The sequence below is a fragment of the Rhinoraja longicauda genome, chromosome 34, assembly GCF_053455715.1.
Source record: "Rhinoraja longicauda isolate Sanriku21f chromosome 34, sRhiLon1.1, whole genome shotgun sequence".
NCBI classification, from domain to species: domain Eukaryota; kingdom Metazoa; phylum Chordata; class Chondrichthyes; order Rajiformes; family Arhynchobatidae; genus Rhinoraja; species Rhinoraja longicauda.
Genome location: NC_135986.1, coordinates 2,290,220 through 2,362,308, shown reverse-complemented (window position 1 = coordinate 2,362,308; position 72,089 = coordinate 2,290,220).

Below are 72,089 nucleotides of genomic sequence, written 5' to 3'. Positions count from 1 at the left end.
CTGGGCTGGAATTCCAGAGCCCCGGCCGCAGGTTGCAAATTCAACCCACCGATCGTGGAAGTTCCGATGAGGTTGAGATTGGCTGCGTTGCCCAGCCTAGGTGCCACATTTTCGGGGAGACCTCCAGGGCAGGGGAAATTTCAAGTGGGCTCTCGTAATTTTGTCCGGATTTCAACGATTAGCGGCTATTTTTCGCAGAACCCCTGGCGACCTCTAGCGGAACCCTAGTGTTCCGGGGAACCCTGGTTGAGAAACGCTGCTATAATCCTTGATTTGATTTTTTTTTCTTTCTTTTCTTCGATCCGATTTCTCCGTTGGTAAGCGCGATTTTGGCAAAGTGAAAAAATGCGGAAATCATGCAAAATGCACGGAAAATGGATTTTAAAAACGCGGAAAATCCGCGTAAACACGGAAAATTCACATGCCTGATTTTGCTGGCAGAGACTTTTAACTTTAAAACAGCAGGAATAATTTATAACATAAATACAACGCACCATTGGGGGCACTTTATATCACTACTGTCAGTATGATGTCTTTCTTACTTGTGTCAGTAAGTGACTAATATGGGCCATGTATGTTGACGATATCATGTGAGGGAAAAACTATGAAAGCAATTATTAGCGTGAAAACAACCTCATGTGTCTAGTCCAATTTCTTGATGGGTTGCATTTCAACAGGGATTGGATATCACATCTCCAAACAAACCCAAGATGTTGGTTTTGTGCAAGAAAAACAAATGCAAACTGATTCAATAGCGAGGCAATTGTGAGAACATGGGATGGATCTCCTGTGTTTAGAACCCAAAAATATCGTAAACAAAGGCAAGAAAGTAGTTGAGTAACTTTCAATTTTTCTCTTCACGTTCTTCTAGCTGTGATGTATCTCAAGACTACTGGCAATTTGGGGATTTCTGTGAGCATCAGATTCACAAAAATGGATTAATTGCTGGTTTTTCAGTGGTACTAATTCTGCTTGTTCTTGGACTTCTGACTCTTGCGATCTACCTGGTGACATTTCGTAAGACAGCAAAGAAAATTCTACACGAAAGATTTGGTGAAATATATGGTTATTTATTTATATATAAATAATACATATATATATTATGCATTGATCGTGGGGATTGCAAACTCAATTGGAAGAGTGTAGGAGATAGAAATGTTCAACACATTTAAAAGCTTATTCAATGAGCCCATTACCTCATTTTGGCTTCCGTCTTTCGTTTAAGTTTAAGTTTCTATCATTCCATGACGACCGAAATGCTTAAAATTCTGGCTCAGTACCTGAACATCCTTTGTAAAACTAAGTTGATTAGAACGCAAAGAACTCTTTACCGTAAAATAAATTTTATGGAAGGAATGGGCAGGTGAGCGTTTTGTTCCTCTTGAGTTCAGAAACTGAGAGATAACTTGCTTGACATATAAGATACTGACGGGTTTAGACAATGTGGATATGAACAGAATGTTTCGTTTTGTGGGAGAATCTAGAACTAGGGCTTCCAAAGAGGGCACCCATTGGAGTATTTTTTCACTTTTGAGGTTGTGATGTTTCCAGTAATGGGCGAGTTTAGAACCGGGGCACAGCGGTAGAGTTGCTGCTTTACAGCGAATGCAGCGCCTGAGACTCAGGTTCGATCCTGACTACGGGTGCTGCACTGTAAGGAGTTTGTACGTTCTCCCCGTGACCTGCGTGGGTTTTCTCCGAGATCTTCGGTTTCCTCCCACACTCCAAAGACGTACAGGTATGTAGGTTAATTGGCTGGGTAAATGTAAAAATTGTCCCTAGTGGGTGTAGGATAGTGTTAATGTACGGGGATCACTGGGCGGATAGTGTTAATGTACGGGGATCACTGGGCGGCACGGACATGGAGGGCCGAAAAGGCCTGTTTCCGGCTGTATATATATGATATGATATGATAAATATACTTTTAGAATGGCGATGACGAGGAATTTCTTTAGGTAGAGGGTGGTGAATTTGTGGAATTCTCTGCCACAGAAAGCAGTGGAGGCAAATAACTGGATGTATTCAAGAGAGAATTAGATATAGCTCTTCGGGCTAACGGAATCAAGGGATATGGGGAGAATGCAGGATGATCAACCACGATCATATTGAATGGTGGTGCTGGCTCAAAGGGACGACTGGTCTACTCCTGCACCTATTTTCTAATTTCTGTTTATGTTTCTATGACAAAGGATCAGAATTAGGCCATTTAGCCTATTGAGTCTACTCTGCCATTCAATCATGGTTGGTCTATTTTTCTCTCTCAGCCCCATTCTCCTGCCTTCTCCCCGTAACCTTTGTGCCCTTCCTAATCAAGAACCTATCAATCTCTGCCTAAAAAGTACCCAATGTTTTAGCCTCCAGTCATCAGTGGCAATGAAATCGACAGATTTACCACCTTCTGGTGAAATAAATTCCTCTTTATCTCCATTATGAAGGTACGTCCTTTTATTTTGAGGATGTGCCCTCTGGTTCTGGACTCTCCCATTGCTAGGAATATCCCTACTATAGCCACTCTAACTTGGCCTTTCATTATGTTGCTACCGTTCCAATATAAAGGTGGCAATTTATGACCATATTAGGATCATGTGACCCAAAGGGGATTGCCAGAGGTGAAGATGGTTACCATGTCGTTGCAGTGTGACCGAAAATATTGTATGGTTGAATACAACACATTTTATTTTCCTCCAAACCAAGTGAACCCGTTGGGCCCAAACCTCTCCTGCATTGGTGCAGCACTCTCTCCTCCCCCCCTCCCCTCTCCCTCCCCTTCCCCTCCCCCCTTCCCCTCCCCATCCCCCTCAACCCCCTTCCCTCCCCCATCCCTCCCTCCCACCCTCCCCCTCTCCCTAGGAGATAGATTTATACTTTAAAATGAGAATAACATTAAAAATATAACACCGATTTCAATGAACTTCTTCCATTAGCACCAAGGGGACGACAGTGAGTAAGGTGGGTTTAAAATTGTCGCGCTATCTTGTACCATTTTGGCTGTAGTTCAGGAACAAACAAACAAACAGACAAACAAACAAACAAAAGTTTTAGTACATAGATATTAGATATTGTTAAGATGATGCCTAAAGAAGAGATTTAGTGTACTAGGTACCTGTTCACCTAGGCCACAAGTGTCAACTGTGAGTCAGGTGAGAGCATGTTTGCCTCTTGGTCAGAAGAATGTAGGTTCAACTTCCACTTTCAACAATTTTAGAATGAAAGTTTATGCTCACGCTCCAATGCAGGGCTACTGAACTGCTGCACACTTGGAAATGGAAATTTTGAGATGAGTCGTGAACCCAAGCTCTGCCTTTTTTTGCAGATTGTTGTAAAATATCTTCTGTACACTTATTGAGAAAAACAGATGTTTTCTCCATGCTTTCTCCTGACCAAGGAGAAAATTCCTGAAATATTTACTAAAACAATAATCCGGTCATTATTACTATGGTTTTCAACTGCAAATTGCCTAGTATATTTCTGACATCAGAACGGCAACTAAACTGCAAAAAATTAGAACTCCTTCACACAATATAGAGTGCAGCTGAATTGCATGTTTTTTTTTCTTTGTAATCCTTTTATGAACCTTCATCTCAAATTGAAATTCTCTGGCATTTGTGTCTTTTGCAGAGATGAAGAGCAAATGAAAAATATAAAAGAGAAATGGGAAGAAGATGGTTGGGAATTGCGCTCTTCTGTTTATAGCAGAAACACCTATGGTTTTGATGGTAATGCTGTTATTTATGAATCTAAATTTCAATCTGCGCAAACATACACTAGTTAAAAAATAGCAAACATTTCATTTCACATGAGCTAATTATTATAGAAGACTTTGACATGACAAAGGAATGCTTTCAAAATATAACTCACTGATAGCAGGCATAAGTGAGAGTTGAGTGTCTTCTGCACTCGAAGGATGACCACTTCTCTATCAGAAGGTAGACACAAAATGCTGGAGTAATTCAGTCTGAAGAAGGGTCTCGACCCAAACGTCACCCATTCCTTCTCTCCTGAGATGCTGCATGACCCGCTGAGTTACTCCAGCATTGTGTGTCCAGCTTAAAATTATCGCGCTATTGTGTACCGTTTTGGCTGTAGTTCAGGAACAAACAAACAAACAAACAAACGAGAGTTTTAGTATACAGATGATGTACAATGTAAAAATATACTTTAAAATGAGAAACAAAGGTAGAACTGGGTTTATCCATTTGCTTTCTCGCTTCCAATTGTCTTTTAACTGCATAGGTATCAAGGCCCAACAGGTAGTATATGTTGGATAATGCCAGTTGCTCCCTACAATACACAAACTGACATGGAAAACAGTGCCTGGCGGTATGCACTTCTTGGGAATCACTCTAGCAAGTTGTGTGGCAATTAGATTCCACATTAATGCAATGATGACAACAAAGTCCAAAACATTCTCAAAATACGTCGAACAATCCCTGTTCCGGACATACACTGGCCCCATCCCCGAACTCTACCTCCGCTACATCGACGACTGCATTGGTGCTACCATGCAGAACTCGCTGACTTCATACACTTCACTTCCAATTTCCATCCTGCTCTTAAATATACTTGGACTATCTCCGACATCTCCCTCCCGTTTCTGGACCTCACCATCTCCATCACAGGAGACAGACTAGTGACTGACATCTACTATAAACCCACTGACTTGCACAGCTATCTGGACTACACTTCTTCTCACCCAGTCCCCTGCAAAAAGTCGATCCCCTACTCCCAATTCCTCCATCTACGCCGCATCTGCGCCCGGGATGAGGTGTTTCACATTAGGGCATCAGAGATGTCCTCATTCTTCAGGAAACGGGGCTTCTCCTCTTCCATTATAGATGAGGCTCTCACTAGGGCCTCTTCTACATCCCGCAGCTCCGCTCTTGCTCCCCCTCCCCCCATTCGTAAACAAGGACAGAATCCCCCTCGTTCTTACCTTCCACCCCATCTGCCAGCGTATCCAACAAATCATCCTCCAACATATCCCTCACCTCCAACGGGACCCCACTACTGGCCACATCTTCCCATCCCCTCCCCTTTCTGCGTTCCGCAGAGACCGTACCCTCCATAACTCCCTGGTCCACTCGTCCCTACCCAAACCACCCCATCCCCGGGCACTTTCCCCTGCAACCACAGGAGATACAACACCTGTGCCTTCACCTCCACCCTCAACTCCATCCAAGGACCCAAACAGTCTTTCCAGGTGGGACAGAGGTTTACCTGCACCTCCTCCAACCTCATCTATTGTATCCGCTGCTATAGATGTCAACTTCTTTACATCGACAAAACCAAACGCAGGCACGGCGATCGTTTCGCTCAACACCTTCGCTCAGTCCACCTTAACCAACCTGATCTCCCGGTGGCTGAGCACTTCAACTCCCCCTCCCACTCCCAGTCTGACCTTTCTGTCATGGGCCTCCTCCAGTGCCATAATGAGGCCCACCAGACATTGGAGGAACAGCACCTCATGAAAGACCCTGTGCCTTAAACTAAACGCAGGCTCGGCGATCGTTTTGCTGTCTGCCTTAACCAACCTGATCTCCCGGTGGCTGAGCACTTCAACTCCCCCTCCCACTCCCACTCGCAGTCTGACCTTTCTGTCATGGGCCTCCTCCAGTGTCATAGTGTGGCCCATGCAAATTGGAGGAACAGCACCTGATATTTCGCTTGGGCAGCTTACAGCCCAGCGGTATGAACATTGACTTCTCTAACTTTAGATAGTTCCTCTGTCCCTCTCTTCCCCTCCCCCTTCCCAGTTCTCCCACTGTCTTCCTGTCTCCACCTATATCCTTTCTTTGTCCCGCCCCCCCCTCCGACATCAGTCTGAAGAAGGGTCTTGACACGAAACGTCACCCATTCCTTCTCTCCATAGATGTTATCTGACCTGCTGAGTTACTCCAGCATTTTGTGATACCTGTGCTGTTGACAAATCAACTTCAATAGCATAAGTTTGCATACACTTCAACAAGTCCGAGCAGTCATTGGGAGTTTGTCACATTTTACTTTGAGGTTTCAGAGGTTATGGGAGGAAGGCAGGAGAATGGGGTGAGATAGATCAGCCATGATTGAATGGTGGAGTAGACTTGATGGGCCGAATGGCGTAAATCTACACGTATTCCTTATGAGGTTTTCATTCTCCCTAGCCCATTTTTCTGATGTAAAGCTTTTCCAAGTTACATCAACGGTAGTATAACATGGAAAATTTATCAGTGAGATTTTCGATTTTACAATTCTGAAAAACAATGACTTATAAATTTGGGCGGCCACGGTGGTGCAGCAGTGTAGTTGCTGCCTTACAGTGTCAGAGCCCCGGGTTTGATCCTGACTATGGGTGCTTGTCTGTATGGAGTTCTCACGTTCTCCCCGTGTCCTGCATGGGTTTTCTCTGGGATCTCCGGTTTCCTGTCCCATTGCAAAGACATACAGGTCTGTAGGTTAATTGGCTTGGTATAATTGTAACTTGTCCCTAGTGTATATAGGATAGCATTTGTGTGCGGGGATCGATGGTCGGCGCAGACTCAGTGGGCCGAAGGGCCTGCTTCTGCGCTGTATCCCTAAACTAAAAAGTAAATTAGTCTTTTTTTCCAGTGTCAAAACATCAGCTGTGATGTATCAATGCAAAAATTAAGATGCTTATTAGCCCCCCCCCCCCCCTCACTTTTTCAAAATCAGTGAGCTGTTGGGCTCCACTGTACTGTTTCAAGACAAATATCTTAAAGGGTCACACATCCAAGTTCAACACTGTGCCAACCACCAAAAATATTGCCTGGGGAAAGCTTTGTGCTTCTTTCATTGGGGAAAGTGGCAGAGGTGGCATTTTACACAGGTCACGTAACAACTGAATCATCTTGCGATGATCTTGAGGCAAAGTTCCTTATCAAAGCTATTTTATTTATTGTTTTCTCTGTCATTGCCATGGGTACTGTTTGCTTTATGAACTTCATGGGAACAAGGAATTTCATTGCACTCTGGCATGTATGACAATAAACTGATCTGATCGGAATCTGACCTGATCCTGACTTGGACTGTGAGAGGTTATGAAATGTGTCAGCTGGTATTTCTGTTTGTCAGAACTCTCAAACAAACTTTGGATAGAAAAACAAACCTCAAGTCAGCTGCCACAAACTGGTATTCCAGTCACCATTCCTCAGGTGGTTTAAATAGGTTCCCCCCTCAAAAATCAGTGGACAGAAATTTCAAAAGTCTGTCAAGAATAAAAGTGGCCCTATGTTGATCAGATCATAAAAGCAAGTGACAAAAGAGGTGATACTGAAAACTTCACAGTGGCACCATCTAATCAACACCTCCTATGCGAGCAATGGCTGTGTGGTTTGCCCTTTCATAAGCTATTCCTCACTCATATATGTGATTTTAGCAAAAGAAAACCGTGAGGATGTAAAAAATGTTGCATATATAATTTTTAAATTATTTTTTTTGCCTGATGATTATTTGTGTGATTCAGATTCAACAAATGTAGGAGAATCAGCTATCTCGCCCAGGAGAAACATGAAATCAATTCTGGACTCCAACCTCACCCATGGAAAGGTTTGTCTTTAAACCATAGATTGACAGAGTACCCTAATGTGCTAGTGAACACGTTACAACAATAATGACTTGTATATGCCGAATTACTCCAGCAGTTTGTATAATTTAAAAAACTTGTTCATTCATTATAGGAGCAGAATTAGGTCATTCAGCCAATCTACTCTGCCATTCAATCATGGCTGATCTATCTTTCCCTTTGAGCCAAAGGGCCTGTTTCTGTGTTGTAATGCTTTAAGACTCTTTAAGACAGAAGGTGAAGAGGTAAACAAAAATGCATGTTTAAATATAGTTTTTAATACAAGGCTAATTCATCGCCTATCCCTATTGCATTGCAAAATGGAGTACTGACTAAGTGTAGACCTTGTCATTTGGGTTTATTAGGCAATTCTAACGTAATTCGGTCCCATGGCCATAATGTCATATAATCTATAATGGAACCACCTATATAAATGTCTAAAGCAATAATCATGCAATAGCAAGTAAGAATTTCATTGTTCCATCTGGAACATATGACAATAAAACACTTGACTGACTGGTGTTGACAACAGTGTATCTAGTCAGGCAACATTGCAACAAGAGTTAGTAAATGTCATTCCTATTGGAAGCATTGGCATGAGAATATGTACTTTATGAAGTGCAAGGAAATGTAGCATATTGGCTATAGAGAAATAAATGATTTGCCTTTGTTTTTCAGCTGAAAATCCAGAGGTCAAAGATGAATACGATTGATTTCTACAGTGAAATATAACATGTCTAGATTACTAATATTTGTATATTGCACAACCCGCAGGCATTGCCACTTTCATTTCACTGCACATCGAGTATGTGTATGTGACAAATAAATTTGACTTGACTTGACTTCCGTCACCTTCCTCCTCCCTCCCTCCCTAAACCCCTCTCCTCCCTCCCTCCCTAGGAGATAGATAAACTTTAAAATGTGAATAACTTAAAAAATATAACACCAATTTCAATGAAACCTCTTCCATTAGCACCAAAGGGACGAGGGTGAATAAGGTCGGCCTACAATTGTCGCGCTATCGTGTACCATTTTGGCTGTAGTTCAGGAACAAACAAACAAACAAACGAGAGTTTTAGTATATGTGGGGAAGTGGGACTAACTTTGATGGAGCTTCTTGGTCGGCATGGCAAATTTATTAAACAAAATCTGGAAAGGGTAAAATGAAGTAATTTGATAGCATGGTCAAAAGGGTCAGTCCTTGCGCTGTACAGTATCAAGAGCCTCTTTTGAAAAAAACTGAACAACTTGCCCAGTAAGTTCTCTGAGTATCTACCTGTAATAGTAATTTCATGTACATTATATTATATTATAACAATCGCACAATGTGATTCAATAGTAATAAATCAAAATATCATTATTTCCTGCTCCAAGTTTATTTATGACATGCTGGATAGCCACTGGCCTGTAAATTCAACCTATTACGAGAGGATCAGGAGGCACTAAGTTACTTGTGATAAAATTCAAATGAATGATGTAGAGCCAGTAATAAGAAAAGGCTACCTCAAAATCATTTTTGTATTTCAGGGATGTCTGGCTTTGGTTACACGAGCTTCCTAAATGGCAAATTAACGGGATGTTTCTGAACCATCTCCACTTTACAAATTACAACCCATCCATTGGCAATTACAGGTTTCCCTATTGATTTGATTCCTGACCTGATCAGTATTTAACACAAAGTATTGATAAGGTTCAACATGATAGGCTACTCTGGAAGGTTAGATCTCACGGAATGCAAGGAGGGATCGTTAAATGGATACAGAATTTGCTTCAAAGAAGGAAGTAGAGGGTGATGGTGCACTTTATCCTTCAAGAATCAAGAGAGTTTAATTGTCTTATGCACTGGCAACTGAGCAATTTAATTCTTATCTGCAGCCGTTTAACAGGTCTATAAACATAATGCACAGATATACACGACAAATAACGATAATACAATAAATTGGTAACCATAATACTAGGTAACCATAATAATGCAAAACAAAATTGCAGAGTTAAGCCAAAGACTGCCCATATAAAATCATAATTGCTGAGGTTAGTGTTGTGTAGTGTTCAAGAACCTGGTGGTTGCTGGGAAAAAGCTGTTCTTGAACCAGCACCTCCTCCCTTCGATGGTGAGGAGGATGGTACCTACAGTATAATGGACCAGACAATGTCTATCAGTTCTGTAGTCTCCTTCGTTCGGAATAGTCAGCATAGTTTTGTAGGTGGGAGGTCGTGTCTCACAAATCTGATTTGAGTTTTTTGAAGACACGACCAAAAAGGTCGATGAGGGCAAAGCTGTAGATGTTGTATATATGGACCAGTAAAGCATTCGACAAGTTCTTCATGGTAGACTGTTCTGGAAGGTTAGATCGCATGGGATCCACGTAGAGATACTGTAGCTGAATAGATAGAAAATTGGTTTCAAGGAAAGAAGAATTGGCTTCAAGGGTGATGGTGGATGGTTGCTTCTCGGACTGGAGGCCTGTGACTAGTGGTGTGCCTCAGGGTTTGGAGCTGGGCCCGTTACTGTTTGTCATCTATATTAATGATTTGGATGAGAACATATACAGCAAGATTAGTAACTTTGCAGATGATATAAAAGTGGGTGGTTTTGCAGATGGTGAAGATGGTTGTGAAAAGTTGCAACAGGATTTTGATCAATTGGTCAAGTGGGCTGAGGAATGGTTGATGGAATTTAATGCAGAAAAATGTGAGGTGTTGCATTTTGCGAAGTCTAACATGGGCAGGACCTCCACAGAGAATGGTAGAGCTCTGGGTAATGTTGTAGAGCAGAGGGATCTAGGAGTTCAGGTGCATAGCTCCATGAAGGTGGTCGCAGGTAGATCGGATGGTCAAAAAGCTTTTGACTCATTGGCCTTCATCAGCCAGAGTATTGAGTATAGACGTTGGGAGGACATATTGCAGTAGTATAAGACGTTGGTGAGGCCACATTTAGAGTATTGTGTTCAGTTCTGGGCACCATGTTTTAAAGGAAAGATGTTGTCAAGCTGGAAAGGGTACAGAGAAGATTTACAAGGATATTGCCAGGACTAGTGGCTCTAAGTTATAGGCAGAGGTTGAGTAGACTGGGTCTCTATTCCTTGCAGCACAGGAGGATGAGGGGTGATCTTATAGAGGTGTATAAGATCACGAGAGGAATAGATCGAGAAGATGTACAGAGTCTCTTGCCCAGAGTAGGTGAAGCAAGGACCAGAGGACATAGGTTTAAGGTGAAGGGAAAAAGATTTAATGGGAATCTGAGGGGTAACTTTTACACAAAGAGTAGCGGATATACACCGATCAGCCAAAACATTATGAGCACTGACATGCAAAGTGAATAACATTGATTATCTTGATACAATGGCACCTGTCAAGGGGTGGGATATATTAGGCAGTAAGTGAACAGTCAGTTCTTGAAGTTGACGTGTTGGATGCAGGAGAAATGGGCAGGAGTAAAGACCTGAGTGACTTTGACAAGGGCCAAATTGTTATGGCCAGACGACTGGGTCCGAGCATCTCTTAAACGGCAAGGCTTGTGGGGTGCTCCTGGTCAGCAGTGGTATCTACCGACAGTGGTCCGAGGAGGGACAAACCACAAACCGGTGACAGAGTGTCAGGCGCCCAAGGCTCATCGATGCGCGAGGGCAACGAAGGCTATCCCATCTGGTCCAAACCGACAGAAGGTCTACTGTGGCACAAGACACAGAAAATTTTAATGGTGGTCACAGGAGGAATGTGTCACAATACACAGTGCATCGTACCCTGCTGCGTCTGGGGCTGCACACGGAGGATCAACAGCATATTAGGCAGGTGGTCTTAATGTTTTGGCTCATCAGGTCATAATGTTTTGGCTGATCGGTGCATGGAACAAGCTGCCAGAGGAGGTAGTTGAGGCAGGGACTATCCCAATATTTAAGAAGCAGTTAGACAGGCACATGGTTGGCAGGTTTGGAGGAATATGAACCAAATGCTGGCAGATGAGACTAGTGTAGCTAGGACATCTTGGCTGGTGTGAATAAGTTGGGCCGAAGGGCCTGTTTCCACACTGTATCGCTCTATGACTCTAAGAACCTGATAGTTGTTGGGAAGAAGCTGTTCCTGAGCTTGGAGGTCACGAATTTTCAGACTCCTATATCTTCTCCCCGATGGCAGGAGTAAAATGAGTGTGTGACCAGGGGTGGTGTGGGTCCTTCATGTTGATGACTACCTTTTTGAGGCAGCGCTTTCCTATAGATCCCTTTGATGGTTGAAAGGTCAGTACTGTACCTGTGATGAATTCATTGCTTTTTACAATCTCCTTAATTCATGGGCGACAGAGTTGCCGAGTCAGGCCGTGATGCAACCAGTCAATATGCTCTCTATCATACACATGTGGATGTTCAAGAGAGTATTTTTTGACAAACCAAATCACCTCAATATTTTAAGGATGTAGAGGCATTGATGGGCTATCTTTATGCTTGTACCAATATGCTGGGCCCAGCACAGATCTTCAGAGAAATGCACGCCCAGGAACATGAAGTTGTTGACTCCACCACTGACTCGTCAATGAAGACAGATTTTTGCGGTTCTTTGGGCAACAATCGGCTCCGTGGTCTTACTGGAATTGAGAGCAAGGTTGAGAGAAGGGTCTGAAGAAGGGTCTCGACCTGAAACGTCACCCATTCCTTCTCTCCAGAGATGCTGCCTGTCCTGCTGAGTTACTCCAGCATTTTTATGCCGATCTTAAGAGCAAGGTTGTTGTTCTGACACCATTCAATCAGACAACCAATTTCCTGCCTATATTCTGACACTTCATTACCAGTAATCGTCCACAAACTATTCTACATTTCAACTACAGTTTAAGAATAAGGGGTAGGCCATTTAGAACGGAGATGATAATATATAAATGTGATTAGACAGTGACATTCCCTCCACGGACTTATACAGACAAAAATGGGAAAAAGAATTAAACCAAGTAATTACGAAAGATACTTGGGAAGAAAGTTTGCAACATATACATCAGTGTTCACTAAACGCCAGACATTCTCTAATACAATTTAAAGTAATACATAGGTTACACTATTCAAAAACAAAACTACATAAAATTTTCCAACATATCTCACCTAAATGTGATAAATGTCAACATTTAGAAGCTACATTATTTCATATGTTTGCAAACTGTATAAAAATTAAAAAATTCTGGGTAAATATTTTTAGCATAATATCTAAAGTAACCAGCACACAATTGGACCCAGATCCAAAATTAATTATACTCGGAATATTAGAATTAAATCAAACATTTAGAACAATACAAAGAAACTTTATGGATTATAGTTTAATAACAGGAAAAAAATTAATTCTAAAATTTTGGAAAGGCCCTACGGTCCCCACAATCAAAATGTGGATTATAGAAATGACGGAGACCTTAAACGTGGAAAGAATCAGATTTTCCCTGTTGGACAAACAGGAATTATTCATTGGAATATGGTCTCCTTTTATTGATTACTTAAAGGGTCAGAATGGTTCAGCACAGGAACCTGACTAGCACTCGGACTAAAGAATGGATGAAATGCTATACTTTGAAATGTACGTATATATCTCGAATGAAGTTTTTGTTATTTTAATAAATTTTTCCATTCTTCTTTAACTAACTTTTTCCTTATCTTTATAATTTGTTTTTGTTTTTGTTTTTATTTTGCTTCTCTCTCTTTTCTTTCTTTACTTCATCTATTTCTTTAGTTCTATCTAGTTTAAAAAAAAAAAGGGGGCAAAAGGTATTGGAGACAATATAATAATAATTGACAATATTATCAATTTAAAAATGTATGACTGTAAAGATGTACCTATCTCCAATAAAAAATTTATCTTAAAAAAAAAAAAAAAAAAAAAAAACAAAAAAAACGGAGATGAGGAAAAACTTTTTCACTCAAAGAGTTGTAAATCTGTGGAATTCTCTGCCTCAGAAGGCAGAGGCCAATTCTCTGGATGCTTTCAAGAGAGAGTTAGATAGAGCTCTTAATGATAGCGGAGTCAGGGGGTATGGGGAGAGGGCAGGAACGGGGTACTGATTGTGGATGATCAGCCATGATCACATTGAATGGCAGTGCTGGCTCGAAGGGCCGAATGGCCTACTCCTGCACCTATTGTCTATTCCTCCAACAACTATTCTACTAATCGCATTCTCTGATGAATTGAATGAGAGCGTGGGAACCTTGGCAAGTCAGAAAGACAAACTCCACACAGACAGCACCCGTGATTAGAATGGAACACAGGTCTCTAGCGCTGTGAGGCAGCAGCTGCACTCCTGTGCTGCCCACTATCACTGTATTGATTTATTTACTATTTCTCCTGTAAAAAAAAGGCAAACATTTTTACATATTGCCGAAACAGCTGAAAAGTATGTAATTCCCATTTTAGGTCAATTTGCAAACTCATCTCCATAACGGCCATTAGATCAATTTCTGCCATTTATTCGTTTATCTGCTTCCAAACGTTTGGAGCACGATGAAGACCAGGAAAGTTGTCTAATTACCCCCCCCCCCTACTGTTTCCATGCAGTGGGATGTTATGTCCATCTGCTTCAGTGCACCATGACCTGAAAACAATTTTTTTTTCCATTTGTAACCTTGAGCCACCCATTTAAATCCCCATTTTATTGTCCTTCCCCAAAGTGATTCAGAGTATATTAACTTTATGGTTACCTTGAAAATTACCTTTATGTTTGTTTTTTCGGGTGTGGTTTTCTGTGGATGATAATGTTTTTCTCACGTAAACCTCACTTCATGATTTTTTGAATTTTTCCATTGAAATTTTGAACATTGAAAAATCGAGTCTGAAGAAGGTGCCGGACCCCGCAAAATGTCGGCTGTCGACGTTCTCCGACCAGGGACGCTGCCTGTCCCCGCTGAGTTTGAGTCTCGTCGTGTGAAGCCAGCACTTGGAGCTCACGGTGTTATTTAATTTAATTAAATTTTTGACTGTGAGGGAGGGGAGCTCTGCCGGGATCAAGCACCGCCCGCCGCCGCCGCCGCGACTGAGGAGCTCGGAGACCGGGCGAGGGACAGCGCTGAGGCTCGAGCGCCGAGTCCAACGGGCTGGAGGGGAAGCGCGCGGGAAGCAAGCAAGCACGCGCGGGCGGGCGGGCGGGCGGCGCCGTGAAATGGCGGACAGGGCGGCAGCGGCGCCATGTTTGTTCACAAGCGATCGGAGCAGAATTAGGCCATTCGCCCCCCCCCCCCCGGTCAAAGGGAGGCAAAGTCCTGAATGAATTTTAAGGTAGAAATAGATCGGCCTTTTCTGGTTCTGGTTCATTACTGCGCAAACACCTCATAAGTGGTTATCTGAATGTTTTTTTGAATGCAACAACAGCAAGCCTCATATGAGGAAAGATTGGGCTTGTATTCACTGCTGAGTTTCGAAGGATGAGAGGGGATCTGAAAGAGACGTATAAAATGAGGTAAGGACTGGACAAGCTAGATGCAGGAAAAATGTTCCCAATGTTGGGGGAGTCCAGAACCAGGGGCCACACACACACAGTCTAAGAATGAAGGGGAGGCCATTTAACACTGAGGTGAGAAAAAAACCTTTTGTGGAATTTGTGGAATTCTCTGCCACAGAGGGCAGTGGAGGCCAATTCACTGGATGAATTTAAAAGACAGTTAGATAGAGCTCTAGGGGCTAGTGGAATCAAGGGATGTGGGGAGAAGGCAGGCATGGGTTTTACTGATTGTGGATGATCAGCCACGATCACAGTGAATGGCGGTGCTGGCTTGAAGGGCCAAAATGGCCTCCTCCTGCACCTATTTTCTATGTTTCTAAGCTTGCGGCGTCGCGAATGGCAGACCGACGACAGGCTGGGGCCACCCAAACCCCCGCCGGCTCGAGAACGCGAGCACAAGAGCGAGCACGAGCGCAAGCGCTGCTTTTGAATCCAACCGCCTCGGGCGAGCAGCGCGCGCGGGATACACGTTCACACGCGCAGGGAAAAAAGTGATTGCTGACAAACAAGATAGGAGCAGAGTTAGGGCATTCGGCCCGTCAACTCCACCCCGCCGTTCAAAAGTGGTCCGTGGAAGCAAAGTCTGAATGATTTTTTGAAGCGAGAAATAGAAGTTGGCCTCCACAGTCTTCTGTGGCAATGAATTCCACAGATTCACCACCCTCTGACCAAACAAAATTCCTCCTCATCTCCTTCCTCAAGGAATGTCCTTTCATTCCTGAGCCCGTGGCCTCCGGTCCTAGACTCTCCCACCAGTGGAGGTCCAATGGCCTGAGTTCACAAGTTATAGGAGTAGAATTAAGCCATTCGGCCCATTGAGTCTACTCCGCCATTCAATCATGGCTGATCTCTGTCTCCTGATCCCTTTTTCCTGCCTTCTGCCCATAACCCTGAGGGATGCGAGCGGGAAACAGAAGCAGCGTCGTGATTGTTCGCAAGCGATAGGAGCAGAATTAGGCCATTCGGCCCATCAAGTCCACCCCACCATTCAAAGTACCGGGGAAGCAAAGTCTGAATGATTTTTTTAAGGTAGAAATCGAAGTTGGCCTCCACAGCCATCTGTGGCAATGAATTCCACAGATTCACCACCCTCTGACCAAACACAATCCCTCCTCGTCTCCTTCCTCAAGGAAACTCCTTTTATTCTTGAGCCCCTGGCCTCTGGTCCTAGACTCTCCCACTAGCAGAGGTCCAATGGCCTGAGGGATGCGAGCGGGAAACAGAAGCAGCGCCATGATTGTTCACAAGCAATAGGAGCAGAATTAGGCCATTCGGCCTGTCAAGTTCACCCCGCCATTCAAAGGACCGGGGAAGAAAAGTCTGAATGATTTTTAAGGTAGAAATAGATAAATTCTTGATAAGCAAAAGAGTGATTTGATGCTGCCTGTCCACTGAGTTACTCCAGCATTTTGCGTCTGTCTTGAGTGATTGGTTAATATGGGTTATCTGGGAATGCAGAGTTGAGTTTACACTCAGATTAGTCATGTTACCTAGTTACCAAGTAGGCCATTCAGCCCATCGAGTCTACTCCGCCATTCAATCATGGCTGATCAACCTTTCCCTCTCAACCCCATTCTCCTGCCTTCTCCCCTTATCCCCTGACACCCGTACTAATCAAGAATCTATCTATATATCCATTCAAATATATCCATTGACTTGGCCTCCACAGCCTTCTGTGGCAATGAATTCCACAGATTCACTACCCTCTGACTAAAATTCCTCCTCATCACCTTCCTAAAGGAATGTTCTTTTATTCTGCTGTGAGCTCTGGTCCAAGCTAGAAAGGGTACAGAGAAGATTTACAAGGATGTTGCCAGGACTAGAGGGTCTGAGCTATAGGGAGAGGTTGAGTAGGCTGGGACTCTATTCCTTTGAGCGCAGGAGGATGAGGGATGATCTTATTGAGGTGTCTAAAATAATGAGAGGAATAGATCGGGTAGATTCATGGAGTCTCTTGTCCAGAGCAGGTGAATCGAGGATCAGAGGACATAGGTTTAAAGTGAAGGGGAAAAGAATGAATAGGAATTTGAGGGATAGTGCGTGTATGGAACAAGCTGCCAGAAGAAGGTAGTTGAGGCTGGGACTATCCCAACATTTAAGAAACCGACAGGTACATGGATAGGACAGGTTTGGTGGGATATGGACCAAACGCTGGTAGTTGGGACTAGTGTAGCTGGGACATGTTGGCCGGTGTGAGCAAGTTGGGCTGAAGGGCCTGTTTCCACACTGTATCACTCCATGACTCTATGGAGCCCCAACGACCCGAGGGTAGCGCTTGGGAAGCACATGCGGCGCCGTGATTGCAGATGGACTGTGGGGATGGGACAAAGCCTGGCAGGGGACAGGTGGATACAGGTGAGGGGGACTTTACCGGCAGATGGGTGGAGTAGATTTAGACTTTACTGTAGACTTTAGAGATACAGCGCGGAATTAGGCCCTTCGTCCCACTGAGTCCGCACCAACCAGCGATCACCCCGTTCACTAGCACTATCCTACACAGTAGGGGCAATTTACAATTTTACAAAACCTGTACGTCTTTGGAGTACAGGAGGAAACGGAGCAGCTGGAGAAAACCTACAGGGTCACAGGAAAGACTATTAATTGGTAGAGTGAAGAGGAGCATGGGGAACACGAGTTATATTTTTAACTCAACTTGTCTTGCAAGGACATGACTGGACAATAATAACTCAATCAAAATTTTAAAATTGTATGTAGACACAAAATGCTGGAGTAACTCAGTGGGACAGGCAGCATCTCTGGAGAGAAGAAATGGGTGACGTTTGGGTTTGAGACTAAAAAATTGTATTGTGTCTTTTCTATGTACATATTGCCTGTCAGATTGGCTTTCTGGTCAGTGCAGACATGGTTGGCCAAAGGTTCACTTCCTATGCTGTATCAGATCATATTGTGAATGCTTTCTGTGTACAAATTGTCTGTCATATTGGCATTTTGGTCAATACAATACAATACAATACAATATATCTTTATTGTCATTGTACCCAGAGGTACAACGAGATTGGGAATGCGCCTCCCATACGATGCAATAATTTAAGTAATTTAGACAACAGCAACCCAACGAAACAAATGTAACAGTTTTAGACAGGGTAAAGTGCAAGTTGATCTATGCGTTGTGACCATCCGGCTCAGCAGGACCGGTTCATAGCAGCTATGGCCCTGGGGATGAAGCTGTTCCTGAGTCTGGAGGTGCGGGCGTAGAAGGCCTTGTATCGTCTGCCCGATGGAAGGAGTTCGAACAGACTGTTGCAGGGGTGTGAAGAGTCTTTGTGGATGCTGGTGGCTTTTCTGAGGCATCGTGTGTTGTAGATGCCCTCCAAGTCTGGTAGCTGTGTTCCGATGGCCTTCTGAGCTCTATGGACTACCCGCTGTAGAGCTTTCCTTTCTGCCTCCGTGCAGCTGAGGTACCACACAGGGATTCCATGCGTTAGGATGCTCTCTATGGTGCAGCGGTAGAAGGTCGTCAGCAGCTGTTGGGGTAGACCAGACTTTTTCAGTGTTCTTAAGTAGAACAGTCTTTGTTGTGCCTTCTTTACCAGCGCAGCAGTGTTATTGGACCATGTTAGGTCCTCCGAAATGTGAGTGCCCAGAAACTTGAAGCTGGACACTCTCTCCACACTGTCCCCGTTGATAGAGATCGGGGCATATTCCCCGTTATGTGACCTGCGGAAGTTGATGATCAGCTCCTTGGTGGGCAAAGAATCTCTTGTGCTGTACTATGTTATATATTTATTTCAGAAAATTACATACAATATAGAGTATACAATATACGCCATTCAGTGTTCCACTAATATTGTCAGTCAAAAGATTCGATTCTGATTTTAATAATCTTGCATATACTGATCTACAATTCCTGTGTACATCTTATGGACGAATTTGCTTTACAATTTTCACATTTAAAACAACCTATATCACCACATCTTAATCCATTGCCAAACACCAAATACCTTCTAACTCCCAAAAACCCATTTGGGGTTTCCTTCTCCAGCTGTGCCTCAGGATTGAGGATGTCATGTTTCCTATCTGATTTTCTGGAATCTGAGGTGGTTGATGAGCCCCAAGCAGGAGCCACAGGCTGGTTCATAAATTAGGCAGGAGATGTTTGATGGAGTGGACGGGTGCTGGGTTTGTGAGGTGTGTAGTTTAGGATCCACGACATGATTAGAATCAATAGAAGCAACACAAGATCATTTGGCTCTTATGTTGCTGCACTATTCAAGAAGATGACAGTAAAGAAGGTGGTATCATAGACATTGAAGATGGTTATCATAAATTACAACAATATCCTGATCAGCTGGGCAAGTGGGCCAAGGAATGGCTAATGGAGTTTAACGCAGATAAGTGCGAGGAGTTGAATTTTGGGAAGTCAAACCAGGTCAGGGAGGATGTCATCATGCTGGAACAAGTGCAGAAAAGATTTACGATGATGTTGCCAGGACCCAAGGGCCTGAGCCATCGAGAGGTCGGACAGGCTAGGACTTTATTCCTTGGAGCGCAGGAGGTTGAGAGGTAATCTTCTGGACATGTATAAAATCATGAGGGGAATAGTTAAGGTCAATGCATAATCTTATACCCAGAGTGGGGAAATCAAGAATCAGGGAACATAGGTTTAAGGAGAGAGGGGAATGATGTAATAGGACAATAGACAATAGGTGCAGGAGGAGTCCATTCGGCCCTTCTAGCCAGCACTGCCATTCAATGTGATCATGGCTGATCATTCTCAATCAGTACCCCGTTCCTGCCTTCTCCCCATTTCCCCTGACTCCGCTATCCTTAAGAGCTATAATCTAGCTCTCTCTTGAATGCATTCAGAGAATTGGCCTCCACTGCCTCCACAGATTCACAACTCTCTGAGGTTCACTCACTTGTTCACCCAGAGAGTTGTGAATTTGTGGAATTCTCTGCCACAGAAGGCAGTGGAGGCCAATTCACTGGATGAATTTAAAAGAGAGTTAGATAGAGCTCTAGGGGCTAGTGGAATCAAGGGGTATGGGGAGAAGGCAGGCACAGGTTACTGATTGTAGATGATCAGCCATGATCCCAATTAACGGAGGTCTCTCTCTTTTTTTTTTCTTTTTTTTTTCTTCTTTTTTCTGGGGCTCATTTGCAAAGCAATGCTCGCTCAATTACATCCCGGACATTATTGATCAGGGCTCCTGCATGCTAGTGGAATATATGGGAGCTGGCTGCCTGCCTGATGGGACTTGAGTTCAACAAGGTATGGCAAGATTCCATCTCCTTTCACTCTGCAGTAAAAAAGAAACAAAGACCGCAGCGGGTCAGGCAGCATCTGTAACAAGAGAAGCAGTTCGTGCAGTTAAGGGGCGACACAGTGGTAGAGTTGCTGCCATCGTCACAGCGTCAGAGACCCGGGTTCCATCTTGACCATCTGCTGCTTGCCTGTATGTTCTGTCGTATGTTGAAAGACTGGAGCGACTGGTCTTGTATACACTGGAATTTAGAAGGATGAGGGGGATCTTATTGAAACATAGAAGATTATTAAGGGATTGGACACGCTAGAGGCAGGAAACATGTTCCCGATGTTTGGGGATTCCAGAACCAGGGGCCACACAGTTTGAGAATAAGGGGTAGGCCATTTAGAACAGAGGCGAGGAAAAACGTTTTCACTCAGAGTTGCAAATCTGTGGAATTCTCCGCCTCAGAAGGCAGAGGAGGCCGATTCTCTGGATGCTTTCAAGAGAGAGCTAGATAGAGCTCTTAAAGATAGCGGAGTCAGGGGGTATGGGGAGAGGGCAGGAACGGGGTACTGTTCGAACGTATCACAGAATGCTGGAGTAACTCAGCGGGTCAGGCAGCATCTCTGGAGGGAAAGAATGGGTGACGTTTCGGGTCGAGACCCCTCTTCAGAGATGCTGCCTTACCCACTGAGTTACTCCAGCATTTTGTGATACCTTCGATTTGTACCAGCATCTCTGCAGTTATTTTCCTACACAACGTACCTGTTAGAAGGAGGTAATTTTGCTTCTCTGACCTGCCTGTTTTGAGAACAAACTAAACAATCAGCCCACCCCATCTGCGATCTTCACAGAGTTCAGTATTTAGAAACATCGAAAATAGATGCAGGAGGAGGCCATTTGGCCCATCGAGCCAGCACCGCCAATCATTGTGATTGTGGCTGATGGTTCACAATCAGTAACCCGTGCCTGCCTTCTCCCCATATCCCTTAATTCCGTTAGCCCCTAGAGCTCTATCTAACTCTCTTTTTAATTCATCCGGTGAATTGGCCTCCACTGCCCTCTGTGGCAGAGAATTAATTCCACAAATTCACAAATCTCTGGGTGAAAAAGTTTTTTCTCACCTCAGTTTTAAATGGCCCCCCCTTTATTCTTAGACTGTGGCCCCTGGTTCTGGATATAGAGTATAGAGTATCTCTGAAGTATAGAGTCTCTCTTATAAATAAGAGAGAGGCCAAACTGCGCGTCAGATTCATCACAGAGCCAGTCCCAGTCTTGCTTTTTACCTTGAACTCTGCAATTTATTCTGTCCATTGTCCATCAATTCCCCTTTGATTCATTTACCACCCATCCACACCTGGGGTATTTTGAAATAACCAATTAACCTCACAATCTGCACATCTTGTGTGCAGTTTTGATCTCCTAATTTGAGGAAGGACATCCTTGCTATTGAGGTAGTGCAGGGTAGGTTCACCAAGGTTAATCCCTGGGATGGCGGGACTGTCATACGAGGAAAGATTGGAAAGACTGGCCTTGTATTCACTGGAGTTTAGAAGGATGAGAGGGGATCTTATAGAGACGTATAAAAGTATAAAAGGACTGGACAAGCTCGATGCAGGAAAAATGTTCCCAATGTTGGGGGAGTCCAGAAGCAGGGACCACAGTCTAAGAATAAAGGGGAGGCCATTTAAAACTGAGGTGAGAAGAAACTTTTTCACCCAGAGAGTTGTGAATTTGTGGAATTCTCTGCCACAGAAGGCAGTGGAGGCCAATTCACTGGATGAATTTAAAAGAGAGTTAGATAGAGCTCTAGGGGCTGGCGGAATCAAGGGATGTGGGGAGAAGGCAGGCATGGGTTACTGATTTTGAATGATCAGTCATGATCACAATGAGTGGCGGTGCTGGCTCGAAGGGCCAAATGGCCTCCTCCTGCACCTATTTTCAATGTGTATGTCTATCATTGGGAGGAAACCAGAGCACCCGATGGGGAAACGATGCGGTCACAAGGAGAACGTGCAAACTCCACAGTCAAGAATCGAATCTGGAAACAGGCCCTTCGGCCAAACTCGCCCACATCGGCCAACAATGTCCCAGCTACACATGTCCCAACTGTCCGCGTTTGGTCTATATCCCTCCAAACCTGTCCTAACCATGTACCTGACCAACTGTTTCTTAAATGATGGTATCGTCCCAGCCTCAACTACCTCCTCTGGCAGCTCGTTCCATACACCCACCACCCTCTGTGTGAAAAGGTTACCCCTCGGATCCCTATTAAATCTTTCCCCCTTCACCTTGAACCTGTGTCCTCTGGTCCTCGATTCCCCTACTCCGGGCAGGAGACTCTGTGCATCTACCCGATCTATTCCTCTCGTGATTTTGTACACCTCTATAAGATCACCCCCTCATCCTCCTGCGCTCCATGGAATAGAGACCCAGCCTGCTCAACCTCTCCCTGTAGCTCACAAATAGGCACGAAACGCTGGGGTAACTCAGCGGGACAGGCAGCGTCTCTGGAGAGAAGGAACGGGTCGAGGCCCTTCCTCAGACTCGTCTCTTCCCTCGTCGGTTGTATCAACGGCGCATCGCTCTGTGAACCCCCCCCCCCCTTACCTTTCTCTGGGGTAAGAGAGAAAAATCCGACTCGCAAATGATATCGCCACAAAACTTTAAAAATAAATAAATCGGCATCAAAAAGCAGAAACAGAAATAAATGATAGGTGGCACATACCGTGAACCGATGCCAGTAGACTTGGACAAATCGGGCTCTCTCGACCAGCTGACGCTATTTAAAGGTCGCAGCTGTCCAGAAGGGAGACTCCAATGTTTTGTGCGCTCCCGTTAGTGGCTGGGGGGATTTAATGCCTCGGACTAAGGGGCTGTGTCGGAGGTGAAGGCCCGATGGTGACAGAGAGATCGTTTAAAGAGACAGTGCATGTTGTGTGCAAGCCTTCAAGAGGAATTCAACGTCCTAACCCTTGACTCTGAGCGGGTCAGTGACATTTGAGTCTTTCGTGTTAATTAGGTGTCCACTGAATCTATTAAAATGGTAACGTACAGCTGGACTGCGGGGAACAATATCGCACTTGTAAGACCGGCAACTTTACAAAAAAATAAACGCCTTGTTTTTAAGTAACAATCCCGCGTGCCAAGGAAATGCCTCAGAAGCCATGAATGAAATTAGCACATTTGCCCATTGCAGGGCAAGAAGGTTAAGTGAGAATATTGTTCTAGACATCTGGAGAGCTTCCTTGCTCTTCCAAAAACACCAAGGGGCCCTTTACAACAGCTGTCCAATATTCACGCTTTGAGATAACATTCCATTTTAAAGTTAGCACACAACTGACAATGTGGTACTCCTTTAGTACTGCACCAGAGGCAATGCCCTGGACAACATCCGAGGGTCTCCAATGAGGTATATTGCAGTTCACGACTGCTCTCTAGTTGTGGTAAGGAGCTAGGGTTGCCAACTGTCCCGTATTAGCCGGGACATCCCGTAGTTTGGGCTAAATTGGTTTGTCCTGTATGGGTCCGCCCTTGGGCCATTAGGGCCAGGGGACACTGTAGGCCCGGACACTGTAGGCCCGGAGGACGCCTAATGGAGGTTGCGTAAAAACCCGCCTCCCGGCCCGGGCGGCCGTCATTGGTGGAACGGGAGCACGTGGCCGCTGGCTGGGTGAGGTCACGTGGGGTGTGGGGCGGTGACGTCACCTTGTCCCTTATTTGGGAGTGAGATAGTTGGCAACCCTACTCATTGGAGACCCTTTGACTATCTTTGATCGGACGTTACTGGCTTTACCTTGCACTAAACGTTATTCCCTTTATCATGTATCTGTACACTGTGAACGGCTCGATTGCAATCGTGTATTGTATTTCTGCTGACTGGTTGTTGGCATGCAGCAAAAGCTCGGTACATGTGACAAAAAACTAAACTCAACTTGTCTTTGCTTCTCAGAGCAAAAAGCACTGTTGCTGAGTGAACGGAAGGGAAGAAATGTTATTTTGACTAATTTTAACTTTTCAGAAGAGATTAGAGTCATACAGAAACTGGCCCCTCGGCCCAACTTTCCCATGCTGACTAAGATACCCCACCTGCCGATATTTTGCCCATATCCCTCTAAACAGGAGAGCGGTTCTGTTTGCCAACTTTCTCACTCCCAAATACGGGACAAGGTGACGTCACCACCCCACGTGACCTCACCCAGCCAGATGCTCCTGCTCCACCAATGGTGGCCGCCCGGGCCGGGAGGCTGGTCGCTACGCAACCTCCGTTAGGCGTGCCAGGGCCTCCAGACCTACACTGTCCGGAAGGTAGACACAAATTTTAACCGGCATCTGCAGTTTTTTTCCTACTACACCGTCCGGACCTACAGCATCCGGGCCTACAGTGTCAGGGCCTACAGTGTCGGGGCCTACAGCGCCCCCGGGCCTACTATGGGACACGGGACAAACCAATTTAGCCCAAAATTCGGGATGTCCCGGCTAATATGAGACAGTTGGCAACCCTAGGCTCTGACCATCTGCCTCACTGGAGGTCTTCGTACCATCTTCAAATTGGACTTTACTGGACATTATCTTGCACAAACCGTTATTCCCTTTATCCTGTACCTGTGCACTGTGGAATCATGTATAATCTTTCCCCTGACTGGCAAGCTTGCAACAAAAAAGCTTTTCATGGTACCTCGGTACACAATACTCAATAGACAATAACAATAGGTGCAGGAGTACGCCATTCGGCCCTTCGAGCCAGCACCACCATTCAATGTGATCATGGGTGATCATCCACAGTCAATACCCCGTTCCTGCCCTCTCCCCATACCCCCGACTCCACTACCATTAAGAGCTCTATCTAAATCTCGCTTTAAAGCATCCAGAGAATTGGCCTCCACTGCCTTCTGAGGCAGAGAATTCCACAGATTTACAACTCTGAGTGAAAAAGTTTTTCCTCATCTCCGTTCTAAATGGCCTACCCCTTATTCTTAAACAGTGGCCCCTTGTTCTGGAATCCCCCAACATTGGGAACCTTTTCTGCCTCTAGTGTGTCCAATCTCTTAATAATCTTCTATGTTTCAATAAGATTCCCTGTCATCCTTCTAAATTCCAGTGTATCCAAGCCCAGTCGCCCCAGTCTTTCAATATACGACAGTCCCGCCATTCCGAGAATTAACCTCGTGAACCTACGCTGCACTCCCTCAATAGCAAGAACAATAGTAACACGTGACAATAAACGAAACCAAATTACACTAAACTAAACCACACCTTTCCTACTCATGTCCCTGTCCAAATATATTTTAAATGCTGTTATACGACATGCCTCAACTACTTCCTTTGGCAGCTCGCTCCATCCACCCACCACTCTGGAAAAGTTGCCCCTCAGGTTCCTTTGAAATCTTTCCCGTTTAACCTTAAAGGGCCAGAGCAGACTTTATCTGCTAAGGAGACTCTGGTCCTTTGGAGTGCAGGGGGCACTCCTAAGGACCTTCTACAACACGGTGGTGGCATCGGCCATTTTCTATGGAGTGGTCTGCTGGAGCAGCAGCATCACAGCAGCGGAAGGGAAGAGACTCGACAAGCTGGTCAGGAAGGCCGGCTCTGTCCTGGGTTGCCCCCTCGACTCAGTGCAGGTGGTGGGAGAGAGGAGGGTGATGGCAAAGTTAACATCGCTGCTGGACAACGACTCCCACCCCATGCAGGACACTGTCACTGCACTGAGTAGCTCCTTCAGTGACAGACTCCTTCACCCCAAGTGCGTGAAGGAGAGATATAGGAGGTCCTTCCTTCCCGCTGCTGTGAGACTGCACAACCAGCACTGCTCCCAGCGGACGAGTCAACAATAACAGCTAAGAACACACAGAAAACTGATGACAATTTATGTATCTTTTACTTATAATGAATGATTTCTTGCTCTCTTGCTGTCCACTTTGCTGCTGTAACACTGTAAATTTCCCCAGTGTGGAACAAATAAAGGAATATATTATTCAACCTATGTCCTCTTGTTCTTGATTCACCTCGCCGATCCACCACCTCATGGTTGCAATTGGATAGTGCATCCCAGGGTTAACATCCCTCAAACACAGGGGCAAAATATTAAGTGTAGGGAAAAAACTGCAGATGCTGGTTAAAATCGAAGGCAGACACAAAATGCTGGAGCAACTCAGCGGGTCAGGCAGCATCTCGGGAGAGAAGGAATGGGAGACGTTCCGGGTCGAGACCTTTCTTCAGACATGTCAGGGGAGGGGGCGGGACAAAGATAGGATGTAGTCGGAGACAGGTAGACTAGTGGGAGAACTGGGAAGAGGGAGGGAATAGAGAGGGAAAGCAGGGACTATCTGAAGTTAGAGAGGTCAATGTTCAAAATCTGAAGTTAGAGAAGTTAGAGAACATTGACTTCTCTAACTTCAGATAGTCCCTGCTTTCCCTCTCTATCCCCTCCCCCTTCCCAGTTCTCCCACTAGTCTTCCTGTCTCCGACTACATTCTATCTTTGTCCCGCCCCCTCCCCTGACATCAGTCTGAAGAAGGAAGAGTCTCGAGGCGAAATATTAAGTATTTTTCTGGGAGTCTTGGCTGTTTCCACCAGCATGCTCGTCGTGGATAACATAACTTGATCACCAAACCTCTCTGAACAGAGATGCAATGCCTTCCAGTTCCAATATCAAAGGCCACAGATCATGTGCTGGTAAATAGAATTGGTATAGATTGATACTAACAGATTGATGGTTAGCACAGAATTACAATGTGATTACACTGCGCTCTAATTCAATATATAAATTGGCCACATAGATGACGGGCTAATTGAAGACTTTAGAATTCTAAGGCAGATCTATCCTAAATTATAGGTAGACACAGAATGCTGGAGTAACTCAGTGGGGCGGGCGGCATCTCTGGAGAGAAGGGATGGGTGATAGCGTAGAAACAGGCCCGTATCCCTCTGTTCCCTGCACTTCCATGTGCCGATGTAAAAGCCTCATCTCTGCTTTTGTCACCCCGGCAATGCATTCCTGCCTCCCGCCTTGTCGTGGTTTGGGATGAAAATACGTGAGACAGAGGACAAAGAAAGAAACAGTCGGAGAGGAAAAAATCTGTGGATGGATGCAGTCAGTGGTTGATCACGCAGAGGCCTCAGCTGTAGTCCAACGTAATGTAGGATTGTGTGTGTGTGTAGGAAGGAACTGCAAATGCTGGTTTACACTGAATATACACCGAACATTATGACCACTGACAGGCGAAGTGAATAACACTGGTTATCTTGTTACAATGCCACCTGTCAAGGGGTGGGATATATTAGGCAGCAAGTGAACAGTCAGTTCTTGAAGTTGACGTGTTGGATGCAGGAGAAATGGGCAGGAGTAAAGACCTGAGCGACTTTGACAAGGGCCAATTTGCTATGGTCAGACAACTGGGTCAGAGCATCTCGGAAACGGCAAGGCTTGCGGGGTGCTGCTAAAGGATCTGCTGCTAATGTTTTGGTGCCAGATACCATGGTACACCTTCAGGGGTCTTGTAGAGTCCATGCCTCGGCGGGTCGGCGCTGCTTTGGCGGCACACAGAGGCCCAACATAATATTATGCAGGTGGTTATAATGTTTTGGCTCATCGGTGTAGACACAAAATGCTGGAGTAACTCAGCAGGACAGGCACCATCTCTGGAGAGAAGGTATGCAGGCAGAGGGGATCCGTTTAATTAGGCACCATGTTTGATGCAAACATTATGGGCCGAAGGGCCTGTTCCTGTGCTGTACAGTTCCATATCCTCAACAACAAATTCCTTTCATTGTGACTTAAACATAGGAAAAACAACCCAACACGTTTCACAGAACAGAACACTCCAAAGACGTACAGGTATGTAGGTTAATTGGCTGGGTAAATGTAAAAATTGTCCCTAGTGGGTGTAGGATAGTGTTAATGTACGGGGATCACTGGGCGGCACGGACTTGGAGGGCCGAAAAGGCCTGTTTCCGGCTGTATATATATATGATATGATATTACCATTTAAAAAAAATTAGATAGTCGGAGATTGATACAGTGTGGAACATGCTCGACTGGCCCATTCCTTCTCTCCTGAGATGCTGCCTGACCTGCTGAGTTACTCCAGCATTTTGTGAATAAATGCCCTACTGGTGTCTGCTCTCTCTAAACCAAAGATGTCTCTTGAAGATATCGGGTGAATCGGCCTCCACTGCCCTCTGTGGCAGAGAATTCCACAGATTCACAACTCTCTGGGTGAAAAAGTTTCTCCTCATCTCAGTCCTAAATGGCCGACCCCTTATTCTTAAACTGTGTGACCTCTCGTTCTGTTACTTATCTAAGAGCTAATTTTGCCCGCAGGCAGGACTGCTTCTACCTGAGTGAATTGTACACTACCATCACGTGACAATCTCAGCATCATTCAATGAACATGCGGCAGTTCAGCTCTTGGCTATATGAAGTGTATTGCAGGGAGATGGCCAATGTATTTACCACTGATTTCTCTATCTCCCCTCCCTCCCCCTCCCTCCCTCTCCCTCCCTCTCCCTCTCCCTCCCTCTCCCTCCCTCTCCCTCTCTCCCTCTCCCTCCCTCCCTCCCTCCCTCCCTCCCTCTCTCGCAGGTCTGACCACGGTCTGCAACATTACATTTTTGCTTTCTAATTTAATTAAGGCAATGTGCTGCAGTACTGGGAATCTTCCTGGCAGTCACGATGGATTGTCCAAGATCTTAATAATAAGGGAACGGAGACATACTTCAGTACAGCTTTTATTCCCCAACTACCCCATCATCTGCACTTGAATGGGTGATGTTGTGAACTGGGAAGGGGTTTAGAGATCCAGTGCGGAAACAGACCCTTCGGCCCACCGGGTCTGCACCGATCAGCGACCCCCGCACTGTCCTACACGCACCAGGGACAATTTACACAAGCATCAAGCCAATTAACCAACAGACCCGCACGTCTTTGGAGTGTGGGAGGAAACCGAAGATGTCGGAGTAAAGCCACGCAGGTCAGGGGGGGAACGTACAAACTCCGTACAGACAGTGCATGTAGTCAGGATCGAACCTGGGTCTCCAGCACTGCAAGCGCTGCAAGGCAGCGACTCTACCCGCCACGCCACCGTGACCGCCCTGACCCTGACCCTCGTGTGTTACTGCAACCCTTGCATCTTTTTTTAAATAAACCAGCATCTGCAGCTCCTTGTGTCTCTGTCTCTCATCATCTGTACTTGTATTTTCTGCTCATAGTTACCCTGTCAACATCAGCGGTGGCAGATTGGTTGGTGCTTGCCTCTGCGACAGAAGGTTTTGAGTTCAAGCCTCACTCAGGGTACCATTCGGAGCTTGCAATCTAGGCCAACGCTCCCAGCCTTAAAAGCACTAAAAGAGAACTGCATTGTCAGAGAGCTCGGGCAGGATGTTAAATAGAGACCCTTTCTGCTCTCTCCGATGCATGTAAAAGATGTCGCGATGAAATCAAGAGGGGATAGACACAAAATGCTGGAGTAACTCAGCGGGTCAGGCAGCATCTCGGGAGAGAAGGAATGGGTGACGTTTCGGGTCGAGACCCTTCTTCAGACTGATGTCAGGGGTGGGGGTGGGACAAAGATAGGATGTAGTAGGAGACAGGAAGACTAGTGGGAGAACTGGGAAGGGGAGGGGATGGAGAGAGAGGGGGAAAGCAGGGACTATCTGAAGTTAGAGAAGTAAATGTTCATACCGCTGGGGTGTAAACTGCCCAAGCGAAATATGAGGTGCTGTTCCTCCAAATTGTGCTGGGCCTCACTCTGACAACAGAGGAGGCCCAGGACAGAAAGGTCAGACTGGGAATGGGAGGGGGAGTTGAAATGCTGAGCCACCGGGAGATCAGGTTGGTTGAGACGGACTGAGCGGAGGAGTTCAGCAAAACGATCATCAAGCCTGCACTTGGTCTCGCCGATATTGAGAAGTTGACACCTGGAACAGCGGATACAGTAAGTAGATGAGGTTGGAGGAGGTGCAGGTGAACCTCTGCCTCACCTTGAAAGACTGTTTGGGCCCTTGGATGGAGTTGAGGGGGGAGGTAAAGGGACAGGTGTTGCATCTCCTGCGGTTGCAGGGGGAAGTACCTGGGGAGGGGATGGGTTTGGGTGAGGAAGGGACGAGTGGACCAGGGAGTTTCGGAGGGAACGGTCTCTGCGGAAAAGAGAAAGGGGCGGAGATGGGAAGATGTGGCCAGTGGAGGGATCCCGCTGGAGGCTGGAGAATGTAGAGGGGTCTTGGAGATGGAAATGATGGCCTGAGGGAATGTCTGCTTACCCTGGGCAGTGGTTTTGAAGACAGCTACAAAATGCTGGAGAAACTCAGCGGGACAGGCAGCATCTCTGGATGGAAGGAATGGGTCAGAACCCTTCTTCAGACTGAGAGTCAGGGGGGAGGGGAGGCGCAGAGATAAAGAAGGGTAAGGTGTGAAAACGAGAAAACAAAGGGGAAGAGGTTCACGGAAAATGTAGAATAGATCTCTCTCCTGAGACACTGCCTGGCCCGTTGAGTTACTCCAGCATCGTGTGTCTACCTTCGATTTAAACCAGCATCTGCAGTTTTTTTCTTATAGATCACTGTTAGCAAGGGGAAAGTGACAATAGACAATAGGTGCAGGAGGAGGCCATTCGGCCCTTTGAGCCAGCACCGCCATTCAATGTGATCATGGCTGATCATCCACAATCAGTACCCCATTCCTGCCCTCTCCCCATACCCCCTGACTCCGCTATCATTAAGAGCTCTATCTGACTCTCTCTTGAAAGCATCCAGAGAATTGGCCTCCACTGCCTTCTGAGGCAGTGAGTTCCACAGATTCACAATTCTCTGGATGAAAAAGTTTTTCCTCATCTCCAACGAGGCGCACAAAGAAGAAATTCAATCAGGGGGACAGTCAAACTGGTCGGAGAACGAGGACAGGGGGGAGGGGCTGGAGAGAGACCGCTGGGTTGTAAGCTGCCCAAGCGAAATATGAGGTGCCATTTCCTCCAATTTGTGCTGGGCCTCACTCTGACAGTGGAGGAGTGGTGTTTATAGACAATAGGCGCAGGAGTAGGCCATTCGGCCCTTTGAGCCAGCACCACCATTCAATGTGATCATGGCTGATCAATCTCAATCAGTACCCCGTTCCTGCCTTCTCCCCATACCCCCTGACTCCGCTATCCTTAAGAGCTCTATCTAGTTCTCTCTTGAATGCATTCAGAGACTTGGCCTCCACTGCCTTCTGAGGCAGTGAATTCCACAGATTTACAACTCTCTGACTGAAAAGGTTTTTCCTCATCTCAGTTCTAAATGGCCTACCCCTTATTCTTAAACTGTGGCCCCTGGTTCTGGACTCCCCCAACATTGGGAACATGTTTCCTGCTTCTAACGTGTCCAACCCCTTAATAATCTTATATGTTTCGATAAGATCCCCTCTCATCTTTCTAAATTCCAGTGTATACAAGCCTAGTCGCTCCAGTCTTTCAACATACGACAGTCCCACCATTCCGGGAATTAACCTAGTAAACGCTAGTAGCACGCCCTCAATAGCAAGAATATCCTTCCTCAAATTTGGAGACCAAAACTGCACACAGTACTCCAGGTGCGGTCTCACTAGGGCCCTATACAACTGCAGAAGGACCTCTTTGCTCCTCTACTCAACTCCTCTTGTTATGAAGGCCAACATTCCATTGGCTTTATTCACTGCCTGCTGTACCTGCATGCTTCCTTTCAGTGACTGATGCACTAGGACACCAAGATCTCGTTGTACGTCCCCTTTTCCTAACTTGACACCATTCAGATAATAATCTACCTTCTTATTCTTACCACCAAAGTGGATAACCTCACACTTATCCACATTAAACTACATCTGCCATGCATCCGCCCACTCACACAACCTGTCCAAGTCACCCTGCAACCTCATAGCATCTTCCTCACAGCTCACACTATCACCCAGCTTTGTATCATCTGCAAATTTGCTAATGGTACTTTTAATCCCTTCATCCAAGTCATTAATGTAATTGTAAATAGCTGCGGTCCCAGCACTGAGCCTTGCGGTACCCCACTAGTCACTGCCTGCCATTCTGAAAGGGACCCATTTATCCCCACTCTTTGCTTTCTGTCTGTCAACCAATTTTCTATCCATGTCAGTACCCTACCCCCAATACCATGTGCTCTAATTTTGCCCACTAATCTCCTATGTGGGACCTTGTCAAAGGCTTTCTGACTCTCCCCTGTCAATTTTCCTAGTAACATCCTTAAAAAATTCCAGTAGGTTAGTCAAGCATGATTTCCCCTTCGTAAATCCATGCTGGCTCAGAACGATCCTGTTACTACTATCCAAATGCTCCGCAATTTCGTCTTTTATAATTGACTCCAGCATCTTCCCCACCACTGATATCAGACTAACTGGTCTATAATTTCCCGTTTTCTCTCTCCCTCCTTTCTTAAAAAGTGGGATAACATTAGCTAGCCTCCAATCCACAGGAACTGATCATGAATCTATAGAACATTGGAAAATGATCACCAATGCATCCACAATTTCTATAGCCACCTCCTTAAGTACCCTGGGATGCAGACCATCAGGCTGTTGGAGGATGTCAGCATTGGTGGGGGCTGACTGAGGTGCTAAGTGCAGATTATCCAAGCCTCACCGCTGCCCAGGAGACCATGAGACAGGAACTAAAGGACGGACATACACATTGAGCATCTCAGCGCTTTCTCTGAAATACCAGGGGAGGGGGGTTGTTATTTACCAAGGTAAACTGGCACGGGCTAATTATATCAGAGAGGAAGCTGCAAGAGGTAAAAGTAGAAGCTTATGGCCGCTCCGTGAATTCTTTCCGCTGACCCAGCTGCAGGGGATGTTGCTGATACCCAAGTGCGTTGGATCAGGCACCGTGTCCAATGCAGCTGTCACTGCTCGCCCGGATTTACAGGATCTCACGCTAAATTCTCCGAAAACACCCCTCCTCCCGATGAACGAAAGGCCTGGATAGAGTGGATGTGGAGAGGATGTTTCCAGTAGTGGGAGAGTCTAGGACCAGAGGGCACAGCCTTGGAATTAAAGGACGTTCCTTTAGGAAGGAGATGAGGAGGAATTTCTTTAGTCAGAGGGTGGTGAATCTGTGGAATTCATTGCCACAGACGGCTGTGGGTAGGGCTGCCAACTGTCCCGTATTAGCCAGGAAATCCCCTTATTTTGGGCTAAATTGGTTTGTCCCGTACGGGACCATCCTTGTCCCATATTAGGCCCGGGGGGCGCTGTAGGCCCGGACACTGTAGGCCTGGATGCTGCAGGCCCGGACACTGTAGGCCCGGACACTGTAGGCCCGGACACTGTAGGCCCGGACACTGTAGGCCCGGACAGTCTAGTTCCGGACAGTCTAGCTCCGGACAGTGTGGGTACGGAGGCCTGGGTGCTGCCTAATGGAGGTTGCCTAGCAACCCGCCTTCCGGCCCGGGCAGCCGCCATTGGTGGAGAGGGAGCGCAACCCGCCTTCCGCCCCGCGCCCCACGTGACCTCACCCTTTGTCCCTTATTTGGGAGCGAGGAAGTTTGCAACCCTACTAATACGTGACAAGGGCGGTCCCGTACGGGACAAATAAAAATTTAGCCCAAAATAAGGGATGTCCCGGCTAATACAGGACAGTCGTCGACCCTATCCTCATCTCCTTTCTACAGGTACGTCCTTTTATTCTGAGGCTGTGCCCTCTGGTCCTAGACTCTCCCACTAGTGGAACCATCCTCTCCACATCCACTCTATCCAGGCCTTGCACTATTCGGTAAAGTTTCAATGAGTGTCCCCCTCCCCCCACCCCCCCATCCTTCTAAACTCCAGCGAGTACAGGCCCAGTGCAGTCAAACGCTCATCATTTGTTATAGTTCCTTCACCATAAATCCTGGAACAATAGACAATAGATAATAGGTGCAGGAAGAGGCCATTCGGCCCTTCGAGCCAGCACTGCCATTCACTGTGATCATGGCCGATCATCCACAATCAGTACCCCATTCCTGCCCTCTCCCCATACCCCTGGCTCCGCTATCTCCGTTCTAAATGGCCTACCCCTTATTCTTAAACTGTGGCCCCTGGTTCTGGACTCCCCCAACATTGGGAACATGTTTCCTGCCTCTAACGTGTCCAATCCCTTAATAATCTTACATGATTCAATAAGATCCCCTCTCATCCTTCTAAATTCCAGCGTATACAGGAATACAGAGCTTTATTTGTCATTCGGTACCGAGGTACCGAACAAAATTACAAGCCCAGTCGCTCGTCTTTCAACATACGACAGTCCCGCCTTTCGGGGATTAACCTAGTGAACCTACGCTGCACTCCCTCAATAGCAAGAATGTCCTTCCTCAAATTTGGAGACCAAAACTGCACACAATACTCCAGGTGTGGTCTCACTAGGGCCCTGTGCAACTGCAGAAGGCCCTCTTTGCTGCTACACTCAACTCCTCTTGTCATAAAGACCAACATGCCATTAGCTGCCATCCATGAATGCTATGTGGAACTTTCACCAGAAGTGACGAGAGACTGGCTCAGCACTTCTGCACAAGGAGATAAACTATAATTATCGGAAGGAAATTTGTACAGTCTGTTCACTTACAATTTCCCTGTGCCCTGTTTCATTTACCTAATGTTAAAATGATTTACAGTCATTATACTTAATGTCATAGAGAAAATAAATGATTCTGATATACCAGCTACATCAGGCAAACTTTAAGTTAAGTTTAGTTGCGTGGAAACAGGCCCTTCGGCCCACCGAGTCCGCGCCGGCCAGCGATCCCCGCACACTAACACTACCCTACACACACTGGGGACAATTGACACATACACCAAGCCAATTAACCAACAAACCTGCACGTCTTTGGAGTGTGGGAGGAAACCGAAGATCTCGGAGAAACCCCGCGCAGGTCACGGGGAGAACGTACAAACTCCGTATAGATGGCAACCATGGTCGGGATGGAACCCGGGTCTCCGGCGCTGCATTCGCGGTAAGGCAGCAACTCTACCGCTGCGCCACCGTGCCGCTCTTCACTTATATAACTCATCATTGGACACTATCTCACCCATTGGGACCCTGTCAGCTGCCAGGAGAGCAATCCTGTGTGTCCTACTCCCTCTCTCTCCACATTTCCCTGAGGTCCTGCAACCTACACCAATCAGCCAAAACATGATGCCCACCTGCCTAATATGCTGTTGGTCCTCCGTGTGCAGCCCCATACGCAGCAGGGTGCGATGCACTGTGTATTGTGACACATTCCTCCCGTGACCACCATTGACATTTTCCCGTGACTTGTGCCACAGTCGACCTTCTGTCGGTTCGGACCAGACGGGATAGCCCTCGTTGCCCTCACGCATCGATGAGCCTCGGGCGCCCAACACCCTGCCTGTCGCCGGTTTGTGGTTTGTCCCTCCTCGGACCACTGTCGGTCGGTACTCACCACTGCTGACCGGGAGCACCCCACAAGCCTTGCCGTTTCAGAGATGCTCTGACCCAGTCTTCTGGCCAGAACAATTTGGCCCTCGTCAATGTCGCTCAGGTCTTTACTCCTGCCCATTTCTCCTGCATCCAACACATCAACTTCAAGAACTGACTGTTCACTTGCTGCCTAATACATCCCACCCCATTGACAGGTGCCATTGTAACAAGATAATCAATGTTGTTCACTTCGCCTGTCAGTGGTCATAATGTTTTGGCTGATCGGTGTACTCTCTCTAACATATCCATCAACTCCTCTTGAATTTGTTTGCCAGTCACCCGCACAAGAGGTAACTTGCAGCAGCCAATTAATTTTGGGGATTCGGGAGATCGGAGCATCAGGTGGAAACCCACACACAAATGGAAGAACATTGAAACAGCCTTCAATCACCTGTCCTTGCACACCATGTGGCCAACCTTCCTTTTCTCGACCATTGACCAAGTCCTCAATTGCCCTGTCAATTCCCAAATCCTCATGCAAGTCTCCCTTAAACCCCTGTTGGATTTTTACCTGGAACGACACCGTGGTGCAGCAGGTAGAGCTGCTGCCTCACAGCGCCCAATAACATAGAAACATAGAAAACAGGTGCAGGAGGAGGCCATTCAGCCCTTCGAGCCAGCACCGACATTCATTGTGATCATGGCTGATCATCCACAATCAGTAAGTAACCCATGCCTGCCTTCTCCCCATGTCCCTTGATTCCGCTAGCCCCTAGAGCTCTATCTAACTCTCTTTTAAATTCATCCAGTGAATTGGCCTCCACTGCCCTCTGCGCCAGAGAATTCCACAAATTCACAACTCTCTGGGAGAAAAAGGTTCTTCTCGCCTCAGTTTTAAATGGCCTCCCCTTTATTCTTAGACTGTGTGGCCCCTGGGTCTGGACTCCCCCAACATTGGGAACATTTTTCCTGCATCCAGCTTGTCCAGTCCTTTTATAATTTTATACGTCTCTATAAGATCCCCTCTCATCCTTCTAAATAAAAGGACTAGACAAGCTGGATGCAGGAATTTTTTTCCCAATGTTGGGGGAGTCCAGAACCAGGGGACACAGTGTAATGTGTGGGGAATAAGATCACGAGTGATCAGAGCAGAATTAGGCCATTCGGCCCATTAAGTCTACTCCGCCATTCAATCATGGCTGAACTATCTCTCCCTCCTAACCCCATTCTCCTGCCTTCTCCCCAACACACGTTTAGTGTCAATGGGGTGCTTGGTGGGCCGAAGGGCCTGTTTCCCTGCTGTAGGACTTTATGAGTCTCATGAAACACCCCAATCTATCACTGGTAGAGACAAAATGCTGGAGTAACTCAGCGGTCAAGCAGCATCTTGGGAGAGAAGGAATAGGTGACGTTTCGGGTCAAGACCCATAAGGGTCTCGACCCGAAACGTCACCCATTCCCTTCTCTTCCAAGATACTGCCTGACCCACTGAGTTACTCCAGCCTTTTGTGTCTACCAAAGAACTGCAGATGCTGGTTTAAATCGATCGTGGACACAAAAAAGCTGGAGTAACTCAGCGGGACTGGCAGCATCTCTGGAGAGAAGGAAAGGGTGACGTTTCGGGTCGAGACCCTTCTTCAGACTGGGGGTAGGGGTAGATCTGACTTCACACTCTGAAGAAGAGATCTGAACCCAAAACGTCACCCATTCCTTCTCTCCCGAGATGCCGCCTGGCCCGCTGAGTTACCCCAGCATTTTGTGTGTGTGTGTGTACCTTCAATTTAAACGAGCATCTGCAGTTTTTTTCCCTACTCAGTCTTTCACTTGCAGTGTAACCGTTTGCAAAAATTTGTGTAGGAAAATAACTGCAGATGCTGTTATCGAAGGTATCACATAATGCTGGAGTAACTCAGCAGGTCAGGCAGCATCTAGGAGAGAAGGAATGGGTGACGTTTTGGGTCGAGACCCTTCTTCAGACTGAAGAAGGGTGTCGACCCGAAACGTCACACATTCCTTCTCTCCTAGATGCTGCCCGACCTGCTGAGTTACACCAGCATTTTGCAAAAATGTGTGTGTTCATTTCTCAAATTTTGTTTGGGGTTGGCAAGTGTTTTTTTTTTGAACGGCCAGCACACACATACACACACACACACACACACACATATCTTTGCTGGAAGAAACAACCCTCAATAGTGGCGGTACATTGCTGATGAACACAATCAGACCCTGAACAAATTGTACAGTCACAGAGAGAGAGAGAGAGAGAGAGAGAGAGAGAGAGAGAGAGGCCTTAGCACATCCAACACAACCCAGCAGCCAGCCAGCCAGCCCACTCCACATCTAGTGCAATCCTGGACAAACTATCCATCCAACCTCTACAATTTCCCCACCCTCGTTCGTTGGCATCTGAGGTTTCTCAGAGGAGTGGGATTTTCCTCGGTCCTTTTAAACGCGACTGGATAATATTTAGTACTCATTACCTGATGTATCTAGAGACCGTACAGGAGGGGAGGGGAGGAGGGAGGGGGGTTAAATAATAAACATATCCGAAGTCTTTTTATATACCATTGCCAGAAGGAAAAAAACACAAGCCATAAATAGCCCAGGCGACTTATTATTATGGCGTTGTCATGGGCACAGAGGGGTTCCTGTCTCTCTATCTTTTACTAGGTGATGCAATGGTAATTTTTAGACCGAGTCAAATGGATATCACCGGTGGATTCCACCCTGCGATGAGCGAAATATGTGGAAAAGCAACCGCGCACAATGAAACAGAGTGTTTCAATCTAGGCGACTGTGTCAGTTTCTCCCTTCCCTTAAGGCGATGCATAGAAAATAACAGGGGGGGGTGGGGGTGGAGAGTGGCGAGAGAGAGTCAGCATTGATTGCTCAGACAAGATTATATATATATATTTCTATATTTAAAAAAACACAAAACGCCAGCCTTGGTTAAAATGGCACAGATTCATTGCCGACCCCAGAAATAAATGGAAGCAAGAGGCAAAAGTCTTTACCTGTATGTGAACAGACGATACACACACACAGCACACACACACTGCGACTGCAGGTGGTCGGTCTGGCTGGCTACAAGCTGTTAGCTGGATCACACAGACCACAAACCTAGTTTGCTGCCTGCGCCGCTGGACGTGAGGTTGTCTGTGTGTGTGTGTGTGTGTTATGTGTGTGTGTGTGTGTATTTGAGGGAGGGAGGGGGGTACTGGATTAATGATCCGCAGAACGATCTCTCGCGATGTTGCCTGAGGCAATGATGCAGGGCCGAATGTCCGGCTCTGGGGATGGAGAGAGAGAGAGAGAGAGAGAGAGAGAGAGAGGAGGGAGAGAGAGAGAGAGAGAGGGTGGACTCCTGTCTCAGACGAGCCGGCGTTCATCACTTGAAACAAAAAAACACTTCCCTCATCCCCTCCGCATTTACCTTCTGCGTGCTGGTGCTGGTGCTGGTGCTGGTGCTGGTGCTGGTTCTGGTGCTGGTGCTGGTGCTGGTGCTGCCTCTGGTTCTGGTTCTGGTTCTGGTTCTAGTTCTAGTTCTGGTTCTGGTTCTAGTTCTGGTTCTGGTTCTGATTCTGGTTCTGATTCTGGTTCTAGTTCTAGTTCTAGTTCTGGTTCTGATTCTGATTCTGATTCTGGTTCTGGTTCAGATTCTGATTCTGGTTCAGATTCTGATTCTGGTTCTGATTCTGATTCTGATTCTGATTCTGGTTCAGTAAATCTAGTAAATCTACTATCTACTAGCTCGATAGTAGCTCTAGATATGATTGATCTAGTAAATCCCAGATCAAATGTACGTTGAAGGGTCTTGAATGTGTCGTTATTTGTGATTGTAAAGTTATGGTGAATATATGTATCCTCGTTTACATTCTTTGTCTTTGTTGATGTTGCAAGTGGAGCTGCTGAGATGCAAGAAAATTATTAGACTAGATCTGACAATAAAGTATTATCGTATCGTATCGTTGCTTCCTGCCATTTCTCCTCGCCGTAGAGACATAGAGGATCCTTTCAACAACAACAACAACAAGATCACCCTGGAGAAAGTACAACGCCCATCAGCCCGCTTTGTATGTAATGATGACAAGCGCAAATGTGGATGGACACAAAAAGCTGGAGTCTTCTTCTTGCGCTTGAGGCAGCAGAAATTATGTAACGCCCTCCAGGCGCTGTAGCCATTGCAATGTGCTGTTGTCAAGGGTCGTGAGATCTACCCCTCCACCAGGGGGAACGGAGGACAGTGCAGTCGAAAATGACGTGCTGCGCTGTTTGCTGGTCTGCTCCACACACGCAGGCTGCTGATGGACGCAACCCCCAACGATGCACGTTGGCGTTGAACCGGCCGACCCCTGTGCGAAGCCGATTCAGGGCGACCCACTCTTTGCGGGGCATGTCCGAGCCGGGTGGGTCTGTGGTGTTCGGTGCGACAGTGAATTGAGGAGGTGGCGATGTCTGTTCCCAGCTGGTTCTCCATGCTCCTAGTATGTTGAATCCGGAGCCACAGAGGGTCGCTGCATGACGGGAGAAAGGGTGACGAGATGACAGGCGTTGTGGTCCCAGTTGCTGTGAATCCTGGGCGAGGTGGTGCAAAGGATGTTTGGCGTCCAGTGGGGCCTTGCACACCAGCCTATGAGTGAAGAACTCTCTGCGAAGCTTGGCGGGTGCGATACCTGCGAGCACCAGCAGGAGATCCGTCGTAGTAGGGCGTAGGCAGCCGGTGATGATCCGCATGGTGTCGTTGAGGGTGGCGTCTAGCTTGCTGGTATGAGCGCTGCGGCACCATGCAGGAGCGTGTACTCAGCAGTGCTGTACATGAGTGCAAGAGTAGAAGTCCTGGCGCCCCATGACGATCCGGCCAAGCAACCCAGGAGGTTGTTCCGTGCCGAGACTTTAGCATGGAGAGCTTCAAGGTGTTGCTTGTAGGTCAGCTGCTGATCTAGTTTCACCCCGAGGTATGTAGGAAATGGGTTGTAGGGTAGGGGTGACCCATTGAGTGTGACGGTTAGCTGGCGTTGAGCTTCCTTGTTGTTCAGGTGAAAGGCTGTTGTGGTGGTTTTTGCCATACTCAGTTTTAGCCTCCAGTTCTTAAAGTAGCCCGTGACAAGTTCCATATCCGCCGAGAGCACATCCTCTTGTCCGAGTGCAGTAGGGCCAAGTCATCTGTGTATCCATACTGGCGTGAGGTCGTGCGTGGCAGATCACTGATATAGAGATTGAAGAGCATGGGGGCCAGTACCGAGCCTTGGGGGACTACGTTTCTTAGGCGTCGCAGTCGGCTAGATTGTCCGTCGCTGGTCTTGAGTACAAAACTGCGGTAGGCAAGGATGTTGGCAAGGAACCGCACTAAATGACGGTCAGGGATGGTTCGGAAGAGCTTCAAGATCAGGCCCTGGTGCCACACAGTATCATAGGCGGCAGTGAGGTCCACCAGTGCGATGCCCGCCTTGTCACCCTTTTCGAAACTGTCTTCAATGTCATTGGTCAGCTTGACTATTTGGTGGGTGGTGCTGCATCCACGCCGAAATCCGGCTTGTTCAGCTGGTAGTTGAGGGTCAACGATTGGATGGAGCCGGGCCGGGAGAAGCCGTTCGAGGAGCTTGTACGGGACACAGAGGAGTGAGATGGGCCGATAGTTCCTTGGGTCGTCCGCAGGCTTATTTGGTTTTGGTAGCGCAATGACGGTGGCTTTCCACCAGATCTTCGGAATGGACTGACCAATGAGGCAAGAGGAGTAAAACTCACGGAGCCAGGCCAGGCATTTAGGACCGCAGTGTTTCAGGATCCACACCGGCACTCTGTGTCCCTTTAGGACACGGGGGGTTTGGCTGACGATGAACACAAACCAGGACCGGCCTTCCGTAAACTATTACAAAATGTAAAGTACAAGCAATAATCAGCATTGGAGATCAGAGAAACAAAGTACACATCACAGGCTTGACGCTCGCAGCAGAAGGGCGCTGAAAAGATATGGTTTGTAACTTGCCGCAACCATTCGACAATCTTGTCTGCATCAGCCACATGCAAGACAGTGGGGCGATGACCAACGGCCAACATTCAGATCGGACATCTTCTGCCGAGTTATTTTGTAACACTGTGACTGCGATCAAAGAATATTCAAGACCAGACTTATTTTGTCACGGCACATCAGACATGATCACGGGCATTTTTGCCGCACGATTAATAATTGGGATATTTGTGTGTGCAGAGAGTTAAGACCCTGTCCCACTCAGGCGACTTTTTAGGCAACTACAGGCAACTAGGCTGTCGCTACAAGGTCGCCGGGGTGTCGCCTGTACGGTCGTGAGTCACCTCCAAAGAGTCGTACCGCCTTTCCGATCGCCGTTGGATTTTCAGAATGTTGAAAATTTTTCAGCGACAGTGGGTTCCACGCCAATGAGCGTAGCTTGACGTCTCCTGACGTGGGCGCTGTCGTAGGTTGTGGCCAGGTGACGTAGGTTTGTCGCCGGTGCTGACTTCGGTGAATTCCATTGGTGACTGCCTACGTCAACCGGCGACAGGTACCCGCGTCAAAACCAGAGGCCAACATGACGTGAATTGTTTCCAGTTGTCGCCGACAGGGTCGTAGCTTGTCACGGGTGGACGTAGGTTGACTTCGGTTGTCGTAGGTTGCCGCCTGTGCGGTCGTAGGTTGTCATAGGTGCGGTTGTAGGCGGACGTCCTACTTGCGACGATTGGGTCGCTGGTTGTTGGTTGCTTGCCTTAGCTTGACGTGGAAGAGGTGGTAGGTTGTTGTAGCTTGTCATAGACATTGCCGTGGGGTGGGGGGGGGGGTTCCAGTCTAAGTGGGACCGGCCCTTTAGCTCTCACAACATGAATTCCTGCTGTCTAGGGTTTCTGTCCTTGGAAGCTTTCAGACATCCATGTGAATTACTGTGTCACAGAAAAAATATTGAGAACTATCTTTGTGCAAGAAGGAACTTCAGATGCTGGTTGAAACTGAAGACAGACACAAAATGCTGGAGTAACTCAGCGGGCCAGGCAGCATCTCTGGAGAAAAGGAATAGGTGACGTTTTGGGTCGAGACCCTTCTTCAGACTGAAAGGGAAACGCAAGATACAGAAGAGCAAGATACAGAAGGTACATCGGACAATGAATGAAAGATATGCAGAACTATCTTGTCAGCTGTGTGTTTTTCTAATTGTGCCTTGCACTAATTTCTTTTATTTTTTGTCAGTCTTGCGTTTACAACCTTTACATGTAATTTGTTTCTAATTTATGTATCATTTGTTTTTGTTCACAAGTTCACAAGTTGTGGGAGTAAAATTGGACCATTTGGCCCATCGAGTCTACTCCACCATTCAATCATGGCTGATTTCTGCCTCCTAATCCCATTTTCCTGCCTTCTGCCCATAACCCTTGACACCCGTTCTAATTAAGAATTTGTCTAGTTCTGCCTTAAAAACATCCAGACCTGGCCTCCACAGCCCTCTGTGGCAATGAGTTCCACAAATTAACTACCCTCTGACTAAAGAAGTTCCTCCTCACCTCCTTTCTAAAAGAGTGCCCTTTAATTCTGAGGCTGTGACCTCTGGTCCTAGACTCTCCCACCAGTGGAAACATCCTCTTCACATCCACTCTATCCAGGCCTTTCATTATTATCATCATCATATCATATCATATATATATACAGCTGGAAACAGGCCTTTTCGGCCCACCAAGTCCGTGCAGCCCAGTGATCCCCGCACATTAACACTATCCTACACCCACTAGGGACAATTTTTACACTTACCCAGCCAATTAACCTACATACCTGTACGTCTTTGGAGTATTCTGTACGTTTCAATGAGGCCCCCCCCCCCTCGACTATCTAAACGCCAGCGAGTACAGGCCCAGTGCCGACAAACGCTCATCATAAGCTAACCCACTCCTTCCTGGGATCATTTTCGTAAACCTCCCCTGGACCCTCTCCAGAGCCTGCACATGTTGGTCTGAGTCTGTGTGCCTTTCTTGTTGGTGTGGGCAAGATTTTATTTGTACCTGTTCCCCTCTGTACTTGTGCCTTTGAAAATAAACTCAACTTGAGTCACAGTGATGCTCCCATTGTAAATGTGTACTTCATAAATTCATAACTTCATAAGTGATAGGAGCAGAATTAGGCCATTTGGCCCATCAAGTCTACTCCGCCATTCAATGATGGCTGATCTATTTTTCCTTCTTAACCCCCAATGGAAATTCAATGGTACCATTTGTTGGCGTACAAGATATTGAAGGATCCCAACCTGAAATGTTGAGTATTCCTCCACAGATGCTGCCCGGCCAGGTGAATTCATCCACCCCTTTCTCTTTTGTTCAAAATTCCAGCATCTGAAGTTCCTTGTGTCTCTCCTTAAGAAACTATATAACTTTAGCTATTACACCGATCAGCCAAAAACATTATGCCCACCTGCCTAATATGCTGTTGGTCCTCCGTGTGCAGCCCCATACGCAGCAGGGTGCGATGCACTGTGTATTGTGACACATTCCTCCCGTGACCGCCATTAACATTTTCTGTGACTTGTGCCACAGTCGACCTTCGGTCGGTTCGGACCAGACGGGATAGCTTTCGTTGCCCTCGCGCATCGATGAGCCTTGGGCGCCCAACACCCTGCCTGTCGCCGGTTTGTGGTTTGTCCCTCCTCGGACCACTGTCGGTCGGTACTCACCACTGCTGACCGGGAGCACCCCACAAGCCTTGCCGTTTCAGAGATGCTCTGACCCATTTGGCCCTTGTCAAAGTCACTCAGGTCTTTACTCCTGCCCATTTCTCCTGCATCCAACGTCAACTTCCACTGTTCACCTGCTGCCTAATATATCCCACCCCTTGACAGGTGCCAGTGTAACAAGATAATCAATGATATTCCACTTGTCAGTGGTCATAATATTTTGGCTGATCGGTGTATACTGCATACCTTTAATTAACTTTGTATTTAAGAGTATAAAAACTGGATATATGCCATGTTCATAAATCATAGGAAGAGAATTAGGCCATTCGGCCCAACGTCTACTTCACCATTCAATCATGATCTACCTGTAATACCAAGCCAATTAACCTACAATCCTGTATGTCTTTGAAGTGTGGGAGGAAACCGGAGCACCCGGAGAAAACCCGGAGAAAGGTCACGGGGAGAACGTACAAACTCCGTATGTACGGCACCTGGAGTCGGGATGGAACCCGGGTCTGGCGCTGCAAACTGCTGTAAGGCAGCAGCACTACCTGCTGCACCACCATGACCACCCTAATCCTTTCTTGGATTTTGCAACTTGCAGAGCTCCATGTAAATTCCTGCTTTTCCGGCCATGGTGATGTTGGCATGGTGACCTTCGAGCCCTCACCCCAGCCTCCATCAGGAACAAAAATAAGCGCTCTGTATGCGGATGCGAGCATTTTGAAACCTGCATAATCTGCCTTCATATAAAATGTATGAATGTCCAGAAGTTTGCAAGGACAGGAAGTGATTGTTAATAATCGCTACATCCCCATTTCCCCGAACAATCCTGCACTGTTGGATTTGTTTGAACCTAGAGTTTGAACTTTTGCCTTGTGCCAAAATCGGAATTTCTAATCTCTCAAATGAAACCAATGATCACTAACAAGCAGTTAAAATAAGCTAACCAGCCATGTGTAGTTCAAAGCTCATGAAAGAGAGACTCTGGTTTATTGCCTCCAAATAATGTTTTATCAGAACATGTCAATTAACAGAAACATTTGGCATGAATACAAATATACCGTGGGGTTGGTTCTGTTTACGATGAATGGTTAGTTTTATTTTGTCATAAAATACTGGAAATGCTCAGCAGGCTAGGCAGCACTTAGGGTTGCCAACTGTCCTGTATTAGCCGGGACATCCCGTATTTTAGGTTAAATTGGTTTGTCCCGCACGGGACCGCCCTCGTTCTCCCTTGTCTATCACCATACATAAGCATAATCCCTCAGTTGGTACAGAATGTACAGACCTGCCTATTGAGTCTATATACAAATCTCGACCCGAAACCTCACCCATTCCTTCTCTCCCGAGATGCTGCCCGACCCGCTGAGTTACTCCGGCATTTTGTGTCTGCCTTCGATTTAAACCAGCGTCTGCAGTTTTTTCCCCTACAGTCCATTTACAGATTGCAATGGCATCATCTCTGCAGAGCCTAAGTTCACACAGAGAGTGGTGAGTCTGTGGAATTCTCTGCCACAGAAGGTAGTTGAGGTCAGTTCATTGGCTATATTTAAGAGGGAGTTAGATGTGGCCCTTGTGGCTAAAGGGATCAGGGGGTATGGAGAGAAGGCAGGTACGGGATACTGAGTTGGATGATCAGCCATGATCATATTGAATGGCGGTGCAGGCTCGAAGGGCCGAATGGCCTACTCCTGCACCTATTGTCTATGTTTCTATGTTTGCGTGATCACTGGAGATGCACATTGAACTCTTCAGAACATCTTAGCTCAGTAGTCTGTTATCCTGTTAACCCATCGTCCCACAGCAAACTGCCTGGCACTTAATCCACATGAGGTGTAAATCATTGTCACTGCATGCGGTTGGCTGACTTCCTATACATCTTGGGTGACTTTTTAAATATCTTAATTAATTAACACAATTGCTTTTCGATTTTGTTCACAAGCACTGCTGAGGACAGGGGAAAACTTGACAAAACGGTCTGCTTTTATTTCAAAACTGCAAATTATACATAAACAAAACTGGGCACAGCACCCATCTCTGTACTTGGAACAAAGGAACCATCTGGTGTCAGCAGATCAGCCCCTTCCATTATGAATTGCTGCAGTCACTTTCATGATTAAGTTTGCAGATAACATGGAAATTAGTCACGGATAGCACGGATGATTATCTAAGGGCAGGCAGGGCACACCGAAGACGGAAAGTTGGGCAGAGTATTGGCAGAGAGAGTTTAATCCTGATAAATGCAACGTGGTAGACAATAGACAATAGGTGCTGGAGCAGGCCATTCGGCCCTTCGAGCTAGCACCGCCATTCGATGTGATCATGGCTGATCATTCACAATCAGTACCCCGTTCCTGCCTTCTCCCCATACCCCCTGACTCCGCTATCATTAAGAGCTCTATGTAACTCTCTCTTGAAAGCATCCAGAGAATTCCGTACAAACTCCGTACACAGTCAGCACCTGTAGTCAGGATCGAACCCGGGTCAAGAAAGGATTTGGTACATTGGGCGTGTTGTGGTACTGAGTACAAAAGTTGGGATGTTGTGTTAATGTTGTGCATGACATTGGCGAGGCTGCATTTGGAGCATTGTCTACAGCTTTGGTCACCCTCCTACAGGAAGGATACCGTTAAGCTGGAACGAGAGCAGAAAAGATTTACGAGAATGTTGCCGGGACTTGAGGGTGAGTTATAAGAAGAGTTGGGCAGATTAGACGTTATTCCTTGAGCGCTGGAGACTGAGTGGTAAAATATGTGTAGGAAAAAAACTGCAGATACTGGTTTAAATCGAAGGTAGACTTATAAGTAAAATCTTATAGTATAAAGTAATGAGTGGAATAGATAGGGTGAATGAACAGATTTATTTAACTCAAAGTTGGGGAATCAAGAACCAGAGGACTTAGGTTTAAGGTGAGAGGAGTAAGATTTAATAGGAACCCGCGGGTTAACTTTTTTCACACAGAGGGTGGTCAATGTATGGAATGAGCTGCCAGAGGAAGTAGATTAGGAAGTTATAAGTAGTTATACCAATGTTTAAGACATTTGGACAGGTACATAGATAGGACATGGAGCTAGATAGAGCTCTTAAGGATAGCGGAGTCAGGGGGTATGGGGAGAAGGCAGGAACGGGGTACTGATTGAGAATGATCAGCCATGATCACATTGAATGTCAGTGCAGGCTCGAAGGGTCGAATGGCCTCCTCATGCACCTATTGTCTATTGTCTATTGAAAGGTTTAGAGGCATATATACACCAAGTGGACCCATTTGGACCAAACCTCTCCTGCATTGGTGCAGCACCCTCTCCTCCCCCCCTCCCCTCCCCCTACCTCCTCCCTCCTCCCCCTCCCCCCTCCACCCCCTCCCTCCTCCCCCCTCCCTCCTCCCCCTCCATCCCCCCACCCTCCACCCCCCTCCCTCCCTCCCCCTCCTTCCCTAGGAGATAGATTTAACCTTTAAAATGTGAATAACTTAAAAAATATAACGCCGATTTCAATGAAACTTCTTCCATTAGCACCAAAAGGACAACGGTGAGCAAGGTGGGCCTAAAATTGCCGTGCTATCGTGTACCGTTTTGGCTGTAGTTCAGGAACAAACAAACAAATGAGTGTTTAGTATACAGATGGGGCAAATGCGTGCAGGGTGGGACTGGTATAGACGGGGCATTTTGGTCGATGTGGGCAAGTTGGGCCAAAGGGCCTGTGTCCATGCTGTACGATTCTTATGAAACCTCTTTGATCAAATTTTGGCAATGCTTATGCAGGGTACCTTGTTACTACTTCGCCGCACTATTAGGTTTTTCTGGTTTATATTTGAAAGAGTACAAGTTTATTCTTCATAACCTGCCCTCGCATTTTTTAGACAACTTTCTTTGCAAACTATTTTAGTTGGCGCACATTTTCATTGTCTTATTTCTTCAGTTCACAATCTCAAGACCGCAAGTCAGAGGACTAAGCTCACCCTAAATTGCTCACGCTCAGAATAACTGGTGATCTTAAATGACCTGTAGCAACACTTTTTATCTTAAAGGAGTGTGATTATTTATTTTAAGAGTTATTTTGCTACTTTCAAATTCCATTACAATTAGGTATATTTTCCTCATTATGTTTTTCTCCATCCCGTCCTCTCGAGACGAGGAAGTCTATTGGGTCAATAGGGTTAATAGACCAAGTAGACCCGTTGGGCCCAAACCACTCCTGCATTGGTGCAGCACCCTCTACTCCACCCCTCCCCTCCCCCTTCCTCTCCCCCCACTCCATCCCCCTCAATCCCCCTTATCCCCCCTCCTCCCCTCCCCTCTCCCTCCCCTCCCCTCTCCCCCTCCCCCCCACTCCATCCCCCTCAACCCGCCTCCTTCCCCCTCCCCACCCCCCTCCCTCCCCCCCTTCCCTCTCCCCCCATTCCCTCCATTAACCCCCCTTAACCGCCCTCTCCCTCCCTCCCTCCCTCCCTCCAACCCCCTCCCCTTCCCTCCCATCCGCACCCTTCTCCGCCCTTCCCCTCCCCTCCCCTCCCCTCCCCTTCCTTCCCTTCCCGCCCACTCCATCCCCCTCAACCCCATTTATCCCCCCTTCCACCCTCCCCCTCCCTAACCCCTTCCTCTCCCCTCCCCTCCCCTCCCTTCCTACCCACTCCATCCCACTCAACCCCACTTATCTCCCCTTCCCTCCTCCCCCTCCTCCCAACCTCCCTCCCTCCCTCCCTCCCTCCCCCCTCCCTCCCTCCTTCCCCTCCCCTCCCTTCCCCCCACTCCATCCCTCTCAACCCCCCCTTATCCACCCTTCCCTCCTCCCCCTCCCTCACTCCCTCCCCCCCCTCCCTCCCTCCCTCCCCCCCCTCCCTCCAACGCCCCTCCCTCCCTCCCCCTTTTCCTTCCCTAGGAGATAGATTTAAACTAAAATGTGAATAACTTAAAAAATAGCACACCGACTTCAATGAAACTTCTTCCATTAGCACCAAAGGGACGACGGTGAGTAAGGTGGGCCTAAAATTGACGTGCTATCGTGTACCGTTTTGGCTGTAGTTCAGGAACAAACAAACAAACAAACGAGAGTTTTAGTATATAGATATTCCATTGTAGTCGTCAGAATGGGTCACACCGTGGTCGTATGGATGGGTGTGACAGAGGGTCCAGTTTAGTTTAGTTCAGTTTAGTTTATTGTCACGTGTACTGAGGTACAGTGGAAAGCTTTTGTTGCCTGCTATTCAGTCAGTGGAAAGACAATACATGGGAATGTGATCACAGGACATCTATAAACTTGATCGGCTCCTTTCCTTGTTTGAGACCTAAACCCATTTGTAGCCTTGGTCTAATTTTCAAATCAGTAACAGACAAACCTAGGACTTACTAAGACCGAAGGTGGACACAAAAGTCTGGAGTAACTCAGCGGGTCAGGCAGCATCTTGGGAGAGAAGGAATGGGTGGAGTTTCGGGTCAAGACTCTTCCTCAGACTGATGTAGGAATAAAGGTGTAGACTTGTTTTCAAGAGAGAGTTAGATTTAGGTCTTCGGGCTAAAGGAATCAAGGAACATGGGGCAAAAGCAGGAACGAGGTACTGATTTTGGATGATGAGCTGTTACCATAATGGCACTGGCTGGAATGCACCTATTTTTCTATGTTTCTATGACTATTTTCTAAATGGACAGTAGGAATAAAAGTGTAGACACAAAATGCTGGAGTAACTCAGAGACCCGCAACGTCATGCTGCCTGACCCGCTGAGTTACTCCAGCATTTTGTGTCCACCTTCGGTGTAAAACAGCATCTGCAGTTCCTTCCTACACATCCTTCCTCGGATATGGGGCCCAAAACTGCTCACAATGCTCCAAATGCGATCTGACCAGCGCCAGAGCTCTTAAGGATAGCGGAGTCAGGGGGTATGGGGAGAAGGCAGGAACGGGGTACTGATTCAGAATGATCAGCCATGATCACATTGAATGGCGATGCTGGCTCGAAGGGCCGAATAGCCTACTCCTGCACCTATTGTCTATTGTCTATTGTCTTGTAGAGCCTTAGCATTACATCATACGTGTCAGAAGGAACTGCAGATGAAACCTTGGTTTAGACCGTAGACACAAAATGCCGGAGTAACTCAGAGATCCGAAGGGTCGACCCGAAATGTCACCCATTCCTTCCCTCCCGAGATGCTGCCTGACCCACTGACCCGAGGAGAGGGGAGGGGAGGAGGGAGGGGAGGGGGGAGGAGGGAGGGAGGGGTCGGACGGAGGGAAGGAGGGAGAGGAGGAGGGAGGGAAGGAGAGGGAGGAGGGGGAGGGAGGGGGAGGAGGGGAGGGAGAGGAGAAGGTGCTGAACCAATGCAGGAGAGGTTTTTAGCCCAACGGGTCCACTTGGTCTAGTTATCACTATTTGTATTTCCAGCCAGCCTCTAGACATGATAATGTAAGTCCAGCAAAAGATAAATTTGCAGGAGGAACTCAGCAAGCCAAGCAGCATCAGTGGAAATGCAGGGATACGCGACATTTTGGGTCGAGACCCTGCATTGGGACCGGGATTGTAAAGCCAGTGTAAATCGGAGAAGGGGAGAGAAGAGCACAGAGCTGGTAGGTGAACTGGTGAACTAGGTGAGGAGACGGACAATGGGCAGATGGAGATCTGGGTCAGGATCCAGTGGCATGGAGTCCAAGACGACCGGGGAGCCTTTTCTGCTGCAGCCTTCATCCATCTGCTTTCCCAGCCGTCGTGACGCTCCACTAAAGTCAGCCATCATCCTCCGCCTGTTCCACCGCTGAGGTCTTGTTTGCATCGCTCTTTGTCAGGGATCTCTCCCCCATCTTGACCTTACCGCCATGGGTGACCCTACCAGGAGCGTAGCTCCAGATGGCATCGCTCTCAGGATCTCAGGATCACACAAGCTTCTCCACCGTGACAAGGTGACAATCCACGGAGATTAGAAACATAGAAACATAGAAAATAGGTGCAGGAGTAGGCCATTCGGCCCTTCGAGCCTGCACCGCCATTCAATATGATCATGGCTGATCATCCAGCTCAGTAGCCTGTACCTGCCTTCTCTCCATACCCCCTGATCCCTTTAGCAAAAAGGGCCAAATCTAACTCCCTCTTAAATATAGCCAATGAACTGGCCTCAACTACCTTCTGTGGCAGAGAATTCCACAGACTCACCACTCTCTGTGTGAAGAAATGTTTTCTCATCTCGGTCCTAAAAGACTTCCCCCTTATCCTTAAGCTGTGACCCCTGGTTCTGGACTCCCCCAACATCGGGAACAATCTTCCCGCATCTAGCCTCTCCAACCCCTTAAGAATTTTATATGTTTCTATAAGATCCCCCCTCAGTCTTCTAAATTCCAGCGAGTACAAGCCCAGTCTATCCAGTCTTTCCTCATATGCAAGTCCCGCCATCCCAGGGATTAATCTGGTGAACCTTCTCTGTACTCCCTCTAAGGCAAGAACGTCTTTCCTCAGGTTAGGAAACCAAAACTGCACACAATACTCCAGGTGCGGTCTCACCAAGGCCCTGTACAACTGCAGCAGAACCTCCCTGCTCCTAAACTCAAATCCTCTTGCTATGAATGCCAACATACTATTCGCTTTCTTCACTGCCTGCTGCACCTGCATGCTTGCTTTCAATGACTGGTGCACCATGACACCCAGGTCACGTTGCATCTCCCCTTCTCCCAATCGGTCACCATTCAGGTAATACTCTGCTTTCCTGTTCTTGCCGCCAAAGTGGATAACCTCACATTTATCCATATTATATTGCATCTGCCATGCATTTGCCCACTCGCCTAATCTATCCAAGTCACTCAGCAGCCTCCTAGCATCCTCCTCGCAGCTAACACTGCCACCCAGCTTCGTGTCATCCGCAAACTTAGAGATATTGCATTCAATTCCCTCGTCCAAATCATTAATATACACTGTAAATAACTGGGGTCCCAGCACTGAGCCTTGCGGTACCCCACTAGTCACTGCCTGCCATTCCGAAAAGGACCCGTTTATTCCTACTCTTTGCTTCTTGTCCGCCAACCAATTTTCTATCCACCTCAAAACTGAACCCTCAATACCGTGTGCTTTAAGTTTGTACACCAATCTCCTATGTGGGACCTTGTCGAAGGCCTTCTGAAAGTCCAGATATAACACATCGACTGGTTCTCCCTTATCCACTCTACTAGTTACATCCTCGAAAAATTCTATAAGATTCGTCAGACATGATTTGCCTTTGGTAAATCCATGCTGACTTAGTCCGATGATTTCACCACTTTCCAAATGTGATGCTATCACATCTTTAATAACTGACTCTAGCATTTTCCCCACTACCGATGTTAGGCTAACTGGTCTATAATTCCCCGTTTTCTCTCTCCCTCCCTTTTTAAAAAGTGGGGTTACATTAGCTACCCTCCAGTCCTCAGGAACTACTCCAAAATCTAAAGAGTTTTGAAAAATTATCACTAATGCATCCACTATTTCTGAGGCTACTTCCTTAAGCACTCTGGGATGCAGCCTATCTGGCCCTGGGGATTTATCTGCCTTTAATCCATTTAATTTACTTAACACCACTTCCCGACTAACCTGGATTTCCCTCAGTTCCTCCATCTCATTAGACCACCGGTCCCCCGCTATTTCCGGCAGACGGTTTATGTCTTCCTTAGTGAAGACAGAACCAAAGTTTTGTTCAATTGGTCTGCCATCTCCTTGTTCCCTATGATCAATTCACCTGTTTCCGACTGCAAGGGACCTACATTTGCCTTAACTAATCTTTTTCTCTTGACATATCTATAAAAGCTTTTGCAGTCTGTTTTTATGTTCCTTGCCAGTTTTCCCTCATAGTCTATTTACCCTTTCCTAATTAAGCCCTTTGTCCTCCTCTGCTGGACTCTGAATTTCTCCCAGTCCTCTGGTATGCTACTTTTTCTGGCTAATCTGTATGCTTCATCTTTTGTTTCAATACTATCCTTGATTTCCCTTGTTAGCCACGGATGCACTACCTTTCCTGGTTTGTTCTTTTGCCAAACTGGGATGAACACTTGTTGTAGTTCATCCATGCGACCTTTAAATGCCTTCCATTGCATGTCCACCGTCATCCCTTTCAGCATCAATTGCCAGTCTATCTTGGACAATTCACGCCTCATACCCTCAAAGTTACCTTTCTTTAAGTTCAGAACACTTGTTTCTGAATCGACTTTGCCACTCTCCATCCTAATGAAGAACTCTACCATATTATGATCACTCTTGCCCAAGGGGCCTCGCACAACAAGACTGCTAACTAACCCTTCCTCATTACTCAATAACTCAATAACCCTTCCTCATTACTCAATTAAATAGCACTCATTAAATATTGAACGGTGCTCAGGTAGAGAAACCCAAAGCTATGTCCAGTGAAATTCTTATGCAAATCTTTCTGAGTTCAGAGCAGCCATAAAGGAAATAAAAACATTAATTCCTTGTAGTTCCTTCTATTTCTTATCTATATTTTTTCATGGGGTGATAAATTATTTCGGAAAAAGGGGGCAAAGTCTAAAACATAATAGATTAAAAGCCACAAAGGACACGGGTGCAAGTCATTACAGCATCTAGTACATTTTTCCATTTTCACAACCAAGCTGCAGCAGACACCTGGTCCTCAGAGTTTGACTTGCAGTTAGTTTTCACCTGTGACAGAGAAACACACTGGAGTTCCAATTTTAGCCACATCTTGTCTGTTGCTTCTGAGATTTTAAAATGAAAATAAAAAAATGGACAATCATTTTCTACTGTCTGCTTTTCGCAACATTTCGAGGTAAGTCTCATTATCATTTATTTTCCAAAAATATTTTTGTGAATTTTGCATTTTTATTTTCTGAAACCTGTGATGGTCATGCCTTACCATTTCATATAGAGATTCACACAGATCCAGGCACAGGGTGGAGGGAACAGTCTGACTCTTCTCCGATTACATTTTACCTCTGTTTGTTGAGTTGTCACCTTCTCCTAGCTCACAATGATCTACCCTGCATTTTACTTGAACTGCATCTCCTTTGATGACTAATTTTCACACCTTTCCCTTCTGTATCAATCGCCCGGTACGGCCGTAGGACTTTCCAGCGCGGTGCGGCTCGGCCGCGGGACTTTCCATCTCCTTGCGGGGGCTGTGCGGGTCGGTCGCCTCGGTAGGGGTCGAGCTGTCTGTCCGTGCGAGGGGCATGGGGGAAGAGAGAGGGTTTTTTTTGCCTCCATCACAGTGAGGGGGTGTTTGGAGTCGCTGTGATGGATGTTTGTGTTGGGGTTGTGTGTCTTGTGTTTTTTTGTACTGCTGGCAAATTAATTTTGTTCGGTAAAACGAATGACAATAAAAGCTATTCTGTTCTCTATTCTTCTGTCTCCCTCTCCCCCGACTCAGTCTGAAGAAGGGTACTGACCTGAAATATTACCCATTTCTATCCAGAGATGCTGCCTGTCCCGCTGAGTTAAACCAGCGTTTTGTGTCTATCTGTAGGGGAGAGGGGATGGATGGATGAATAGGTTCATCCTGGATATACAGGAGGCTGTTGCAAACTTTGCTTCTACCCATCCAAGCAAAATAGGAGAACTAGCTCCACTGGCCATTAGAAACATAGAAACATAGAAAATAGGTGCAGGAGTAGGCCATTCGGCCCTTCGAGCCTGCACCGCCATTCAATATGATCATGGCTGATCATTCAGCTCAGTAGCCTGTACCTGCCTTCTCTCCATACCCCCTGATCCCTTTAGAAAAAAGGGCCACATCTAACTCCCTCTTAAATATAGCCAATGAACTGGCCTCAACTACCTTCTGTGGCAGAGAATTCCACAGACTCACCACTCTCTGTGTGAAGAAATGTTTTCTCATCTCGGTCCTAAAAGACTTCCCCCTTATCCTTAAGCTGTGACCCCTGGTTCTGGACTCCCCCAACATCGGGAACAATCTTCCCGCATCTAGCCTCTCCAACCCCTTAAGAATTTTATATGTTTCTATAAGATCCCCCCTCAGTCTTCTAAATTCCAGCGAGTACAAGCCCAGTCTATCTAGTCTTTCCTCACATGTAAGTCCCGCCATCCCAGGGATCAATCTGGTGAACCTTCTCTGTACTCCCTCTAAGGCAAGAACGTCTTTCCTCAGGTTAGGAGACCAAAACTGCACACAGTACTCCAGGTGCGGTCTCACCAAGGCCCTGTACAACTGCAGCAGAACCTCCCTGCTCCTCGCTCCTCGCAGCTAACACTGCCACCCAGCTTCGTGTCATCCGCAAACTTAGAGATGTTGCATTCAATTCCCTCGTCCAAATCATTAATATACACTGTAAATAACTGGGGTCCCAGCACTGAGCCTTGCGGTACCCCACTAGTCACTGCCTGCCAATCCGAAAAGGACCCGTTTATTCCTACTCTTTGCTTCCTGTCCGCCAACCAATTTTGTATCCACCTCAACTCTGAACCCTCAATACCGTGTGCTTTAAGTTTGTACACCAATCTCCTATGTGGGACCTTGTCGAAGGCCTTCTGAAAGTCCAGATATAACACATCGACTGGTTCTCCCTTATCCACTCTACTAGTTACATCCTCGAAAATTCTATAAGATTCGTCAGACATGATTTGCCTTTGGTAAATCCATGCTGACTTTGTCCGATGATTTCACCACTTTCCTAATGTAATGCTATCACATCTTTAATAACTGACTCTAGCATTTTCCCCACTACCTATGTTAGGCTAACTGGTCTATAATTCCCCGTTTTCTCTCTCCCTCCCTTTTTAAAAAGTGGGGTTACATTAGCTACCCTCCAATCCTCAGGAATTACTCCAGAATCTAAAGAGTTTTGAAAAATTATCACTAATGCATCCACTATTTCTGAGGCTACTTCCTTAAGCACTCTGGGATGCAGCCTATCTGGTCCTGGGGATTTATCTGCCTTTAATCCATTTAATTTACCTAATACCACTTCCCGACTAACCTGGAATTCCCTCAGTTCCTCCATCTCTTTAGACCCCCGGTCCCCCGCTATTTCCGGCAGACGGTTTATGTCTTCCTTAGTGAAGACAGAACCAAAGTATTTGTTCAATTGGTCTGCCATCTCCTTGTTCCCTATGATCAATTCACCTGTTTCCGACTGCAAGGGACCTACATTTGCCTTAACTAATCTTTTTCTCTTGACATATCTATAAAAGCTTTTGCAGTCTGTTTTTATGTTCCTTGCCAGTTTTCCTTCATAATCTATTTTCCCTTTCCTAATTAAGCCCTTTGTCCTCCTCTGCTGGACTCTGAATTTCTCCCAGTCCTCTGGTATCCTACTTTTTCTGGCTAATCTGTATGCTTCATCTTTTGTTTTAATACTATCCTTGATTTCCCTTGTTAGCCACGGATACACTACCTTTCCGTGTGCTTTAAGTTTGTACACCAATCTCCTATGTGGGACCTTGTCGAAGGCCTTCTGAAAGTCCTTCCTCATTACTCAATACCCAGTCTGAATGAAGCTGATGCATGAAACGGTTTGACTGTTTCACAATCTTGGCTTTTCTCCGAGATCTTCGGTTTCCTACCACACTCCAAAGACGTACAGGTATGTAGGTTAATTAGCTTGGTAAATGTAAAAATTGTCCCTAGTGGGTGTAGGATGACAATAGACAATAGACAATATGTGCAGGAGGCCATTCAGCCCTACGAGCCAGCACCGCCATTCAATGTGATCATGGCTGATCATCCACAATCAGTAATCCGAACCTGCCTTCTCCCCATATCCCTTGACTCCGCTATCATTAAGAGCTCTATCTAGCTCTCTCTTGAAAGCATCCAGTGAATTGGCCAGCACTGCCTTCTGAGGCAGAGAGTTCCACAGCTTCACAACTCTCTGAATGAAAAAGTTTTTCCTCATCTGCGTTCTAAATGGCCTACCCCTTATTCTTAAACTGTGGCCCCTGGTTCTGGACTCCCCCAACATTGGGAACATGTTTCCTGCCTCTAGCTTGTCCAATCCCTTAATAATCTTATATGTTTCAATAAGATCCCCTCTCATCCTTCTAAATTCCACAGTATACAAGCCCAGTCGTTCCAGTCTTGGTGTTAATGTGCGGGGATCGCTAGTCGGCGCGGACCCGGTGGGCTGAAAGGGCCTGTTTTCGTGCTGTATCTCGAAACTAAACTAAACAATTTCACTATGAAACTGATTAGCTCATTCAGCACTAAGTTTGTTTTCTCCTGTTAGCAAGATTAAAAAAAACATGATAATTTCATTATTTGGAGATTCAGCTGTGGGTTCTGTTTAACCAAAGCTCGGCAATGGAGACAGGATAGGGATTTGCCAACTTTTTTATACTCTTGTCAAATTTTACTCCGAGGAAACATAGAAACATAGAAAATAGGTGCAGGAGAAGGCCATTTGGCCCTTCGAACCAGCACCGCCATTCATTGTGATCATGGCTGATCATCCACAATCAGTAACCTGTGCCTCCTTTCTCCCCATATCACTTGATTCCGCTAGCCCCTAGAGCTCTGTCTAACTTTCTTTGAAATTCATCCAGTGAATTGGCCTCCACTGCCCTCTGTGGCAGAGAATTCCACAAATTCACAACTCTCTGGGTGAAAAAGATTTTTTCTCATCTCAGTTTTAAATAGCCTCCCCTTTATTCTTTGTCTGTGTGTGGCCCCTGGTTCTGGACTCCCCCAACATTGGGAACATTTTTCCTGCATCTAGCTTGTCCAGTCCTTTCATAATTTTATACGTCTCCGTAACATCCCCTCTCCTTCTAAACTCCAGTGAATACAAGCCCCGCCTTTCCAACCTTTCCTCATATGACAGTCCCGCCATCCTGGGGATTGACCTGGTGAACCTACACTGCACTGCCTCAATCGCAAAAGAGGAGTGCATAACGGTGACTGATTGAAATAAATGTTAAGCTAACGACCGCACAGACTGAATAAATATGAAGTCAAGACCAGAAACGTCGCCCATTCCTTCTCTCCTGAGATGCTGCCTGACCCGCTGAGTTACTCCACCATTTTGTGTCCACCACACTGGGTAAGTTAGGTTGCAATTATTTCCAGAACTTAGAAAACACATTGTTAATTAAAAACATCTAAGCGAACATTCTACAAGTGTGTCACCAACCTGATAAGAAATTTGATTAGGTGAAAAAGATTTAAAGTGTTATGACCTGGCTACAGGGAAAATTTTACACACTGACAGACAAAATGGTAACACACAATTGACACTTTGATTTGAAATAGGTGGAAGAGAACTTAGAATTATCAAGTCTGAAAGCTAGAACTGCCAAAGATCTTTCCCCATGAAGGGAGACACAAAATGCTGGAGTAACTCAGCGGGTCAGGCAGCATCTCGGGAGAGAAGGAATGGGTGATGTTTCGGGTCGAGACCCTTCTTCAGTCTGACTCTAGCGCTGCGCCACCATGCTGCCCAGTGGAATATCTTCAGGCATGCCCCAAATGTGTCATATCTTAAAATGTTAAAAATGAAATCAGTTACAGAATACTGCTTTTTTATCTGCTTTATTCAAGGCCTCGGAGGATTATCTGACACTCATATGAGTAAAAACAGAATGATCCTCAACATTATACAAAATGCTGATGACATTTCATCCGCAAAGCGCAATGCACAAACCCCCACTCCAGCCAGAGAGTCCAACACATTGATCAGTACATGTACCACAGAGACCAGCACGCCAACGGGCATATTAAGCACAACAACCTGTCAACTGGTCTGTGTACCATACCCACCATTTAGTGCATGGACCACAGAGACAGCTGCACCGACCACAGCAACTACAGTGACCAGGACACCGACCACCACATTGACCACAGAGCCCAACATACCAACAACCACATCAACAATTACCACATTAACCCCATCAGCTACGCCAACCACCACACCGATCACCACATCCACATCGATGACACAAAGGAAAGCATCCAGCACACCGACAACTACACCAACCACCACACCGACCACATCAACTGCACCGTCCACCACATCTCCACTGTCCACGCTGATGACGACAGCAAGCAAAGCGACCACCGTATTGGGCACTACATCGCTCACACCAACAACTACATTGATGACACCAACCACTACAGCGACCACACTGACCACGTCAACCACACCAAGCCCAACGCCAAACACGACATCGACCATGCCAACCACCACACCAATCACACCAACCACCATGCTGACCAGTGACATCACCAGGCCAAACACCAGCACAACATCATCAACAACCACACAGACCACACAAACAACCACACCAACAACCACATCAAAAACCACACCAACAACCACACCAACAACCACACCAACAACCTCCCGAACCACACAAACAACCACAACAACAACCATACAAACCACACAAACAACCACACCAACAAACACACAAACAACTACAACAACCACACCAACAACCACACCAACAACTACACAAACAACCACACCAACAAACACACAACCAACTAGACCAACAACCACACAAACAACCAGACCAACAGCCACACCAATAACCACACAAACAACCACACAGACCACACCAACAAACAAACCAACATCTACACCAATAACCAAACCAACAACCACACAAACATTCACACCAACAATCACACCAACAACCATATGGACCACACAAACAACCACACCAACAACCACCCCAACAACCACACCCACACCTACACCAACAACCACACCAACAACCATACGGACCACACCAACAACCATACCAAGACACACACAAACAACCACTACAACAACCACACAAACAACCACATGGACCACATCAATAACCACACCAACAACCACACCAACAACCACACAAACAACCACACCAACAACCACACCAACAACCACAGCATCATCCACACCAACAACAAAACCAACAACCACACCAACAACCACACGGACCAAACCAGCAACCGCACCAATAGCCCAACAAACAACCACAACAACAACCACACGGGCCACACCAACAACCACACCAACAACCACACGAACAAGCACAGCAACAAGCACACCAACAAACACACCAACAGCCGCACAGACTACACCAATATCCACACCAACAACCACGCCATCAACCACACCAACGTGCACACCAACAATCACACCAACAACCACACCAACAAGCACACCAACAATCACACCAACAACCACACCATCAACCACACCAACAACCACACAGACCACAGCAACAACCACACCATCAACCACACCAACAACCACACAGACCACACCAATATCCACACAAGCAACACCAACAACCACACCAACAACCACACCAACAACCACACCAACAAACTCACCAATAAGCTCACCAACACCCACACCAACCACCACACAACCACATCAACAACCTCACCAACACCCATACCAACAACCACACCAACACCCATACCAACATCCATTGTCGGAACTGATTTCGGTTGGTATACCGAATCGTGGGATGACCTCGTTAGACAGAAACTTGACTACAGTTCCTGCACCTAAATCCTTAGATGGTACTGCCTCCACCCATCTGCTAAATCTATCAATTACTACCAGCATATACCTTTTCCCTCTTACTTTTTTCAGCATGTCCACATAGTCAATAACCAGGTGCCTAAATGGTCCTTCGGGCACAGGCATATGTCCTATAGGTGTTGTTATTCCCTTTCTAACATTGTTTTGAGCACATATCTCACATTGTGACAAAATGTAATCTACTGAAGCCTGTAGATAGGGTGACCAAAATCCATCTCTCTTTATCTTCCTTAACACTTCCCCCCTTGCACAGTGGTCTAGCCCATGCGCTTCTGAGATGAGAATGGTCAGCAGGGGTGTCGGTGCTACCAGCAAACCTTCGTCCGTAGTCCACAGGCCCTCTACATTCTGTTTGGCTCCCCTCTGTCTCCACATTGTTTGTTCAGCTAAAGTAGCCCTACCTTGCATCGCAACTATATCCTCCTGTGTGGGTTGCGGGCTCAAATCTACCTGCGGGGCAATAATGGCTGATTGGCATCCAGACGCTTTTCTGGCTGCTTCGTCTGCGGCATGATTGCCCTTTGTGATCATATCGTTTCCCTTTTTATGTGCCTGGCATTTAACGATAGCTAGTGCCTTAGGTTTAGTCAGTGCCTTTATTAGGTCTGAAATTTGCTGAAAATGCTGTATGGGGTCCCCATTGCTTTTCTTGAAGCCACGTTGCTTCCATACTGCCCCAAACAGGTGACAGACCCCATGTGCATATGCTGAATCTGTGTAAATGTCAGCTTTCTCACCCTCCATCATTTCACACGCTGTTGTTAAAGCCTTAATCTCCGCTAACTGGGCTGAACAAGGTTGTGGGCAAGCTTCTAATCTGATTGTTTGAAAACCTGATTGGTCCTGCTGCACTACTGCAAATCCTGCATGATTGCCATCATAATCCCTATAGCATGAACCATCCACAAACAAAACTTTCTTGTCCTCATCATTCAATGGTTCTGATTGTAAGTCCGTCCTTAATTTAGAAAAAAACATCGTTTCCCCAACGCAATCATGGGGCTCCCCCTCATAGTCAAGCGGAACATAATCAGCTATGTTACTTGTGGTGCATCTTTGTATTGTAATGTCTGGAAATGTCAACAGCATTTGAAATGCTATTATTCTGGCTGGTGTTAATACAAACTTCCCCTTCTCCAACAGCTCAACTACTTTGTGGTGTGTATATATAGTTACAGGATAGCCCATGGTTATAGATGAGGCTTTGTTGTACGCATAGTGCAACGCAGCCAGTCCCTGATAGCAGGGTGGGTAACCCTGCGCCACCTCATCCAATTTTGTACTGTAGTATGCTACAGGCTGCTTAGCTTTACCTATGCCTGTTTCCTGCATCAGTACTGCTGCAGCGTAGCCCTCCTGCCTGTTGGAAACATACAAGTGAAAGACCCTCCCATAATTTGGCAGGGCTAGGGCTGGGGCTGACTGTAACTCTCGCTTAATGGTGTTAAAAGCTGTCTCCGCCTCCTCATTCCATTTTAAAACATTTCTCAAATTTATGTGTCCCGCTTCCTTCAGTACTTTTCTCAATGGCATCACAATTTCAGCATATTCTCCAATCCAGTCTAAGCTATATCCAGACATTCCCAAAAATGTCATCATTTGCTTTACTGTCTGAGGCTTGGGAGCTTTAATTATTGCCTCAATTTGATCTGGTGCTATAGCCTTTACTCCCTTGGAGATCAACCGTCCTAAATATTCCACCTGTTGCTTACAAAACTGCAACTTCTTCCTGGACACTTTATGGCCTCCGTGCGCCAGCCTTTCTAAAAGAGTCAGGGTGTCTTGCTCACATTGCTCCTCACTTTCAGAGCAGACCAACAAATCATCCACATACTGTATTAACGTACTATGTAGGGATACACCTTCCAAATCTGCCTTCAGTACCTGATTGAAAACATGAGGCGAGTGTTTAAATCCCTGCGGCATCCTAGTATAAGTATATTGAATGCCCCTGTAAGTAAATGCAAACAAAAACGGGCATCTTTCCGCTAACGGCACGCTAAAGAATGCTGAGCAGAGATCAATCACTGAAAAGTACCCTGCCTCCGGTGCATCCCCAACATATTCTATCAACTACCTGTCTGCCTACTGGCCTTCCTCTTCCCCTTCCTTGTGCTCCCCCTTGAGGGCCCCAATCCTGTCGGGGCTGATTCCCTGATCTGATTTGCCCCTGATAGGACATTTGAGGAGAAGCTCCCCCAAAGACATTTATTATTGGCATGGGATTATCCAGCCCCCGTCTGGCTCTGCATTAGGACTCACTGTGCATCGGTGTATCGTTCACTTCTGCTGTTTCAGCCAGGTCTGCTGTTACTGCCAGCATTTTCTTTCCTTTTCCACGTTCTTTCTTTTTTAGTTCTTCTAGTTGCATTTGCATCACCTTTCTCTCCACCTCTTCTTGTTGGTCCACCAGTCTTTTTCTATCCTTACGATATTTGTCAACTGCATGAACCAGGTGGTCCCTGAACTTGGAGTGGGGTATGGTTGACAATCCCACCACTTCCTCCAGTCTGGACTTAACCGGAGGGGGCATCCGTGTCCCCCAGCGGGTCTCCCCTCAATGTCTTTAAGTCCACCTTGAGCGGGTAACAGTCTCTGAGGGCCTGCCATACCCTCGGTCTGACTAGGTCAAATGACTGGCCATCAATCATCGGGTTATTTGCGTTTTTTATCCCAGCCATTTCAAACAGCTCTGCGAATTTCGTGGTTCCCATTACCTTCGCCAGTAGTGCCTTCAAATCTCCCATAGCCAATAATCGTCCCATAGTTTCCTCCTCAAAGGCCCTAATCCATTTTCCTGCCCCGTCATATATGTTGGGCAAGGCGTTTCTCAGCCCTTCTAGGTCTCGAGTCGCCCAAGGAATATACTGGGTTTGTCCTGCCTTTTTCAAAAGTAATGGCATCATTCTCCCCCTCAGCTCCTGTCTCTCGTTCACCATCTCTTGTTGTGGTTCTATCTGTATACGTTCCCACCTCATTCTTCTCTGGGCGTACCCCTGGCTTTCCTTTCTTTTTCTTTCCATATCTTTTTCCATCTCCCTTATCTCTATCTCTAAGCGCTTTATGGATGCCTCTATTTCCCTTCTACACTCCCTTGTTCTTTCCCCATCACTTTCTAATTCTGCTTCATTCTCACAGTTTTGCCTTCTCTCTGATGCCTGCTGATTACTTGCCTGTGTTTCTGCGTTGCTGTCTCCCTCATATTCCTCATTTGCTGCCTAACGGGTCCCATAAATCTTTCTGTCCCTGAGGTCCCTGAGGTCCTGCAGCCTTTTGATGTTTGCTTCTAGTTCCCGTGCTTCTTGCTTCATCCTTTCCTTTTCTCGCTGCTCCCTTCTCTGTCTATATTCCTTTATGTCTTGCTCATCGTTCTATGTTGTGACTTCTCCCTCTATCTCCACTATTCCCTTTTACCAAAGGGCACTGCTTTGTTCCGTCCTGGCCGGAATAGGGAGGGGGATATCCAGGGTCCCTTAGGCTGGGGTACAGAGTTGATTTTTTCTCCTGAAGCTCCTGACTTTCATGCTGTTTTGGGGGTTTTTCACCCTTGTTTGGGGTTATTATTCTTTTCCTGGTATGCTTTCCTCAGCCTATCTCCTTCTATTCTAAACAATTTGAGCACGTCTAGTTCTTTTTCCTTTTTCGTTACTCGGGTTTCTGATTTATCCTTAGGCTTATAGTTCTTAATTAACACTTCTATTTCATCACACATATTTATATCAAAATATAAATATATCAAAATTTATATCAAAATTTATATCAAAATGTATATCCATAAAGGAGGATAGCAAAAGTTTTTTTAGGTACGTGAAGAGGAAAAAAATAGTCAAGGCAAATGTGGGTCCCTTGAAGACAGAAGCAGGGGAATTTATTATGGGGAACAAAGAAATGGCAGACGAGTTAAACCGTTACTTTGGATCTGTCTTCACTGAGGAAGATACACACAATCTCCCAAATGTTCTAGGGGCCGGAGAACCTAGGGTGATGGAGGAACTGAAGGAAATCCACATTAGGCAGGAAATGGTTTTGGGTAGACTGATGGGACTGAAGGCTGATAAATCCCCAGGGCCTGATGGTCTGCATCCCAGGGTACTTAAGGAGGTGGCTCTAGAAATAGTGGAAGCATTGGAGATCATTTTTCAATGTTCTATAGATTCAGGATCAGTTCCTGTGGATTGGAGGATAGCAAATGTTATCCCACTTTTTAAGAAAGGAGGGAGAGAGAAAACGGGTAATTATAGACCAGTTAGTCTGACATCAGTGGTGGGGAAGATGCTGGAGTCAATTATAAAATACGAAATTGCTGAGCATTTGGATAGCAGTAACAGGATCACTTCGAGTCAGCATGGATTTACGAAGGGGAAATCATGCTTGACAAATCTACTGGAATTTTTTGAGGATGTAACTAGGAAAATTGACAGGGGAGAGTCAGTGGATGTGGTGTACCTCGACTTTCAGAAAGCCTTCGACAAGGTCCCACATAGGAGATTAGTGGGCAAAATTAGGTCACATGGTATTGGGGGTAGGGTACTGACATGGATAGAAAATTGGTTGACAGACAGAAAGCAAAGAGTGGGGATAAATGGGTCCCTTTCGGAATGGCAGGCAGTGACCAGTGGGGTACCGCAAGGTTCAGTGCTGGGACCCCAGCTATTTACGATATACATTAATGACTTAGACGAAGGGATTAAAAGTACCATTAGCAAATTTGCAGATGATACTAAGCTGGGGGGTAGTGTGAATTGTGAGGAAGATGCAATAAGGCTGCAGGGTGACTTGGACAGGTTGTGTGAGTGGGCGGATACATGGCAGATGCAATTTAATGTAGATAAGTGTGAGGTTATTCACTTTGGAAGTAAGAAAAGAAAGGCAGATTATTATCTGAATGGTGTCAAGTTAGGAGGAGGGGGAGTTCAACGAGATCTGGGTGTCCTAGTGCATCAGTCAATGAAAGGAAGCATGCAGGTACAGCAGGCAGTGAAGAAAGCCAATGGAATGTTGGCCTTCGTAACAAGAGGAGTTGAGTATAGGAGCAAAGAGGTCCTTCTACAGGTGTACCGGGCCCTGGTGAGACCGCACCTGGAGTACTGTGTGCAGTTTTGGTCTCCAAATTTGAGGAAGGATATTCTTGCTATGGAGGGCGTGCAGCGTAGGTTCACTAGGTTAATTCCCGGAATGGTGGGACTGTCGTATGTTGAAAGGCTGGAGCGATTGGGCTTGTATACACTGGAATTTAGAAGGATGAGGGGGGATCTTATTGAAACAAATAAGATAATTAGGGGATTGGACACATTAGAGGCAGGAAACATGTTCCCAATGTTGGGGGAGTCCAGAACAAGGGGCCACAGTTTAAGAATAAGGGGTAGGCCATTTAGAACGGAGATGAGGAAGAACTTTTTCAGTCAGAGAGTGGTGAAGGTGTGGAATTCTCCTCCTCAAAAGGCAGTGGAGGCCAGTTCGTTGGATGCTTTCAAGAGAGAGCTGGATAGAGCTCTTAAGGATAGCGGAGTGAGGAGGTATGGGGAGAAGGCAGGAACGGGGTACTGATTGAGAGTGATCAGCCATGATCGCATTGAATGGCGGTGCTGGCTCGAAGGGCTGAATGGCCTACTCCTGCACCTATTGTCAATTGTCTATTGTCTATTGTCTATATTTATATCATTCCGTGGGCCATTTCGTAACCAATTTTTTCGTCCTTCCCATTTTTCAGAATGTTTTTTAATATCCTCTTTGGATACGGAGAATTTCTTACTTAGTATTTCAACTGCAGTTATTTTATTCATTGTATTCGTCTTATTTAGTGCACTTGGTCAGTCAGTTTAAGTGCAGTCCTTGGTCTCACTCCGTTCCGTTTCTATAGTCACTATGCTACCTATTACGCTATTTCTATCTTCTACAGTTCTACTATATTCCTTTAATATGTTGCAATTTTATTATTTTTATGTTATCCAATTATTCCAATTCTTGTTCTGCCCATACAGACACCTACTTACTTACGGCGGTATCCACAGATCATCTGATCCTGCCCGTACAGACCCCTAGCTAACCAGAGTGATCCCTAGTTAACTAGAGCGGTATCCACAGGACCTTTTTTCCTGCCCGTACAGACCCCTAGCTAACCAGAGTGATCCCTAGTTAACTAGAGCGGTATCCACAGGACGTTTTATCCTGCCCGTACAGACCCCTAGCCAACCAGAGTAATCCCCGGTTAACTAGAGCGGTATCCACAGGACATTTTATCCTGCCCGTCCAGACCCCTAGCTAACCAGACTAATCCCCGGTTAACTAGAGCGGTATCCACAGGACGTTTTATCATGCCTGTCCAGACCCCTAGCTAACCAGAGTGATCCCTAGTTAACTAGAGCGGTATCCACAGGACGCCTCGTCTATTCAGTCCCCTATCCTCTTAGGGCGGTATCCACGAGGTCTTAGTGACGTCACAAATCCACTTTCTTAACTTATCTATTTTCTACTTACCCTACTGCGCAGCCTTCCTGAGCAATCCTCCGGGTCTCTTTTTAGAATAGTTTAGACAGATTCTTTGGATCGGAGAGGCCCTTTAACCGCCTAGACGCTTCTGTGTCACCAGCGGCCCCCCGTTTCAACAGGTTATAAGTCCAAATGAAGCGGAAAACCGCCTACCTTTTAGCGGGTGGCCACCCTTGTCTTGTTGTTCCGGGGAGCCCCCGTGGGGCTAGGAAGTGCCCTTGGCTGGTCGTCCTTTATCGAACGGGCCTCTTTCCGATCCTGCCGACTACGCCAATTTAGTCGTGGTTACCGGTGTTCAAAATAAAGCAGAAGACACGGAGAATTCTTCAAGAAGTTAAAAGCCTTTATTTGCAAGCATCGGCTGGAACAATCAGAATGTCAACCATCTGACTGCCCACTTAGTACACCGGGCAGCCTATTTTTATAGGATTATTCTAAACCTTATCTCCTTTGCATTACCTCATACCCACACTCCTTTCTTCAGTCCTTCATTTCTTTGTAGTACCCGTTTGTCCCACCACCATTAAATCCCATTTAGTAATATATCCTTATCTCAATGCTCACATCCCTTCATATTTCGCCTCCCTTATTTCCTGGTAGTCCATCCCTCACATCCATCCATCACCCCAAGGCCTATGTCTTTCCTTATCTCTTCTCTTGCCACCATTAAATCCTACTCATTGATGAATGTACGCATCTCTTCACATTCTGCTACCCTTATCGTCTAAGCTAAAGCAAAGGTACAGGCTAAAGCAAAGGAGTGTTATGTTACCGACACGTGTCAAGGGTAAGGAATGTCTAGAGCGCCTTAATTAGTTACAGAGAGGCGCCTAATGCCTAAGTAGTTACAAACCTTAAACAACAATGTATAAAATAATACCGTAACAATGACTAATGTATAAAATAATATCATGTATAAAATAATAACGTATTATCTCCCATAATACCATATAATCAACCACACCAACAACCTCATCAACATCCATACCAACAACCACACAAACAACCACACCACCAAACACACAAACATTCACACCAACATCCACACAAGCAACCACACCAACAAAAAAACCAACAAACTCATCAACAACCACACCAACAACCACACCAACACCAATACCAACAACCACACTATCAACCACACCAACAACCACACCAACACCAATACCAACAACCACACTATCAACCACACCAACAACCACACCAACAAACTCATCAACATACACACCAACAACCACACAAATAACCACACAAACAACCACACCAACAACCTCACCAACATCCATACCAACAACCACACCAACAACCACACCAACAACCACACCAACATCCACACCAACAACCACACAAGCAACCGCACCAACAACTACACCAACAATCACACCAACAACCACACCAACAAACTCACCAACATCCACACCAACAAACACACAAATAACCACACAAACAACCACACCAACAATCTCACCAACAACCACACAAGCAACCACACCAACAACCACACTAACAGCCACACCGACATCCACGCCAACATCCACTCCAACAACCACAGCAACAAGCACACCAACAAACTCACCAACAAACGCACCAATATCCACACGAAATACGATACAATCAACCACACCAACAACCTCATCAACATCCATACCAACAACCGCACACACATCCACACCAACATCCACACAAGCAACCACACCAACAACCACACAAATAACCACACAAACAACCACACCAACAACCACACCAACAACCATACTATCAAACACACCAACATCCAGACCACACCAACAACCACACCAACACCAATACCAACAACCACACTATCAAACACACCAACAACCACACCAACAAACTCACCAACATACACACCAACAACCACACAAATAACCACACAAACAACCACACCAACAATCTCACCAACAACCACACCAACAACCACACCAACAACACCAACAATCACACCAACAAACTCACCAACAAACTCACCAACATCCACACCAAATACCATACAAACAGCCACACCAACAACCTCACCAACAACCACACCAACAACCACACCAACATCCACACCAACACCCACACACGCAACCACACCAACAACCACACCATCAACCACACCAAAAACTACACCAACAACCACACCAACAAACTCACCAACATCCACACCAACAACCACACAAATAACCACACAAACAACCACAACAACAACCTCACCAACAACCACACAAGCAACCACACCAACAGCCACACAAGCAACCACACCAACAACCACACAAGCAACCACACCAACAACCACACTAACAACCACACCAACACCCATGCCAACATCCACTCCAACAACCACAGCAACAAGCACACCAACAAACTCACCAACAAACGCACCAATATCCACACCAAAATACGATACAATCAACCACACCAACAACCTCATCAACATCCATACCAACAACCACACCAACAAACTCACCTTCATCCACACCAACAACCACACTAACAACCACACCAACATCCACGCCAACATCTACACCAACAACCACACCAAATACCATACAAACAACCACACCAAAATCGACACCAACAACCACACCAACAAACTCACCAGCTACCACACCAACAACCACACAAGCAACCACACAAACAACCACACCAACACCCACACAAGCAACCACACCAACAACCACACAAATAACCACACAAACAACCACTCCAACAATCTCACCAACAACCACACCAACAACCACACCAACAACCACACCAACAACTACACTAACAACCAAACCAAAAACCACACCAACAAGCACACCAACAACACAAACAACCAAACCAACAACCACACCAACAAGCACACCAACAACAACACAAACAACCAAACCAAGAACCACACCAACAACCACACCAACAACCACACAAACAACCACACAGACAACCACAGCAACAACCACACCAACAACAACAACACAAACAACCACACCAACAACCACACCAACAACCACACAAACAACCACACAGACAACCACAGCAACAACCACACCAACAATTACACCAACAACCACAAGGGCCACACCAACAACCTCACCAACAACCACACATACAACCACACCAACAACCACACCAACCACCACACCAACAACCACAGCATCATCCACACCAACAACAAATCCAACAACCACACCAACAACCACAGCATCATCCACACCAACAACAAAACCAACAACCACACCAACAACCACACCAACAACCACATGGACTACACAAACAATCACACTAACAACCACACCGACATCCACGCCAACATCTACACCAACAACCACACCAAATAACATACAAACAATCACACCAAAAACCACACCAACAACCATACCAACAACCACACCATCAACCACACAAACAACCAAACCAACAACCACACCAACAACCACACAAACAACCATACAAACAACCACACAAACAAATACACCAACAAATACAACCACCACACCAACAACCACACCAACAGCCACACCAACAAACTCACCAATAAGCTCACCAACACCCACACCAACCACCACACAAACAACCACATCATCAACCTCACCAACACCCACACCAACAACCACACCAACAACCACACCAACATCCACACAAGCATCCACACCAACAACCACACCAACAACCAACCCAACAACCACACACATCCACACCAACATCCACACAAGCAACCACACCAACAACCACACCAACAGCCACACCAACAACCACTAACAACCACACCAACATCCATTCCAACATCTACACCAACAATTACACCAACAACCACAGCAACAATCACACCAACAAACTCACCAACAAACGCACCAATATCCACACCAAATACCATACAATCAACCACACCAACAACCTCATCAACATCCATACCAACAACCACACCAACAACTACCCCAACATCCACACAAGCAACCACACCAACAACCACACCAACAACCACACCAACAAACTCACCTTCATCCACACCAACAATCACACCAAATACCATACAAACAACCACACCAAAAACCACACCAACAACCATACTAACAACCACACCATCAACCACACCAACTACACCAACATCCACACAAGCAACACAAACAACCGCACCAACACAAGCAACCACACCAACAACCACACCAACAAACACACCATCAACCACTCCAACAACCACACCAAGAAACTCACCTTCATCGACACCAACAACCACACAAATAACCACACAAACAACCACACCAACAATCTCACCAACAACCACACCAACAACCACACCAACAACCATACCAACAACCACACCATCAACCACACCAACATCTACACCAACATCCACACAAGCAACAACACAAACAACCACACCAACACCCACAAGCAACCACACCAACAACCACACTAACCACACCGACATCCACGCCAACATCCACTCCAACAACCACAACAAGCACACCAACAAACTCACCAACAAATGCACCAATATCCACACGAAATACCATACAATCTACCACACCAACAACCTCATGAACATCCATACCGACAACCACACCAACAACCACACCAACAACCACACACACATCCACACCAACATCCACACAAGCAACCACACCAACAACCACACCAACACCCATACCAACAACCACACTATCAACCACACCAACAACCACACCAACAACCACACCAACAACCACACCAACAACCACATCATCAAACAGCCCGTCCATCACAGTGACCAGCCCACCAACCAACATGATCACTAACGCGTCCAGTTCAACTACCACTGCAAGGAATCGATTCAATACAACCACAAAGCGGGTCTTGACAATGGCTCATCTGACCTCT